The 60948-nt window shown below is 46.4% G+C and overlaps 5 protein-coding genes across 5 annotated transcripts; 2 read left to right on the top strand and 3 right to left on the bottom strand.

Moving 5' to 3' along the window:
• The first annotated feature begins 22910 nt into the window (after positions 1–22910).
• LOC131280932 (trithorax group protein osa) lies at positions 22911–44610 on the top strand. Its single transcript, XM_058310177.1, has 15 exons — positions 22911–22976; positions 30542–30763; positions 30872–31051; positions 32956–33823; positions 33875–38684; positions 39006–39405; positions 39439–39719; positions 40052–40105; positions 41157–41255; positions 41326–41402; positions 42810–42853; positions 42918–43047; positions 43730–43821; positions 44008–44072; positions 44274–44610. Exons 1-15 carry the CDS (start codon positions 22911–22913, stop codon positions 44335–44337), a joined length of 7452 nt encoding a protein of 2483 aa, XP_058166160.1. The 3' UTR covers positions 44338–44610.
• Positions 44611–50156: 5546 nt separating this feature from the next.
• LOC131293966 (gamma-glutamyl hydrolase-like) lies at positions 50157–52711 on the top strand. The gene is made up of 3 exons (XM_058322015.1): positions 50157–50463; positions 51729–52214; positions 52303–52711. Exons 1-3 carry the CDS (start codon positions 50204–50206, stop codon positions 52709–52711), a joined length of 1155 nt encoding a protein of 384 aa, XP_058177998.1. The 5' UTR covers positions 50157–50203.
• A 947-nt stretch (positions 52712–53658) lies between these two features.
• Positions 53659–54527, bottom strand: LOC131281670 (uncharacterized). Its single transcript, XM_058311018.1, has 4 exons — positions 54438–54527; positions 54321–54374; positions 53879–54252; positions 53659–53809 (listed from the first exon to the last, which is right to left on the bottom strand). The coding sequence occupies exons 1-4, from the start codon at positions 54448–54450 to the stop codon at positions 53711–53713; spliced, it is 540 nt and encodes a 179-aa protein (XP_058167001.1). The 5' UTR covers positions 54451–54527; the 3' UTR covers positions 53659–53710.
• Positions 54528–55198: 671 nt separating this feature from the next.
• Positions 55199–56171, bottom strand: LOC131293968 (brachyurin-like). The gene is made up of 2 exons (XM_058322016.1): positions 55950–56171; positions 55199–55882 (listed from the first exon to the last, which is right to left on the bottom strand). The coding sequence occupies exons 1-2, from the start codon at positions 56169–56171 to the stop codon at positions 55199–55201; spliced, it is 906 nt and encodes a 301-aa protein (XP_058177999.1).
• Positions 56172–57825: 1654 nt separating this feature from the next.
• On the bottom strand, positions 57826–58746 carry LOC131293969 (brachyurin-like). The gene has a single exon (XM_058322017.1). The coding sequence runs from the start codon at positions 58744–58746 to the stop codon at positions 57826–57828; it is 921 nt and encodes a 306-aa protein (XP_058178000.1).
• Between the last annotated feature and the right edge of the window lie 2202 nt (positions 58747–60948).

The raw sequence follows: 60948 nt of genomic DNA on the forward strand, positions 1-60948 counted from the left end.
CATCACTCGGCTCTCGGTAACGGATTAGAGTATTGAGGTCAGGGTGTTTGCTGGAGGGAAGGAAGAAGGAAAGAGAGAGGGCGAGAGATTGATGAAAATGGTTGGCAAATCCCTAGGATGTTTACCGTATAAAAGAAAACACACTACCGACGACGGGAAGCTGAGCAAAGACATCACTTTATTCCGCATCAACTAACTGTTGGTTACTTGACTCCGTGCGAACGGTGCAGCTTTTCGTGTCGTCGCCGGTGACTTTCGAGTGTGCATGCGTGTTTGTATGAAGCAATCTCGTCATCCAAATTCAACACACGAGGACTGCTTCACAGGTGGTGCGATTACGGGGTTTCCTATTTCCTTCAATATCTTACTTCTTACACGAAGGGAAAATCCCGGTAGAATCGTGAACGATGTGTGTCGATCCGTGTACTCCTCCCAGTGGACCCTTTTCCTGGCAGCTGTGCGTTACTCACGTACGTAATTCTCCTAAATCTTACCCCAAGTACATGTCACGTTATGCTGCGAAGTTTCCGACGATTGGCAACCAAATAAATCAGCCGTGGGTACCATTGGAGCCGGAGCCTCAATGGGTTTGACAGAAATTGATCCGCGAACGGACGAATTTCTTCCGGCACGGCACGTCCGACTGGTGGGATCTCTGTCGGAAGTAACGTCCCAAGTCCCAAAATCGTTAGATCCAGCGTTTGGAGTTTGATGTTGCGCAAACCCTTCTGTACGCGCACTTGTCTATCACCACAGGAGGATGTCACGAGAGATCCGTCAGCATCGCTTGACTATTCCGGTTCGTTGCTGTTGGTGGAGGTGCGGAAGGAGGTGTACAAAATCAATGAAAACTCCATTCACCGTCATCAGGACTTGCTATAGGAAGCCTTTTTAGCTACTTACTCGTTGGTTTTTGCCTTCTTTTTTGTTGACTCTCCAGGCAGTTGGGGTTCAGCAAAAAGTTAGAGTTCCAGGGCGGCTCTATATCTGGAAGGAACCGTCGACAAGTGAGCTTCCTGGATCGGTTCGGGGTTCACTCGTCTGGCGTGCCCTGGTGAATTGGCACCACTTGACAATGGGAGCAAACAGAGTTTTTTTTACTCTTCAGTTGATATCCTCGTCGTCCAAGTCTGGGGGGGGCTGATAACAATGGTGTAGTGTTCTCTGGGCCGATTTTCGACATCAACGAGTTTTATTCTCCGTGGAACCGCTCGTCACAGCGACAGGGGACGACGACGACAACGCTGACGCTGACGCTGGATGTCTCGATAGTGGAGTTCGCTAGGATGAAGCCTTCCGGACCCTTTCGTTTCTATCACTTTTTTGTCACTTGCGTCTCGGATGTACGAATGTTCCGTTTCGTCCCGGTATCAACCGTTGGCTGGGTTTTTGAAAATCTTTTTCCAATACCTCTCAAGTGAAGGTATCTTGTCGAGGTACACGCGTTTCACTGTTGGTGCGTCCCGGCGCGATACTTTTCCTTTTCACCTTCTCAATCTCGACCACTATCGGCTCCAAAACGGTTGCGGGTACTTCCTTTTTATAGTTGGTGTGATGAGCGTAAATTGTTATAGACAGCGCAACGATGGCTGTATCCTCAACGGTCTCCAGAGGAGAAGACGTTCTAGCTGCGGAACGTCCACGGAATTGAACAGGAGAGCTATCGATTGAAATGCTAGTTGTTGTTCGAGCCACAAGTAATAAAGAAAAAGGAAACATAGGCAAAAAAGAAGGAGGCTAGGTCAGCAAAGAGAGAGAAAGAGAGAGAAATGGAGAGGGTAGTCACACGCTTCCATTTGGAATTGGATTTGTGTCGCCAAGGAATGCCCCGACAGCGAGACAACTCTTCTGGCTTTCGCTCGTTTTGTGCAAGTGGCCCAGGATAATGAAACTTTATTTCCCCATCTAAGCGGCGGGGTGCCGGGACACGGAGGGAAATTGTGCTGAAAAGAGATTCGGAAGTGCGGATCGTCCTCGTTGCGAGTGTCTGGTTATTTTTTGTGTGTTCCATTAAATTGAACCATCGAGCACGTTGCACGAACATCCTAGTTCAACCTTCCTAGCTTGGTGTGCTTTACGCCAACCTTCTTCGCCTCCGAAACCCACTGTGCGGAGCTGACATGATGCGAAACTGAGCCTGGGTTGCTTAAGGGTGGGTGGTGTGTGCTTGTCCGTTGCATTGCTGGTATTGTGCTACCGGAGGCAACAGCAACATATGCTCGACAGGATCTGTGCGGTGTTCTACATGAGTGGATGGGATTTCGCCACAGAGAAGAGATACATCTTCTCCACCACTACCGGTGGGGCGTATAGAAAGGAGGGGGTACCAGAAATGTGTGGTACGACAAGGGATTTCTCGATTTTTTGTTTTATTAAATCTTTTCCTTTTTCCCATGCTTCCCTAGAGGGACGAAGCGAGAATGTGCTGTGAGCCACGTGAAACCTAACCGAGGTCGGAACAGAAGAGGCAACATTTTTCCGAGCAAAATCGAATATTCATATCGTCGAGTTTCAAGCGAGTTCTTTGACAACCTCACCACCCCGCTATGCCTCCCTTTTCACCCATTCACCTTCAACCCCGCCCGCCGCCCATGCAGCATGATCATGATGCGATATAGAATTGCTTTTCGGGAAAAGTTAGTCCATTCTAGCGCGCCCCGGCTCTCAAGAGTTTCGCAATCACTTTGCAAATCGGGCGACAATGTGGTCACAGTTTCTGGTGCTGTGAACTTTTTCTCCTGTTGGCGATGGCAGCGTGTGCCCTTCGACATGGCGCATACAACGATGGGAGACCAAGAAGTTTATTCTGGCGTGCTAGTAGAGAGTGGTCACTGCCGCCGCCATTTTGCTGTTTGCCTTGCACGAGGCGGATCATGCTCGGTTTGTACAAATTTTATTAATTCGATTGAACTTTATCGCAAACAACTGTTGGCTACAACCGATTGGCTACATACACAAACACGTTTTTATTGTGGTTCCGGTGTGCGTGTGAATAATCAGACATGTGTGTCCCCATACACATGCACACAAATAAACGCCACAATTGTACCAAAAATAACCAACGAGTGCGAGGAGAGTGTTGTGATCAATAATTTAATAGCCATTAATTTGCTTCATGGCGGGAAGTGGCGTACCATCCTCCTCACCCTAGTTTGCAGGAAAACTGGTAAAACCCCGGCGGCAGCATGTGTGTGTATCTGGCATACGTTGTTGGGCCAGGCGCGCAGCGGTTTATGGGCTGTTGTATCCAACAGTCGTTTTTTGTTCAGCACAACCATTCGCACCGCGCGCGCTCTTTTCCTTTCGGTTAGTGAAGCTAATTTAATTTGTACCAAATAATATCGTTATCCACCGACACCACCGACGATGAGACGGTGGGTGGTGGTTTGGGTAACAGTGGGGAGCGAATTGAATTCACTTGCTGCCAAAACCATCATCACTCCATACCCTCGCTACACACACATACACATACTCCCACTTATCAGCCCTTCGAATCGAATTGCGAGCTCTGGTGTAAACCGGAGTTTTATCGACCGTCGTCCTTCCTTCCTTCGAGCGGTAGTTTTGTTACGATTCGGTTGGCTTCCTGCATCCTTTTTGCTGTTGTTGTTGTTGTGTGTTGTGTTTGCTGGTTGATAAGTCCCGTGGAAGTTATTTCCTCCCCCCTCCCCAAGCGTGCCTTTGTTCCGTTTCGTTGTCCCGCACCGTAGTCACACTTTTCCCATGAAGTGCCAAATGTGCCAAATTCATCGTGTCATTTAATAAAATTGTCAAAACATGCTGCCTGCCACTAGAGTTTTCTAGGGGAGTTTTCTTTCGTTTTTCTCAATTTCCATGCCTCCCCGGGTCGTTCTTTAGTAGTTGTATGTGTGGTTAACTTTCAGTCGAGCAGAGATTTCTCGAACTGTGGATGAAAGGACCAAAACGGACCGGGTCGTGGACCGAGTGTCATATGCGGTCGTGTTCAGTGTACAACAATATGCCATGCCCCCAACGTTGGTATCTTTCGCTCCATACCTTCGCCCTGTTTTCCTTCGTCCACTGCCGACCAGCTAACTTTGAAAGGGTGGAAATCTCTAAAAACTCTTTGGGGGAAACCATTCGAAACGGATCTACAGGGCTGAAAATACACTCATATACACACACACAGCAACATTCCGGCGCATACACACACACACAAACACCGTTCACGCGGTCATACGGTGGGGTGGAACGAATCGAATAATTTTATTTGACAGACCAACGACTGAATCAGCGCAACCCCCGGAGCACGTCAGCCTTCGTCCTTTTTTTTCACATCCCCAAATGTTTCCTCCTTTGTAGCCGAACTGGAGAACGAGCTACGTGAAGGAAAGGACAAATTGCAAAAACTACCCACACACACAGCTATAAAAAGGGAGTTGGATCAAACAGTCCTCACGCTAAAAGGGGGCTGACTTTTGGAATGTCGGAAGGGATATTTTTTTTGGCGCTCGGTCATTGGAATTGTTCGATAAATGGATTTGGGGAATGAAAATTCCATCTCACCAGCTTTTACTACCACCGTTCCGCCTCAGGGTGGGTGCAAACAAAATAAATACAAAAAAAAAAACACACCAATATAAAATAAAATAAAATGGAAAGTGTGCATGCAGCATCAAAAGCATCCGGTGTGTTTGACAGGGGGACACCGAGGGCGCAACCGAATGGCAGCAGCATTGTTTGACGTTTGGCTTTCGGATTTTCCCCAGCACGGTTTCGTTCGCTAATATTTGGGGGGAAATGCAAACTGTCGCGAACTTTTCACTATTTGATGCTGCGGTTCTTTACTTCTATTGTGAAGTGTTTTAACATGACTGCAACCCGAATGAGCGTGTTACATGAATAAAAAAGCAGTTTGTTGGGTACAGCTCGCAGAAACCAACTTCCTATGTTGAATATCAAACCGTTATGTTGAATGGTTTAACAATGATACAGATTGCTTAAGTCAGATTACTGTTTAACTTGAACTTGCATCTTACAATTGCAAAAACAATCTTATGTAAACAACCGCTTTCGCAGTTTCTGTTGAAAGCTAAATAAAAAGTACCATTTATTTTACATCCAACACAACTGAATTGACAACTGGACCATTTAAATTGAATCCGCTGTGGTGCAAAACATTAAACCAACTACGTTTGGTTGTATGTTGAAATATTCAGCTTTATCACGGAACTTGTTTCATGTTGTTAGACATCTGCTCGGCGACAAGTGGTAAAAAACCATGGTATTTTATGTTGCTTTTGAAGCTTCTTACAGTATATTTAAAATGTTTTGGGGTCCCTTAACTCCCATAGAACGCCATATCGTGGCTGAAAACCAGCGAGGGTTTTCACAAAGTCGCTGTTCTTCCTGTCAAGACTTGTGTGCAGTGCTTTTCGGAATTAAGCAACTTTATCAGAAAACATCATAAGGAGTACGATTCAGTAGTTTGGACATACCTGGCCACAGTAAATCATGCACGAAGTGAATCGGAGGAGTTGAACATGTCAAATATAATTTAAATACCCCACACTGCTAGCCCTCTTTATGCCTCCTACCACTTAAAGGTAGGACCTATTCCAACATTTTAAAGTCCAAACGGAATAGCATTTGATCCACAACAACTGAAAAATGACTGGTTTTGTCGACTCTGGCTAAAGTTTCGGCCAAGGACCGTGTTAGCAGTGATTTGAAAAAAAAGGATTTGTCGGAGTTCTTTTGGTAAGAAACCACAAATTAGTCTTTATTTCACCTTTTGATCACGCTAACGTATCGCGAATAGAAACTAATAGTGGCTTGCGCAGCCCTTTTATCCCGTTTTGGCTGAGGCTAGAGTCGGTACTCGATGGCTGCTGCATGGGCCGCATCCGCTGTCACTTTGACGGTGGCGCAGCCGACAGCGACGGTGTTGTGGTCTCATTCTAGCCGCAACAGACCGTAAGGTCGCCTTACTGGCCATCGGAAAAAATTTTGAATGTACTTAAAAGCTGTAACTTTAGAATAAAAGTTACTTAGTTCAAGTAGCTTGGTTAACTTGTTTTAATCTCCAATGAAAATTTGTCTATTTTTTTATGAAACTCAAAAACACAATTGCAAAATATTAGAATCGTGTAAGTAGCTCAAGAAATGATTTGTTTTCTTGACATATGGAATGTGTTTTGGTCCTAAATACGCTATTGCAAATCAATGTGAAAAAAAAGTTTATACAATTTTATTTTTACTGTTGCTATTAGTCACGTTTTTTAGTTTTAACTTTAAGCTACAGGTTAGCTTATGTAGGGTTTAAAGTTATTTTAATCGAATTATAATGAAATCTCTGTAAAAAGTTGCCATATTTGTTAAACGGTTGTGTAATTCCGCTAATTCACTGTAAAAGGCCGTAGGGGATATTGATGTGATATGAAGTACCTCGAGCAAAGTGTGGTCAGAGAAAAAGGAAACTCTCTATCAATACTCGACTCCATTGACATCGATTGTCAATTACCATCGAGGAAGAGTATTTACACCCCGTCGGAGCAACTCATTCAACCAGCCAGAGACAGAGTGTCATCGTCGGTGGAGTCATTTATCGTTCCGTGCGACACGTTACTTTGTGTCTCCTCCTTCCACCTCGATGGGAGCAGCAGCAGCAGCAGCTTCTTTCTATTAGTCCTTTCATACGCGATTATCGTTCAATCTGTTTATCTCTATTGCGCCACTACACAATCACTGTGTTTCCAATCTGTCGAAAGCAATTGAACCATCACGCCATCTTATTCGTTTTTTCTCCCCATTCTTTCTTTCACCACCGTGTTGGCGGCTCCGCCATCATCATCCATTCATTCCCCCCTTCCTTCGCCCCTCCCCCTCTTTCGCCCCCGGGCGCGAGTGCTCTGGACGCGGATCGGTACAACACACAACGCTCTCCTGGGGGGCGAATAATACCCCCAGTCCAGCTTCGACACGACGAGAAGCAGTTCCACTCCACTCGATAACGCGCGCCAATTGGGAAAAGTACTCTCGCTCTCTTGACTGCGGATGTGGAAAAACGCAAAATTATTCATAGACATATCGGATGAAGTGATCCCCGCACAGATCGATCCGGAGGATACGCTCTTATACCCACCACCTCCCAAGCGGTTTGATATCGATAGTTTTCCCGAGACCGCGATGGCCGGTTTTTCGCTCCGGTCGGAAAACTCTTCCTCCCAGCTTTGGCTGATGGCAGCTTTGGGGGTTTCTTTGTTCCTTCTTAAATTGGACCGATAGTCTCCCGCGCGCGCTTGACTTCTGTCATCCTTGTTAAGGGCTACGGCTTTCCGTGTCTATTTGTCTCTTTTTTCATCTCTCTCTCTTTCTCTCTCTACCTCTCTCGCGCTCATCGGTTTGCTATTTCACTTCCGTGTCGGCTGATGATGCTGGAAGGACGATAAGGACTTCTAGACTTCTCATTTTATCCCTCCCCTCCCTTTTTCGACGCATCTCACGTGCCTGGGAAATGAGATTTTCCTCCCGGTGGGATCTGTTCCGTCTCTTTTCGCCACGAACCATCAACCTTTCCTGCTTTGGCACACACTTCGTGTCACGTTCCGGCATTAATCCTCAATCTAGTCTTCTTTCGTCAGTCGCGCAAAAGGACAGCTTTCGTTGGCGGCCTTTTTCAGCTCGGTTTACGTTCGTGCACATAGTGTTTGTGTGTGTGTCTGTATGTGTCTGCCTCTGTGCCTATCCCGGTAGGAAAGGGACGTTAGTAGCAGGTAGGAGGGGGTGGGTATCGCTATCGTACGGTGGCCAATGAATTTCGGCCGGTTTTCAAAACGATCCACTTCTCAACGTTTTATCCTCTCGCAAAAGACCGACATTTTCACTCCATTATAGCGCGATGGCGGCATGATGAGGCATGTCCTCCCCTTTTTGGCTTACCGCCGGCAGGGCCCTGCTTTTATCTATCGCCCTATAATTTGGGCGAGCAAACGCCAACCTATGGGCGCTTTTAGATGCCATCCGATTGATACTTGCTTGGGGGATGATTTCGGAAGCTTTTCCCCCGTTCGATCGGCAACTTTTCTCCCCCAACACGTTGGGACACGGGACATGATGACCGTGACATGTCCGTGTGTGTGTGTTTGATGGCGATGAAATCCGATATCGGCTTAGCCGATTTGTGCAATGGTGGTGATTTTCTGAGAAAATAATACTCTCGGTTCTGATTTTTCCCCGGCGGGGGAAGTGAAAACGGGGGGAAAACTTCAAAACAGGCCCATGTGTGTCAAGATAAACGGTTTGTGATTAAGGGCGGAAAACTGCTCTCAGTGTCTCGTGTGGCAAAAGGCACACACAAACCAAACCGACACTTTTCACTTGCACCGTCGTGTTGTGGGTTGGGTTGGGATTGCTTTTCCACGGCGCATGCTGTCCTTGTCTCTCCGCCTACTTGTATTATGCCTTTCCTTTTTCACGTGGCGCTGGGTCGATAGCGGAAGAAAGCATTAGAACTAGAGCCAAACCTCAAACCCCAAAACGGGAAGCACACGACAATGATTGAGTGCCGAATTGCGGACAAAATGTTTGTGTGTTGTATTTATTAATAAACTACCAAGACCGCGTGGTATGTTCGCACCCCCTTTTCCACCCTATGCTGCTCCACGATCTTTCTTGCTCTGTCTCTCTCGCCCCCCTCGGGCGATGTATATCTTTTTCGCTTGGCTGTGTTTGGCTACCGATTTAACGTTCGTTCGAAGGCCAAATTGGCGGCGCGAAAGCCATCGGTGCCGGATGTCGCATTTTGGCTACGCGGCAACTTAATGGAGCGAAACAACCAACGGCGGCGGCCCTTCTTTCCTTCCTGTCTGCGGCATTTGCTCCGGACTTTCGTCCATCTTGTCTTTTGGGCGAGCCTAGTGTACATTTTTGTTTGGCAATTGTGATGATACAGGAAGGGAGGGGAGGAGTGTACCGGCGGTCGATAACAATATGCGACAAAGGAAGGATTAGTGATGGTGTGGTGTGCCGGAGGCCGAGTGGTCAAGTGTCGACCGGAAGACACACTCGGTGATGGTGTTGGTTGGTGGTGTGGTGGTGGTATTTCGGCAATCGAGAGCCCGTAATTGGGCGGGCAGGAATTTAAGTGGTGGAATGATGATACATTCTGCTCTTTGTGCGTTTCGATGGTCGCCCAGGTTGTTGATTATATTCTTTATGGTTTGGGAGGTTTCAGATTTCATTGTGATGTGTGTTGTATTCAGCCAGGAACAATTATGTTTTATAGCAAAAAATAGCGACGTTTTCCACTTTTTAAATAGGTCATATGTTTAGTTTTCTTTTTTACTTGATAGAACGAGCTGTGCAATTGTATAATTCAATTTAAAAAGTAGTTTCAAGCTCCTTCGAAAATTGTAATTTTATTACAATGCAGATCATAAAAATTATCAAAATAAATAATCGTTCTCGTTCATCTCTTTCCCGATAACTATGAACATTAGCATTTATTTATTTGCAATGCTTTTTTGCTAAACAGAAACTGAACATTGTTAACATTATTCGCTCTTATAACACGTTCTTCGTTGTGCAAGTTACTACAATACTACCACTTTATTCATAGTAAAAACGACTTTGTTTAACCCAAGTACAATGTACCACCTACCATTTTCTGTTTAATTAAATTTCGTAAATCTCACAGTAATATAGTTTTTGAACCATTTACCGTTAAAAATGGTAAACACATGTGTTCAAATTAGCTCACTTTATGCATTTATGCTAATTTATAACTTTAAATGAGTTGAACCAAATTATTGATATTTGACCAAGCAAATTCACTCATAGCACGATTTAAAAAGCATTGTTTCACCCTTTTGCGATGGAAAACCCTTTCGGTGAACACATAATGGTCGTTGATAATTTATGGAGGTGTTGCCTGAAACATTTGTGCATGTTCGAGGCGAATTTTTATAGCAAACAAATCAAATCAATTTCCATCGCCTTAAGCCACACGCCGAGGGTTTTTTGTGTGTGTTATTCACTCAACGATTTCAAAGACACACTGGGAATCGTAAAATGAACTTGAAATGGACACAAAAACGCATCTCAAAACCCTCCCCGGGGTGGCTTAAAGATGATCCAAAAACTTCAAAGTGGCACCCTGAAACGGTCACAACGCGCGGCCCCCAACCGGATGCGGGCGGTGCCACAGTGCAACGAAGGGAAAAGATAATGAGTCCCGGCCAGCAGACCCACGGAGGCCACGGCTAATTAGAGAGCAGTTCGGGCGGGCAGCATTAGCATCATCACCCCCCCCCCCCCCCCCCCCCCCCCCCCCCCCCCCATGTTTTCATGGCGGGCGTGATATAATTGTGCAGCGCCTTAGGCTGCAGATCGGCAAACAGATTTTGTCTGCGATCGTTCGGTCACAGAATGTGGAATAGCGTGAAAAACGAACGGCGGATGCACAGAAATGGTTCTGCGTGCTTCGATTTGGTTTTCCTTCGCCGATTCGTGTTTGCTGGTTTTACGAACCGCATTCGCACTCGGTTAGTTTGCATCATATCTGAGAAACACTAATTTACATTTTAACGAAATAAATGTACAGTCGTTCGGCAATAAAACTTTGTATACCCTCGTGGAATGTTAGGTTTTCAAACTATTCGAAATTGCATTTTTGTAGCACGCGTTGTAATTTAAATGCACATTTATTTTACGATCCAAACCGATTCGTTTCGGTTACGACATGTCGAACGCTTTTCCTTCTTTCGTTTTTACTCGCATTCCTTATTTTTTCATTCTACAAGTAAGTTCTTGCATGGGCGCTTTGGAACGCCAGAACATCGTTGTGAAAGGAAACATAATACGATAACGGGAATGGAAAATGGCAGCACGACGAAAAAATAAAGTAAAACACTACCCCAGGACGGAGGAGAGTGAGGTAAAAATGGAAATCCGAACCGATCATTCATGACCGGAGAGCGGTAATTATGCAAATGACGATCATCACTGACCCATGGGCGTGCGAGTGTGTAGGATGAAGGAGGCCGCCCTGGCCCCGGTCAGTTGGTCGGTCGGTTGGGTCACAGTTACGAAATGATATCCTATCGTGTCCGATATGGGACGACATGGGCGCGCGGTGATGGGATTATAAATATGATCACCGATCCGGCCATCACACGGCAGCCGCCTTCATCATTACCGTCAACATCATTATCGTCAGCGTGTGGCGGCGGCAGCGGCGTGGTCGTGAACGTTGCTCACCATTCAGCGATCATTGGAATTAAGCGATGATGATGTGATGGGAAGAGCGAGACGGTGGTGGCATATACGAGCCGCGGCTCATTTTCCGCCCACCCTTGCGAAGACCGAGATTGGAGGACGGCTCAGTATAAAAAAAATGGGAGCTCGGATTATGTTGGCGTAGGTGGAAACGAAGACTCGAGAAAGAGAGTGGAGAATGGGAACAGAAAAATCCACATCATGATTTGCTTTGAGATGTAGGAACATTAAGCTGGGATTTATTTCATTCTTTATCGCGTTTCTCGTCTGATGAGTTGACTAGAAAGCAGGTGACGAAGTGTTGTGAAATTACTAATCAGATCCAATAAATTGAATACAAAATCTATTCATTCAGCACTTATAATGGTTAAGTTTATAGTTGAAATCAGCATAAACTTGATTATTAAATACAATACTGGTTTACATGTACAAAACGGTCAATTTAGGTTCATGAATGTTATCGCATGGTGTTTGTCCGACAAAAGTGTCACTAGCCTTAAAAATAGTTAACGTATTGTTAACAGATTTAACATCTTGCCATAACGTTTATTTATCCCGGGACTGAGATAGTCGTACGTAAACGCCGTTACGACCCACGAGTCCTACGTCCCGAATGTGCGGGTTCGAATCCCAGCGTAATCCGGATGCGAGAGAGTTGTGTAACAGCCAATAATAGTCATAGAATTCTTTGCTTTGACACTAAGATCTACTTTCAATTTATGATTCAACTGTAGGGTTTGTTCCCCTTTGCGTAATTACTTATTAATCACGAGCTTTTTTTTTATAAACATTAGAGTTTCTACGAATATAAAGACATATCATTTAACACGAACATCCTACTAACGAGTCATAGGAAGAATAAATAAACAGATCTAATCAAAGATAGTGCTGTTTTGTAGTTTGATTTAAACATACTATCTGATATTCAAACGCATGATAACTTAAATTCATTTGATATTTATAAGTCATGTATGTTAACAATAAGAAACTATGCTTATATCTCTGTGCAAGTCATATCATAATCGATACAAGCACGTCGTGGCTGAGGTGTAAACAACTGGTAATGGAGTAGATTGTCCTTCGACTGATTTAACAGCTTTAAGACACCTCACAGAAAAAGGAAACCTAATAACAACAAATAACACGTTGTCCATTTAATCAGCTGTGCAAATTCGCCATCGTGTTCAAGCGGGAGACGACAACTAACAGGAGTACTTATGTAGACATTTTAAACAAGCACCCCCACGTCATCATGTCACAGCTTGTTGGTTACCTTTCGGTAAAAGACACTTGCTCCGGTTGCGATGAGATGAAAAGAAGAAAGGGAGCCGTCAAAGATTGTGGATGACAAATTAGTCAGCCTAAGCACGAGAGCATCCTTTACTTCCCCGTTGGTTGGTGTGATTGAAAAGTACAAGCTGATTTCCGGAAGAGTTTTGCTCTAGTGCTTGTCGGCATTGCTTTGGTTTCGCTTGGACGACGACGACAACATATGGTGGACTGTCGAATAGATGAATCGCTTAGATGTCTTTCTTGTTGTAGCATTTATCTTGGCCATCTGCAGCAGCGGGACGGTGGGATTATGTTTGTTTTGATGAGTAGGAGATGTTCTGGATGGGAAAGGAGTCGATGTGTTGAATTTGCTGAATGGCAGTGTGAAGGACGACGCACCGCAGTGGACCTCACCCTCACATCTGCTCGCCACATGCGTGCGTGAGACGAGTCAATCTTTCATGTGGCGTGTTTTTGTTTGTTTGAAAACGAACAGCGTTTGTCTCGGGGGAAGAGAAAACAAACCAACCCCTTTGTTGGACATCGACCGACGGTCGGGGTATACTCCTTTAGTAGGCTGAGATGTTTTTCAAAAGTCAAAAGACACGCCCGACCGCATGAATTAGTACTGCTTTCACCGAAAGTCATAGGCATTCTGCCTACGCCTGTCTTGAATTTGCTTCGGTCAACCACAATTTGCGCACATTGTTCTCGTGACAACGGCTGCTATTGCCTCGTGTGACAAGGTGACAATTCAATAACAGCACGCACGTTTCCTCCCCATTCCATCGTTTGCGTCCCGGGGTCGCTGAGAAGCGCGACAGCTGGCGTGATGTCAGAATCTGGGACGCTCGTTGTTCAGTTTGTGGATGATCGTAGCGCACAAGAGAAGCCGGTTGCGTTTATGTCCCTTCCGACCTTTAGGTATCTTCCACTTACGTTCCATCTCTTTACACATTTCTCTCCCACCGCTTTCAGTACTTTTACGACCACTTTGGACTCGGACGCTTCATTGCGGACCATTGCGGCACATTAGGAACGTGCGCGCATCGTTTGCGCAAAGGGTAACGGTTGACTGCATTCTTCAACAAATTAGCTGCATAATCAATGATAGGCTCCGTTTCTCCCTTCACGTGTAGCCAACAGCGCCTTAGTCCCAACCCGATGGGAAAAGAGCAACCGATTTGCAGAGTGATCCACTGCGCGGAACCCGATATGCTGAAGGTGGTGGTGGTGGCGTGTCATGTCCAGAGTTTTGCCTGACGTTTCGCACTTAGTCACATCGATTAGTGTGCGCCAAAGTGAAGCTAATGTGGTTAATTGTGCCACAAGTTCGCCACGCCTCACCCGAGGATGGATGGGCAAGCGGCGAAGGTGAGCCGTGCTATTTCGGGAGCTCACCGACATCAGAGATGTGGGAAGTGTACAAGAAGAGGGCTTCAGAAGATGATGATGATGATGATGGGTTGGCTTGTGGATTGGCCGTTGAAGAATGCTTTCCACTCTAGACTTTCGATGAGGTGTGACCGTTTGCACATTCACTCCTAGAGCCGCGAGGCAACGGGGTCTACAGCATATATACTTCATCACACTTGTTTTGGGAGCTCTTCGTTTGGTGGCCGCACAAGATCACTTGTGTGCAGCTTGACCTAAAGACGATTCCCCGGACCCGGGTGAAGCTGTACGCCGTGTGTTGCTGGCTACCGGCACAAGACCTCTACAGCGCTACTTCATGGTGTTTCGCATCGCAACTCTGGATGCCTCTACATGCGTCACAAAGATCATCGAGCGAGGCGAAGAAGCAGAGAGCAACCATTCTGCTGCACCTCGAGGAGGAGGAGTACCGTGTGTTCGCGTGTTCAGTTCGTTAAAATTAGTCTTCCACTCCGGGGGGAAAGATCGTTTTCATGTTTCTTCTCCAACGCTTTTTATTTTGCGTTTCGTTGCCGCCGTGCTTCATCTTCTGCTTTGCTGAATCCTTCGTGGTTCTCCACCTTTAGCCCCCCGCCTTTGTGGTGCATCTACGCCCGTATGCCACTCGTGATCCCGTACGATAGGGGGCTTCGAATGTGCCAGAAGGTTAAAAACCAAACCTGCGCGATCCGCGCGGACGGTCTCTGAAGAGGAGGAGGAGGTATCTGCTGCATCCACAGTTCGACTCCTTCTTGCCGAACCGTGTTTTACACGTTCGCAGACGCCTAATAAGACGATGATAGGATGATGTGGATTTGGTCGATTATGAACGATTCTTTTGCGTGCGCACTCGCCTCTCGCCGTTGGGTTCGCCAGTTTGCGAATCGGTGCAAACATGGATGCGTTCGCCCACCTCGTTTGTCCGACCGTGGAAACCCCCCGTGTCAGCGGTGGCATTAATTTGCTCCAAACCACTTTCCGCCTTACTGCAGCAGGATGATGACATTACCCATTAGATTAATGGTGACGTAGTGTGAGGGCCAAAGGAGAAAACAAGGTGGAATTAATTTTAGCACGAATTGATATTCTTCTGTACCTCGTAAACTGTGGTGGCGTTTTATCGTATAAAATGGAAAATATATTTTCCCCGGGTGGCAGAACGAATGCGAGGTGAGCGTTTGGGTCAATCCGGGATCCCTTATCGGGGGCAGAATTTCCACCTTTACGAACGAAGGCGAAGGTTGCTTTTTAAATCATCGGACGGCGCTGCGAATCTGGTCCTAATGGATTCTCGCTGAACTTTGCTTGTAAAGTCCGGGAGGTCAGAAAGGTAGTAAGCCAAATTTATGGTGCCAACCCCGGGAAGCGGTGTGGTCAAGAAGAGAACCGTTCGTTTCGCTTCTAACCTGTAGCCGACCGACGAGAACAGCCTGTTTGTCCGGTAGACTGCGATGTTCAAAAGGAAACACCGCGGTGGCAGATTCGATTCGTAGATTATCCACATTGTCTGGCGCTTGGGAACTTTGGCAGATACTAGAAGAAGGAGACCACCACGGACCTGGTCGACGTTCCTATTCCGAGTGGAGCCAAGTAGTGGATGCTTTTTAATGAAAATCCACTATCCGCGCACGTTCACTGGTAGTTATGGCGTATCGTATCGACTAACATGGTTTTGGGTGCCAAGATTTATGTACTACACTGCGCACCTCTTCTTGGTCGACGACGGGTACTACAACATTATCGCCTTCTGTTCTACCCAGGAGGAGATATGTACGACTTCTTACCTCCGAGGTTTCACGTCGTTCAACCATAGGATTGGAGGTTTTGTAGTGGACAGCACTGCAGTTTCTAACCCTCTCCAATTAGAGGCACTCATTTTCGCAATCCCCCCTTCCTGCGATGCAGTGATTTTCGCTTGTTCATTTGGGTGTCCTGTAACTGCCTTCCTGGCTCGGTTCCAATGTCATATAGAGAACCTCGCGACAACTCCATTTTCGGTTAATTGCTGCACCCATACCCCCAACTTCTCGTGTCTTTATGCACCGAAATTCCATGCCAGTGGTACGCGGTTCTAATTCTTCCAGATGTTGGCAACTCAACACTCTCCGGTTCATTAGCGAGGCTTGCGCGGGACGCATAGACTGGGGGCGAAAAGTCTACATCACGGCACCCCCCATTCCTTTCCGTTATGTATCGGTTTAATTTTCATTTCCCAGTGTCTCCCGTACTGTAGGGTGATACACTTGCGGTAATTAGTGTAAGGACACTTTTACTCTTTACCTCACAATTGAAGTGTCTATTTTAAAACGTCACCTGTGAATATTAACAATTATTGTATTTAAGCGTTGCAAACGAAATATTTATTTTCAAATGAAAAAGCGCTGATGATGGTTCTTCTGTATTTGGTACACGCTTGACTTTTTTTGACATACTGTCAAAAAGCCGGAAACAATGCTTCCCGAAAACAAATGTTCTCCGGAATATGAGACCGATTAAAGTAAAAGACAGTTATGACAAGATGATATTTGTTTAGGTTATGATGTATACTCCGTTCTGTTTCCTATCAGCAAGTGAGTTCTCAATGTGAATGTTTCAAAAGACACAAAAGAACAGAACTTCGTAATCAGCGTGAAAGCTCAAAAGCAACGAAATATGCTGAAATCGTAAACCGTGAAATTTAATCAAATCTATAACAAGTCCGCCTGAATTAGCCTTGGCAGTGCAAACCTACTCAATTACAGTTTGACAGCTGCGATAACATATCTCACGCCAGTTGGCGTTATATCATGTCCTACACTTATAGCCCCGAGTGTGCGCGCGTGTCACGCGATTCCGGCACAGACGATTTGTTGTACTGCTGCTTTGCTGCTTTGCTGCTGCTATGCTGCTCACATCACTGCCGTTGACAAGAGGCAAGCACAAGCGCCGCCGCCATGCGCTTCTGCGCCGATGACAAGTTGCTGCCGTGCTCGGTTTCACTCGGTACAATTCATCACTAATTTAGTATGTGCGGCCACGGTGTGGTCTTCATCGTCGTCTTCGTCTTCGCCGTTCCTCTTAAGAACCACTCGAAACTCGTGGCGCAAATGCGAAGTGCCCAACGAAAGTTGTTACGGCAAATGGGTGCGTTTGTTTTCTTTGGGTAATTAAGATTTTTCAACGTCAATTGCGGCGTGTAATAAATTACACCCATGGGCGAGAGGTTGGGTGGTTAGGTGGGAGAGAGGACAAACAAAAAAGAAAAGACGGTAACAACACCCACGAAAGAGAGATAGAGTGAGCATCAGGAGGAAAAAGGGAAGGATCTGGTTTTGCTTCGTTATGGGAAATTCTTGTTCTCCCCCGGGTCGACCCGTTGGCATTCGCATCGGTCCCCGCGAAGGATGAGGACATAAAAGCGGAACGGAAAGTGACATTATTGTCGTCGTGTCGTGTCGGTGAGTCGAGCGTTGAATTCCTCAAATCATCAACCATCCAAGCCGGATGCGGTGTGTTGTGCCGAGCCGCCGCGGTAGGGCCTGGGGACGGATGCGCGCATGCATGAGTTGAGCCGCAGAAGAACATGACGGGCATGCAATAGAAGGTAGTCGGCTGCCGGCGGTTCTGTGGTCGGGGCACTAAATTAGTGCCAGTGGCTCGCGGTAGTTCGTCGGCGGTTTGCGAATATTAAGTCGCAAACCTACCGCGACTAATAGAGTTGATCTATCTCTTGTCCGCTTTCCGAGGGGTCGGTTGCCGTTAATTCCTTCCCTTTGGTGTAGAGCTGTTGGTTACTCAATTTTCTCCACGCATATTGTATACATATTTTCCTTCCACTTTCGGAGGTCCAGACCGCGTGCATTGCAAGGAAAAGGGCGGCCTTTTTTACGGTCCCTACTTTCTGCTAAGAACCACAATCATGCGGTGCAAAACCACAGACCAAGCGACAAGCTTGTCCATAACTGTGGAATGAAAATTCTTCGTCGTGAGATTGTTGTGCCGCGCCATCGACACGCGGAGAAACATTCCGGGAGTATCTCCCCGATCGACTTGATTCCTCAACAGGTCCAATTGGCGTCTACCAAGTTACGCACAAACCAGTCCTGCACCTGCCTTAGGCTTCTTGCATTCCTTGTCCTATGCAGTTCTCCCTTATTCTTCGTACTCCGAATCATTTCATCCATTCGTGCCATGTAGCTCGATTGTCGGGTAAGAATGAAAATCGATTCGGATTGCCTTTCTGGTCCTCTGCTACATTAGAAACTCCAAGACTATGTTCCTATGTTTTCAAAGGGTTTCGATGTGAGGTACTAATTTGTAAGCCCTACTTCACACACTCACCCTTTCGGGCTTTGGAATTCTCCGAGGCCGGTATGGGTAGCAGGGCAAGCCTTTTGCGGATCTCAATCAAGCGCATGACGGCGTGAGGACTCCGTGCCTTCTATAGCTTAGTGGTTGCACCCAAGTTTGATTGCCGCCAACCATGGCAGGCGAGACGCGAGGCACAGAGTGTGTTAGCTGTGAGCCACTTATTTCAGTACCAGTCAACCGACCTGTCAGTTAGTCAGTCAGTCAGTCAGTCAGTCAGTCAGTCAACCAAGCATTAAATATGTGCGCGGGGGTAAGCTCACGTCCGATGTAGACACGACGGGCGCGCTGAAGAATAAGAGGGCATGAAGCAAACGGTTCCCCAAGTGCGACAGTAGCACATACCCAACTGTTTGCTGGTATCTCCTCGGGCTTCCGAACCTCAAAGAGTTGATGTCAGCCCTTTTAAACAAGTCGTTAATACGCTCGCGGAATGTTGGTCCAATCAGTCTGCGCCGTCGAGCCCTGCTTCGGTCGATGTTGATCGGGGTTGGCTTCTGGGCTTTCTTTTCCACGCCACGATACGGTGTAGGTGTGGTGATGGTGGCAATGGTTGTGTCTCAACCTCGAGGCCTCACTGGTGAAGCGTGAACATAAGCTCTACAATCACTCGCGGGTGTACGAATACCCCCCCGGCGTTCCAATTCTAGTGCGCTTTTGGAGTTGGTACCGGTGATGGTAGGTGGTAAATTTTCACCACGTTCACTATGTCATGACGGGACCTCTTCGCTCTTTAGATTCGGCCTGCGGAATCCGGATACTTTGTCGGGACAAAGTTTTCCCCTTCTGTCTCGCGGTGGGGCTATATAATGAATCAGTTACGCGGCCGTTGATAGCTCCGTGATGATGATGCCTCCGGGAAGCTCTCAACCAGGGAGAAGTGTCAGTCGGTAGCTCATCACTTTCACGTGCCGCGAGGCTTTGAATCCCTGAGTGGCTGGCGCCCGAAATTGGAAACCCTTTGAACCTCCCAAGCTCCACCATTAGCAGCCATTTTGATGGGGAACTCACTAGGCGGTAGACCCCGGTGCAGGCAATAAACCACGGCCGGTGATGATGTGTGCCTTCACTGATAGGAGGATACAACCTTTCGATAGTTGGTAGGTCTTTCTTGTGCCTCGCCATCGTTTCCGGTACACACAGAACGTGCTGAAAGTGGCATTTACACACTCATTACACACTGGAAACACGGGACTGGAGCTGGCTTTTGGCAGCACCGTTGAGTGCTGCAACCGAGTTCACCATGGTTATTTAGTTTGTCATCATTAACATCACTTCTAGTTCGCTTAATACCACCGCATTACATGCCCGGGAAGTTTGACTTTCGGTGTTTTTATGGCGCGGGAGCGCCCCAACTCTTTCTTCATCACTAGAGCGTCCTCTCTTGAGGCTCGAGGAGGAAGCGGCTGGCGTCAACAGCGCGTCGGAAGCGGTTGCTCGCGCGGTAGCCTGAAAAGAAGAACCTACCGTTCAGGAATGGCTCGTTAATTTCGTCGCCTTTTCCGCCCTCTTTTTTTCATCACCACCGTTTAAATAAAACCCTTATGGCGTGCACGACGATACAACGGGCGAGAGGAGCTAATGAAGATGTACACATCGATCGGCGTCGTGTCGTGTCACTGAAAGACCCCTGGGGAAGGAGCAGAAGGAATGGGGGGGGGGGGGGGGGGGACATCATCTCCTGCCTCGTCCTGTGGAATGTGACCGAGTGGCAACGGCGTAACCGTTTTCGCGCCGCTTTATCTGAAAAGCCGGTTTCGGAACTGAACACATCCACCCCCGGGAGCTGGAACCACCAGGAGCGTGGTGGAAAAGTGTAAACGAACGAGAAGTCGAGTCTTAAAATGGCAAAAGACATTAACGGTAATTATGTACGGGGTTGTCGTGTTCCTGCTTGATCCGCGGCGCGAGATGTTTTCCTCGGTTATGTTTATGCCACCGTTTGTCGTTTCGATTCAATTTTGAACTATATTTTTACGAGACTTCTTTATCTTCGTTTGCTCCGCAAATGTCAGCCACTGTGGGATTAAGAAATATTAGGGTATAACTATTCTTAAAACTGATTTAAAATATAATAAAATCTTAACGCTGTACAGTGATGCGATAGTCTATCGCATAAGGCAACTGAACCCAACACGCCTAACGTCTTCGTTATTTACATCCTTCCTTAAAACGGTAACGATTTTCGAAATCAACTTCATCAAGTCCTGTGCTTCTCTTCTTTCCATTTCCTTGATTATTGCACTCGTGATGGTTTTTCTCTATTCCGTGCGCTTTGGTACGCGCCCTCCGGGAAGCTGCTAAAGTAGCTCAATCAAAGCAAAAGCAAGTAAACGCTCAAGCGCTTTCCTCCCACCGCGCTCCATTTCTCCACGGGCGGGGCGGGGGAGGGGCTGTATAAATATATAATGATATAAATTGCAACCTGCCACGAAAAGGCACCCTTGCGCACGCCGTGCGAATGATAGTGAACGCATTAACCATTCCCGCACTCTCCTCCTCCTTCCGTGGCGTGTGGAACGCGCGAGATAAATGTCTGCTTTCGCACTTAATCTCTGCACAAATTTGTGCGACGCGAATTATTTACTCGCATAATCGTTGTCGTCGTGTTCGGTGTAGCCCTTTCTGTCATATTTTCTGCCCGGGAGGGAGGGGTGTGTGTGAGTGTGTGGTGGAGGTTTAATTTAAAGCCGCGATTTTGCTTTTCACCACAACCGGAGCACGTGGGAAGCGGAGGGGGGTGGTGGTGGGAACCGGTTTATCGGTTCAGAATTGTACGCCTCCACCGGTGTTCTCATCGGACGCCGTTAAGATTAAGAAACGGTTGGGCGGAGGCAACGGATACACACGGTATCTTTACCATTAAGGGTTTACCTCCGTAAAGGTTTACGGAAAAAGGTATGTTGTTTCGTGTGGAAATGATCCTCCGGGCGACATTTATGTTATGGTCTTTGATGCATGTTTTAATACTGTTGTTTGTTCGAAAACACCGAGTGTGTTTGTAAGCTTCTCCTGCAGCAGCTTCGAAAAGAAAGGGGCTCCGTGGAACTGGGTTTGTTTCCTCTGTGTTCGACTGCCAGCCTCCTCCCGAGCACACATGCTCTCTGACTACATGCTTCGGTGCTATTTCCCCTACGATGCTATTATAAATAACCTCTTACTTGTTGGGCACCCTTCCGCCTCCGACGCAACGGAACCGGTTGGTATTACTGCTGCTACTTCTATTTTCCTTCCTTTCAGCGTTCGCCTCACTTACTTTCAACGAAGCCGAGGATCTCTTTCAGAACGATCTTCAAAGCCGCCGAAGCCGAAGAAGCTGGCCGGCGAATGAGTTTGGTTAGCAATTTAGTGAATTCGACCAGGAGAAGGGTGTGTTTTCGTTTTCTTGCTTGTATTCTTTTTTCCGAGAGCTCTACATTTCGTTCCATTTCGTTGGGTTGCGAAAGGAGTCGATCGATCGAGCAAGTATGATATTTTGCCTTTACTTTGCTAGGAGGGTGAAAAAGATGAAAAGATTAGTTCTGCCCTCTGGCGGTGGCATACGCGCGCACCCATTAATGTCACGTTTCAAGTACGCGCGTGTATTGATTGATGGAAAAGAACAAGGATAGTGTGGAACAGGAGAAGAGGGGTGAGAGGAGGTAGCTAGGGGGGACGAGAAAAGGCCCTTCGGTGAGAGAAATGTTGGTTACAAATTGGGGTCATGTTTCCACCGCTGGCTTGAGATCGAGATTCGTTTCTCGCCGTGAACGCAAAGTAGGGTTATGACACACGGTAAAGATGACAACAGACATTCCTCCCTGTCGACGGTGGAAGAGTGATGATCCGTGTTTGGACGGAGTGGCAGCCGATTTGTTGCCGGATATAATTACCGAATTAAATTGTTACAATTATACGTCGTACAGTCCGTTGAATACTGTATCGGATGGGCTTGCGGTTTCTAACTCTCGCGTTTTTTACCCTCTTATCCAATTTCCACAGAGCCTGGCCCCGGGAGCACAACAACAACCCTCTGCTTGTGGTGGCGTAGTGTAACGCGGCTCCGTTCGTTTGCTCGAGCACGTCGGCGGTCAAATGCAAACCAATGGGTGGCAGAGCCTGGAACATCGCGTGCACATTAAGCAGCTTCCCGGTGGTGGTGGAGCACCGTCTGCAGCCGGATTGTGGCGTTGCCTTCTGCAGGACACAGCAGGACCAAGGGCGGCTGCGGCAGAAACCGAAGCAGTAGGTGCAACGAGCTGTTGGAACGCCAAAGCAGAGTTTGAATTTTGAAGAGTAACAACAGAAAAAAGGAGGAGTAAAGGACCGGAAACCACTTCCCCGCGAAACGGAAGGAACGTAACGAACCTCGAATCGTCGGCATTCTCGGCAACGCGGCGACAGTACTCGTTCCGGCGATCCACTTCCGGATTCCGCTTTCCGTAACGTACTCTGGAAGCGGTGCATTTTCCACCGGAGGGAAAGAACGCTATCGTCCCCAACGACAACGACACCGACGGGCGTTCCTCCAAGGCCGTACGTCGTCGTCGTCGTGTCCGGCATCGGAAGAAGGAGCCCCCGACCGCTTGCCGCCCCCGCCAACGTCGTCGTGCCGTGCGTGTTCATCCGCTTCATCGCTGCCGTCGTCATTGCGGGGTAATATGGCCACACCGCCAACCGAAGGAGAAATCAGAGTGGGTCCCGGCCATCAGGTAAACGACATCTATGTACGTATTCAGAGTCCGACAGAAAGCTCCGGTCGAAATCACCATCCAACCTCCGGGAACCCGTTCCCGTAAACCGGGAAGAAACAGTTGTGTCTGACAATCGTTTTGCGATTCCGTACTCCTGATCATTGCTATCAAACTATGAACTGATGTTTCTTAGAGTTGGGAAGTTGATTACAGAATCCTTCAATTTAGTGCGTTATTTCGTAACAAAATATTGAAAGTTTTCAATAATGATTGATTTCTTTGTTCTACTCTTGCAATACCTATTGCAGAGTAGTCTTTTACTTTTGTTTGTTAGTTCTTCTGCTTGCATCAGTCGCAAGTGTGGATCAGTTTTGTGCAAACTTGCCTATATATTGTCGAATCTTGATCTTATCTTGAATGTTAACCATTGTTTCTTTTTTATCGTATTCTACATTTTGTGTTGAATTGTTTCATTTCCTGTTGTTGATTGCTCTGCTGTTTTACTTTAGCGACAAGTCTTTCTACTCAGTTTCGTGTTTAGTTGTCTCCTTATTTACGTTTTTTTATGGTTTCTGTTTTAGTTCTGTTGCTGGTGAATGTTTTATCATCTTAAAATGTCTTGTGAATAGTGTTGTGCTTATTGAATCTTTTGGCGATTCAGTTGGATCCATGAATCTTTAGGGATTCGCATCTTCATCCTCACCTTAATAAATCTGTTGAAACCTTACTGAATTTTTACAAACCCTAATGAATCTTTCGAACCCGTAATTAATCTTCATGAATCTTTTGAAACCTTAATGAATCTTCATGAGTCTTTCGAACCCTTAATGAATCTTCATATCTCTTTTGAAACCTTAATGAATCTTCATGAATCTTTCATGAATCTGAATCTGAATTACACAATTCTACTTGTAAACCATTTGAGTTTAATGGTAATTCTTTACTTATTACACATGAATGTAGGCGTTTGAGCAAGGCTGACCGTTGTTTTTATCTTCGACCCATACATAGGGTTATGTGTTAATTCGCAGTTTGTTTTCTTAGTGGAAAGATGTATTTGAAATTTGTATGCAAATGTTTTCATCGCCATTCCGTTTAGTGATGACATTCTCAATGGCTTCGGTAATGTTGCTGTGCGCCATCGCCAAACATAATTTATCTCCCATCGACCAGGCGGCGAGGCGAGTTAAAAAGGGAACAAGGTGATGATGGGTGTTTGACGTAGGCCAGCGCCGAAATTTCTTCACCGTGGCGGCCAACGGCGGCGAAAGATAAAAGATTTTTGTTTTATCGCGTTTCGGTTTCAGTTTGGTGTTCATGCGTTTCCGGCCGACAGTTATTGGCAGTCCCCCCAGCGGACGCTTCCTAACGATCGTTTGGGGTCGATGGAAGGGGGGGAGGGGGGGATGAAACTAACCTCACAACCAACAGCCCATCCCTTACCCCTTACTCAGCCTAGTTGATGCTCCCCAAAACAAATTGTTTTTTATTCTTTCGACGGGCGCCCGTGTGTTTGTGTTTATCCGTGTGCTGCTAACTGCCAGGCGACCATAACGGACCTAGAGAAGAAAACGAAACAAAAAAAAAATTACGTCTACCCGGGGGGTCACACATACACACAGGGCCAAACCCGAGCAAGATGGTTAACCCTTTGCGCTCGAAAGCATTTTCGCCTGCGCGAACCAGCAACTCGAGGCGAAATTGACCAAATTGGTAAACGCAGAGGCGGATTTAACGGTGCTGGGACTAAGCGCCCGCGGTGGGCCCCGAGCTCGCAAGGGGGCCAGAATCTTCAAGGGTTCCCTTCATATTTAAACAAAAATTCTATAGACTTCATCAAATTTCCTCAAAGATCGACAAGTACTAAATTGCAACCGGTCAATAACGGATAATTTTACTGCATCCTATAAAACTTATTGCCATGAACCATGACGAAATAATGAAAGGATGGTCCGGTATATAATCAGAGTTGAAGAGTGTCAATTGTAAACAAGCATGCATTTGCATAAACCCAACAGAATTTTCGAATATATCAAGCTTAGGCAGTTTCCATGCAAGCAATGCGTTTTTGACATGTCTTATTAGATGTTGCCACATATTTGAAAAAGCTGCAAATAACGTAAAATAAGTTTATAATTATGTAGTTTATTCATTAACTCATCGTAAATATAAAAATGTCACTTTGAACGTTGAAGCGCATGGATTAAGAACTGCAAATTGAGTAAGACTTGATCGGCTTACCAGCTTCAACCGGCTTGGCGCCGTAGCAGCGCCGCTCGAGTTGGTGCTACGCTACTGCTGGGCGCCGTATCGGCGCCGCTCGAGTGGAAAGGGTTAACATCCACCGGCCTCTTCTCGGAAGGATCCGGAGCGATCTCCGGCGGAAGAATGGTCAACAGCACACAAAAAAAAAGAACTAGCAACACCCCGTAGAGCATACTCTATGATAGCCGCTGATGTTGCTGCTCTGCTAGCAGCCCGTAATAAAGGCAAGTTTCACACGTTTAACGGTCAATAAAAAGTCATAATTTACGAACCCGGGGGCTGAAGTTAAAATTTCGCTACGCAACTTACTTCATTTTCATTTCGGAACGTGTGGTTCCTTTTTTTTCTCTCTCTCCCCATCGTCTTTCCTTTAGGCCCAAAGTTTGCAGGCCTGTTTCTTTCAGCTTGGCCCGGGAGTTGAGCTTCTTTTTTCATACCATTTCCTCCACCGTTTTTTTTTTCCTTCTTCCGTTCCTATGATACCTCCGGGTCGGAAGAAGCTGCTGTGTTGTGCGCTGGAAAATGCGTTAAAAAAATAACTATTTTTCCAGCACACACCCATGAATGGCGTGTCATGCGCGCACGGTGTGCGGTTTCTCAGGGAGTTTTAAAAACGCTGCAATACTTTGTGGAAAAATATGGGAAACTTGCGGCGTCGGGCGTATATATAATAAAAAAAACATACGGCGGCCGCTCGGTGAAAGGGAATGATAAAGTATTTCGACTCTGTTGCAAGCTTTGCACAATCATCCCAACGGTTAAGTCGCCTTTTTTTCTGTTTTCAACAGAAGAGAGAACCATCATCGAGATATTGAGGCAATGAAATGGGTGTTTGTGTGTGATGTTACACTGTGTAGCGCGTATAATTAACTGCGCGTGTCTGTTACACATAACTTCCCGCGGAAAGCGTATCAATCGGATAAAGTATGCTGATTGAAAACATGTTTACATTTGTGCAAAGTGATGATTATTGTGTTTTTCATTGGGCGTACCATCGGTTTCGGTTGGAGGGGGGAAACAAGCTGCTGCTTTCGTTAACAATGGCATCGGTTGGAAAAAAGGCTAAAATTGTTTATTAATATTTCACTTAAATAAATGTGGGCCATTTAGTTTCCTTTTTTTTTTATTGTCTGTGAGGATTTCTTGTTTTTTCAATCGAGACCCCGAAACCGTTTGCTGTCGGAATCAATTTTGATACATCGTTTTAAAGGGCTGGTAGGTTCGTTTTGAAGCTTCAGGTTACATACATCGATCACCTTACGCTGGTTTCCACTGAAGCAGAAGGGTGCGAAGGAAAATCCCCCTCGGAGAGGAAGCGGAGGTTCGAAAATGTAAATAAACTATTCCGTGTGTAATAACACCACTCCCGTGTGTGCACACCACCCTATCGTGGTAACACCATAATTCTGGTAGGAAATAATTAATGCCCATTGCTTTATGATGTTTGAACCGATGGAAAGCAACCTGCGATGCGCCGGCGGGTTGTTATTGTGGCCGCGCGCATGCCACACCGCCGCCACCAACACCGCGGCAGATGATCTTATTCCGACTAGATCGTTTTTCGTTTTTCCCTCCGCCACACTTGAGCCGCCGCGCGCATGTTTCGCGTGTAAATTTTTCCACTTTATGCCCGCTCGAGGGGATGGGAGAGTATGTTAGGCCAGAAGATCTCATTCCGATCGTTCGCCGGCGTATAATACCCCGGGCATGAGAAATTTTTGTCCGTTGGCGCGCCCAGCCAGGAGAAGCGGAGGAGTGGAAATGTGCGGGAAATTTGTTACCGGTCGGCCGAATGTGTTGCCCTCATTTGTGTTGTTGCGGTGGTGTGGAATTATTCAATAAATAAAAATCGGCAATAAACTCCCCCTTCCGGGCAGAAAGGGGGGGGGGGGGGGGGGGGGGGGGAAGTGTTAAATATATCTCTCACTCCCGGAGCAGATTAACGGAAGCAATAAGCCGCGGCTAGATCCGTTGTTTACCCTTTCCGCACGAATCTGTAAACATCATGGCTGCTTCGAACGGTGCTTCGGGTTGGGTATGCGTGTATATTTATGTGAAGGGTTAATTTCAATCGGTTATTACAATCGGCCACGGGTGTGGGTCGGGATCATTTCCCCGACGGAATGGTGGCTATTCATCGGTGTGTGAGCAAACATATTGTGTGATTGATTTCCACCGAACGATTTGGAGCGTAAAGTTTTCCCTCGTTCCGACTCGTTCCGAGCAAATCGATCAAACTGTTTAAATTCGCTTGCGGCTCATTTGAGAATATAATGGAAAATGAATAAATCTGCCTTTTTAATACGCTTTCGGGGGACTTTGATTGCGTGTGATTTTATCATTCGAGGATCCAATTTTCCCGTGGCACGATGAAAATTCAATCTTCTCCCAAGTTCCCATGGTTGGGAGCCTTCCGTTTTGCTGACCTCAACCTCCCGCTGCGGATTGGAAAAGGAGAAAAAATGAAGAACTGAAGTGAGCAAAAGTGGTGGCGGCCCCCCTTTGTGTGTTGGGCGGGTGCCGAGATTGGAATGAATAAAGAAAAGGGAAAACAAAGGAAAAACAAAACATACAGACACATAAAATGAGCGAAATGGACCATCTTCAGACAAATTACCCCGCGATGCTTCTGATGACGATTACTTTTCCTTTACTGGCCCCGCTTTGAGGAACCTCTCGAGGAAGAAGAAACTCCATTGTGCGGTGTGTGCTCCCGCTGTATGTGCCAGGTTTTGTTTCTTTCTCCGCCAGTCCGGGGAGCGACCTTGTTTAACCATCCATTTTTTTTCGTTTCCCGCAACGTTTTACATCTTACCACGCCGAGGAGGGATGTGTGGGCCTCCTAGGGTTAAGGTTATTTCTTCCTTTTTGTTTTCTGTTATACACTTTTCTTTCGGCAATTCTTTCTTCTTCAACATCTATCGAGCGCGCTCTTCGCCTCGGAAGATGAACAGCAGTGTGGGTCGCGGTTTTCTTTTAGACTGAGCGTCCGATGGCCCACCACCGTGGAACCACCACAAGGAGTACCTTTGAACACTGATACATACACACACATACATGTACGTTAACACTCAAATGTTGTGGTGCCCCATTGATGGCCCCTCCAAATGATGATGAGATAGTTTTCCACCGCAACCAAGTAGCAACATACCAACCGACCAGAGGATAGGATCCTCCGGCATTTCGTGGTCACGGTGTCGGAAATGGGAAAAAGAGGAACACATGGCAGTGTGTCTGAGTGTGTGTGTGTGTGTTAGTTTTGGAGCAACGGCGCCCTGTCAATCTCACCTTTGAAATCTTTCCACCATATTATTGGCTTATTAACCATAACGAAGCGATTTGAAATTAATTACGAACGGTGAAAGAAAACTGTAAACATTTGATCAAGTGCAGAGTGAACGGTTCGGGTTTGTTGGTCGTTAGGGGTTCGGTCCATATCGTGGCGAGATGGAATGATGAAGCTTGCGATCGCGTTGTGAATGTCCGACCATCATCGGCGGTCCCGGATGGTTGGCGAGCGGAAATGAGCAACACCTTCACATTTGGTTGCACACGCCCTGGCCACAGTGATGGTGGAAAACCCGATCCATCGTAATCTTTACCGCGTGTGATGTTTTTGGGCAAGCCGTTTTGGGATGATGGAAAACATATTCATAATGAACTCTCATGTGCTTTTGGTGGAAATGAAAAATCTCTATCGTTGAAAAAGCAGTGAATGGTGAATTGAAATGTGGAACACCTAAATATTGCCTGTGGATAATCACGTCGGGAATGTAAAGGAAATTATTTCAAATGCAAACACCAAATACGCCGCAAACTTCCAAAAGGGAATAGAAATGGTGAGCGGAAGGAACAGAATTCTTCTGGAAGAAAAAGGTTTAAATTAGAAAAGTAGTGTTTCCGAACTCGAGGAGAATCTTTTCTCATGAATGTTTATTCTGGTCACACTTTCTCTTCTTTCATAATCAGATAGTTGTAACTTGTCACATTTGTTGAAAACCAATAAGCGGATTGTACCATCTAATGATCGCGTTCGATTGAATCTCCCTGTACAGCCGTTCCGTGTTTTCTACTGTCTGGAAATTAATTACGTTTGATTTCGCGGCAGCTTTCTGGCGCCTCTGAAGGCCACACATATACAAAGCCCATCCGAAACGGACGGTCGATAATTAAATAATCATAACAATTACATCGAATCATGGATTCATTTTCGGTTCAAACTACATTACGCCTAATTTGCCTGCTCTTAACAAATCATAACCTCACTTAACACTCAATCGATGATCATCCCAATTCCATCACTCACCCACTCACCCCACCCGTTAGATTAATACGCGACCACCCCCCCTCCCCCCCCCCCCCCCCCAAACAACACCCGCCTACACTTTGCATTTCACAAACAAACACCACACATCTTCACGTACGGTTTTCCAACAGGCGCGTTCGTATTGCGCAAACTGCTGCTCTCGATTCACTTACTTTGCTAATTTTCAATCCCCCCCTCTCCGTAGTTGGTTCTTTGAGTATGTTTTGGTTGGTTTGGTTGCGACCGATGTGGTCGGCCGTTGAGGGAAACAGTAAGGAAAAAAAATTCGATCTCCTTTGGCCAATCGCTCTCTTACAAGAAGAGAGGTACCATTGTGTTTAGCATAATATCTTGAACCACAACAACAAAAAAGAAAACAAAGTATAACCACTCGCCCTTTTATAAGCCACCAAAAGCGTGAAGCTACTAATAAACACCGCGTGTCTGTGGTGTGGAGAAAGCAATTCATTAAAAACTTTAAATGTAGAGTAGCCACGTACGCGCTTGAGCGCCTGCCAGCGGTAGCCACCGCGGACGATGTTAAGGTGCTGTTAATTTTCACACGTTCTCATTTTCATGACCCGTCTGTTGGTCTAAATTCATATCTTTCGTTGGCCAACAATTGATAAATTGTTACACGAAATTTACACGAGAAAACAACACTCTTCCTTTTAGTTATGTATACATTAGTGCTAAGTTGGTGCGTGGAATGTAAAAGTTTTATGTATACAAGCAGTTGAAGGTTACCATTCCCTTAATGGAGGAAAATTAATATTCTTATGTCTCACTCTCCTGTTCGTAGTCACCATTTCTTTTAACAACATCCTACTCGAGCACACCACATAGGCAAACATTGACACCAGACAATTCTTATCCGCAACATTTCCTCAAACATAACATCAACACAAACTCATCTTGGTGTAACAAATTTCATTGGTTTCTCCATGGCAACGATCTACACGCACTCATTGTGTACTCATTGTGGTTTTGCAAACCCATTCTTCCTTTCTCTACCTACCTTTCGCAGGCAACATTACCAGACTATCAACCAATCGAGAACTACCGCTCCGAGGACGATGAAGATCGCGACCTAGAGGATCCGAGATGGACACCCGGCCTGTACATTGATAATGATCTGTTGATGTACCTGACCGCCGCTCGTTCGATATCCGCCTTTCAGGGTATGTGCGAGGAAGATGGTTGTATGGCAGCTAGTCGCGACGATACAACTATAAACGCGTTTGATGTTGTAAGTATGCCTAGCCCAGGCCACACCGGTGGGGCGCCACCATCTTCTCGTTCTTCCCAGTCGTCCTCCTCACCGTCAGCATCCGTTTCCTTTACGTTCTACTCGCAGCTACACGACTCGGGATACGACGCCGGTAAAGCACTAGAGGCACTACTGAAGTGTCCCGTCACCAAGGGAATCGAGAAGAAGTGGACCGAGGAGGAAACGAAACGCTTCATCAAGGGTTTGCGTCAGTTTGGGAAGAATTTTTTTCGTATACACAAAGACCTTTTACCACATCGGCCAACGGTAAGTGGAGGGGATTTAACATTGGTTCCAACTTAATTAAATTTAAAATGTTTAAATGTTTAACACATAATATGCGGAGGGGTTGCTTCAGCGTCGATAATGTTACCAAATAAGAAAATAATTTTTAAAAAAATACCCATAGGGTAACTGTACCAATAGTGGTGCACTTAGTACTGTAAATATCAAATAGGTGTGATTTATGAGTGTTAAGAACACAATATTCTACATATTTGAATCAATTATGATCGAAACATGACTTTTCTTTTGAAAAACATCTATTTTCACCGTAAACCATACAAAATACACGAAAAAAAGCGTATTTTTCGTCCTAGTCGGTTGCTCCTATTATGGTGGTATGGTTCCTATAGTTGTGGTATCGTGTTCCTATAGTGGTGGTAGTACGAAAAACTTGAATATATTTTGACTATTACTTATTTTTGAAGCATATTTCAAACAGAACGGTAAAATACTCCTTGACCATGGAAAATTGGTGGTTGTCATTGAAAAGACTGTATTGATTTACCGAAATATGTCCAATTTTAATTCATAAAAAATGCTCTGAATATTACAGCTAAAACTATAGTATATACGTTATAGCGTATCCCTCGCCCGCTTTCTTTTTTCTTTCCTCTGCTTCTTCTGCTGAGCCTTATCTCCAGTTCCGCTTTGTTTATTTTGTAGAAACAGAATAAAATCACTAAATTTACCGGATTATATTAGCCAAAACCGGAATAAAACTAAAATATACTTGTGAAAAAATCTATGGCTACTATAGGAACAACTTGGGTTTTTGTGCCTATAGTGGCACTATAGTAAAAACTATAAAAATATAATAAAATTATGCTAAAATGCACTAAGTTCGTATAAATCAATTATATTGGAGTATGTAAGTAGCGAAATCATATGGTTTTAATGATTTTGTAGTGATTTATAGCCTTAAGGAAATCATGATATTCGTTATAGATTCTTAAGGAATGCAGCATGTTGGGACAACCTGTTTAGAAACTATGAATTTTGGAGCTTATATATTACGGAATGAGATGGTTCATCTTTTTAACACTCCGCAGAAGATCAAAGAACATTTCATAGAAGAACAAATAACTCCATTGTATATATATCGGCGTAGAGCTAAGATTTTATTCCACTACAACCACTATTGGTACTAGCTCCACTATGGGTGCACTTACCCTATAGCATTTTTAATCTATATTTCTGCAGGAATGCTGAAAGAATGAAGTGTTGTAGCATTGTTACCAAAAGTTTTGTTGTAAACTCAAAATCTACAATTTATCTCAAAATATGGAATTATTTCGCCCAAAAGTTTGAAATAATAATTATCAATTAATATTGAGCGATTCGAAGAATTATCTCGACTTCGACGTCTCGAAGGGTTCCTAAAAATACCTGCACCAAAATTATGTTTGACAAGAGATCCAAAAAATACGATAGTTCCTAACAGTATGGGTATGTTTTGTGTTAATCAGTTTATCATGGTCATATCTCAAGAACTTTATTCTTATTTCTGCTCTGAATAAATTGAGAATCCACAACATGTTCAATTCCATGAACTAACCGCTACTGCTGTTAGCTTGGCCAATTAATTAATTGCCAATGGCTGTGAAAATCGTTTGGGGAGATTCATTCATATGAATCTTTCAACTAAGATTCTTTCAGCTACATTCATCAAAATGCTGCATATTAACATGATGAAAGAATCCTCATGTTCCGTAACTGTTAAATTTTAGTAATGTAAGAAAGCAACATTCGAGTCATAGAAAAGTTTTTACTCTAGCAGCTCTCTAGTAACTCTAGTCTTACGCTTACTTTTTTTTCAAGCGTTATGTTTTATAATTGCCAGCGTTAATTGATGAGTGTGTATGTATGTTTTTTTTGTCTTGTTCTAGCCGGAACTGGTAGAGTTTTACTATCTGTGGAAGAAGACACCGGGTGCCAATCAAAACCGGCCCCACCGGCGACGACGGGCGAGCTCGCTGAGACGGCGCAACACGCGGACGAACAGTAATGCGAGCAGCAGCGGCACGCCACCGAACAGTAGCAGCGGAAGCAGCAGCAGCAACAATAGCGGCAGCAACAACAGCAAGAAGGAACAGACCCCCGAGCGCACCGTGACGGACTCGTCGTCGTCCCGACCGTCGCCGATCGGCAAGGAGGAGAACAGCTCCGTCACCGAGGACGACGTGAGCGAGTGCGACAGCGACTCGAGCGCCAACAAGGCGTCCGCGGCTGCAGCGGCAGCGGCAGCGGTAGCCACCAGCAGCGGCAGCAGCAGCAGCAGTAGTAGCAGTAGCAACGGTGGTGGTGTGGTGGTGGTCAGCGTTGGCGGCGGAGGTGGTGGTGGTGGCGGTGGAGGGGGAGGCGGAGGAAGTAACAGCAGCAGCAGCAGTAGCAGCAGCAGCAGTAGTAGCAGCAGTAGCAGTAGCAGCAGCAGTAGCAGCAGTTGCAGCAGCAATAGCAACAGCAACAGCAACAGCAGCAACAGTAGTAGTAACGGGAGTAACGGCGGCGTCGGCGGTTCCGTCGGCGTCGGAGACTTTACGACGACGGCCAGCAGCGGCGGCGTTGGCGGGGGCAGCAGCGTCGGCAGTCACGTCGGTGGCGGTGGAAGTACGGTCACCGGCGAGGAATCTCCGTCGAGGATGCGGACCCGCCAAAAGCCAACTAAGGAATCGAATGCGACGAACGCGAAGCGACCTAAGCGTGGCGGTACGGAAACACCAGAGCAGCAGTCGGCGGCCACCAATAGTAGCGGTAGTGGGGGCAACACCACAAATACGGCCGGTGTTGGCAGTGGTACTTCTGCAGCGGCGGCTGGTGGTGGAAGTGGAACAGGAGGCGGCAGTAGCAGTGGTGGCAACCAGGATAGTCCAAAGACACCGAACAAAGCAAGCAGCAGTAATGCCAGTTCCTCTAGCACTTCCCAAGGCGCCCCCGATGGTGGTAAACATTCGACTTCGGGTAAGGTCAAGGGATCATCCTCCGGTGGGGGATCGTCATCGTCAGCGGCAGCATCATCATCGGGCAAAGCGGAGACGACGACTCCCAGTAAGGGCAAGAAGCGTGCAAACGAACTCGAACAGGACGGGAACGACGACGGAGCGAAGGATGGACAGAAACGCAAGCGATCCGACAGCCCGGCGGAAAGCATCACAACCGACAGTCGGCCCGGCTCGGTGTTGGATGAGGCCGAATCGAACAGTGAAGCCGCCACGGAAGCCAGTGGTACGGCCGGACGCACTCCGACGCCTGTACATGGAACGACCAATAATGCGACCGGCGGTAACACTTCCGGAGCCGCCACGGATACGACTGGCGGAACCAACGCGAACAAGGATGACGAGAAAGATCCCCTCTCGCTGGGACCTCCAGCAGCGGAACCGATGGTTACCGAGTCGAACGAAAACAGTAGTAGCAGTAATGCGACCTCCTCAACGGCCACTACCAAATCTTCGTCCGGTGGCTCGTCGGAAGATAAGGACGATGATTCCAATGCGGGTGCGACCGGCGCTGTCATTGCATCGGCGGTAGCGACGGTTCCAACGGCAGCCGATACTGCCAAGCTGCCCGAAACGGAAGACATTACGCCACCCTCGACGGCTGCACCGACACCGGTAGCAACACCCGGGTCTCAACCGGCATCCACTGGCACGTCTGGAACTCCGACAGTGGAAGGTTCCGAACAGCAACAGCAAACACCTTCGACCGACGATCCAGCCAACGGTGCTGCGGATAGCAAACCACCCTGTCTAACGACCTCCAACGAGCAGGAGATGGCGTCCAAATTGGCCAACCTGAAGCAGGAAGCGTCGGCAACGACTGGTAGTGCAGCGCCACCATCCGCTTCTACCGGAGCTTCAGCGGAGTTCAACTCGAAAGATGTGTTTATCAAAAAGGAACCGGGTGATGAGTCGTCCGCCGGTACCGGAGCGCCCGGTGACCAGCAGTCGTCCAGTGGTGGAGCGAACGCGTCGGCACCAGGTGCTGCTGCTGCATCCACGACAACTTCATCCTCCAGTGAGCCGCAGGATTTGAAGCTTAAGATTGAGGTTAAATCCGAAGCCAAACTTATGCCTGGTGGTGGTGGTGGTTCGGAGTCTTCATCGGTCACTCACGGTGGAAATGGACCGCCACCTGGGGAGATGAAGTACGATCCGGAAAATCTCGTCATGAAACCGTCGCCCTACGATAACCACATAAAATACGGCCATCCGGGCGACGAAGGTATGAAGTACGGCGGAGGAGAACACAAGTACGGCCCTCCTCCGCCGCATCCTCACAGCCAGCATCAACCTCCGGGAGGAGGACCTCCGGGCGATCCGCAGGGTATGAAGTATGGCAATTCGTCGCAGGACGAACCGCTCGAGTACGATATGAAGCGTTACCCAGCGCACGGCGGACCTCCTGGAGGAGGACCTCCAGGGCAGCCGTCGGATGGTTCCGGGCCGTTACCCCTAAAGCTCGGCGGAGAACCTCCGTCCGGACCGGCGGGTGCAGGAGGTCCACCACCACCTGGCCACCTAAAACTGTCCCAGTATCCACAGGATCTGACGGGGTTAAACTTAAAGTATCCGCCGCAGGATGAGCGCTCTAAGTTTGCGCCTTCGCCCGCATCGGACAGTGGCAGTGGAAGTGGAGTAACGCTTCCACCGGTCGGACCGCTTCCGCTCATTCCGAAGAGTCACTATCCGGATGCGGCGCAACTTAGTATGCTGCGGCAACACTACGAGCAACAGTTCAAGTACGACCCGATGGCCGCGGTGAAGTACGGTCCTCCGGGAATGCCACCGTTCGGTCCCGGCCCACCCGGTCTCCCAGGGCACCATCATCCGCAGCACCACCCGTTGGCCGGCTCACTCCCAGGGCAGCCACAGTCACAGCCACAAGATCTGAAGTACCTTCCACCGGAGGCGGGTCTGGGTCCGCTCAAGTATCCACCCTCTTCGATGGCCAGCGACACTCCGACGCCTCCGGGCAGCGGTGGTCCGCTGCTGAAGAACAGCTTCTCGGCGGACAATCTAATCAAGAGCTCCAGCTCCAGCTCGAGCGGCAACGATTCCAACCCGCTCGACGTATCGGTTTCATCACGGTTGACCGTCACGCCGAACCAGGACAGCCAAGGGAGCAACAGCAGCTCACAACCGACGGCCCTCCATGGCGGCGGCGGTGGCAGTGGAAGCAGTATCGCTTCGCCACAATCCGGTGGCCCACCACCGGCGTTACCACCTCACAGTGCCGCATCATACCCCCCGGGACCTCACGGCGGTCCACCACCTCCGGGTGGTCACCCAGGTATCGTCAATCCGGGCCTGATGCCATCGATGCATCACGGACCCAACTCGTCGCCCGTACCACCGACGTCCCAAGCGGGTCTCGGTGGTCCTCTCGGTGGACACCCGCTCGGTGGACCACCACTGGCCCATCCCGGATCGGGTGCCGCCCCACCGCCACAGCTGTTACCAACCCCGCCCGGCGGAAGCCCGTACCATCGGGGTCCTCCGCTACCGCCCACATCTCTACCGAACTCGTCCGCTTCCTCGGTATCGATGGCGCCTTCCTCGAGCTCGGTGCTCACGTCGACGACGGCATCCACCTCCTCTTCCGCGAATTCCCACTCGCCCGCCCCGATGCGCCTCTCGTCGTCGTCCGAAAACAATGGTGGCCCACCGTTGCCGATGTCGCACCATCACCATCATCACCATCATCATCGACCGGATCGTGGTGGCGATCAGCGTGACCAGCCACCACCTTCACGACCCGGTGCAAATGATCTACCACCGACCCGTGCTTCCCCTATCAACTCGCTGCTACAGGGTGTACCACCTCCGCACGGAATCCTCTCGCATCCACTTCCGCTGCACTTGGGTCACCCGGGCATGCAGCTTCCACCGCATCATCCGGCACACCTTGCCGGTCCCCTGGTGGGACACGCCGGATTACTACCTCCTTCGCTAGCGGGACACGGTGCGGCTATTCCGCTCCTCGGTGGACCAACTCCGTCCGCGCTCGGTAGCTTGATGGAGGTTGCGGGCGCTGGCCGACGTTCGCCCTCGAATCCCCCGCCCGGCAGTCTGTCGGCTAGCGGGACACCACATCCTCATCTTCCACCCACCTCCATGCACCAATCGGTGAGCGCACTGGCCCAGTCGCCCTCTACTCCGACCGGTGGCCCACCTTCTGGATCGTCATCCGGACTGAGCCGTGCAAGCCCCAGCGTACCACCGGGCGGACCAGGAACTCCCGGCGGTGGGTACCCGGGACCGGGCCATCATCATCGTTCCAGTTCTCCTGCGAACTCGACTAGCTCGGTCCTATCGCGTGCCAGCCCAATGCACCTCGGACACCATCCGTCGACGCCGGGTGGCAGCGGTGGTGGTGGTGCAGGTTCATCGTCATCGGCCGCCGCAGCAGCAGCGGCAGCGGCCGAACGTGACCGACAGATGATGCGCCAACAGAGCCCACACATGACACCACCGCCGCCGACTTCGTCCGCACCGTCGACGTCCTCGCTGATCTCGAGCCCACTGAGCAAGATGTACGGTGGACCGTCCGGGCAGCGGTCGCCTCCGCCCTCCCATCCGTTCCGACCCGGCGCATCGCCTCCGGTCATACGACACCCCCAGATGCCTCTACCTCTACCGATGACGGGCCCGATCGCGGGCATTCCCGGCTCGGTGATGCACCCCTCACAGCCCTATCCACTGATGCACCCGTCACTGTTCAACCCGCATCACCACAACCCATTCTACGCACCCTACCCGTACGGTCCGGCCTATGGTCCGGGCTTTTCCTACATGAAACCGGGTGGATCCCCGCTCGACAACCCGATGCTGCACGGCCATCCGACGGCGATTCCACCGCCCCGGCCGGAAGACGCACCGGGTCCGGGAGGTCCCGGCGGTGGTATCCATGGGAACGCGGGTGAAAAGAGCAAATCCTCCTCCGGTGGCAAGTCACAGCAACCGCAAACGTCGTCCTCGTCCACCTCGTCGGTGTCGTCGCTATCCGGATCGGGCGATCGCTCGAAGCAATCCGGATCCGGCTCGTCGTCCAGTGGTGGCGGTAGTAGTGGGCACTCGAACGCCTCGAACCAAAGCAGCTCCAGCGGAGGCGGAGGACCTCCGGGAGGTCCGGGCAGTGGTGGACCATCGCCTGGCAGTGGAGCGGCGGGTCCTGGTGGAATGGTGGGTATGCCCGGTGGACCTCCACCGGGAGGTCATCCCCTCAGCGGTAGTCCGTTCCATCCAGCCGGGCCACCGCATCATCACTCCCCTTACGGACCTCCGCAACCGCACAATCCGTTCATCGAAAATCAGCTGCCACCGGTCGGTGGAAAACCCACCAGCCATATGGATGCGCTGCGAGCTCACGCGCATGCCGCGGCCGGTGGAGGCCTTGGGCCACCACCTGGTCATCATCCGCATCACCATCCCGGGCACGGACCACCGCCGCCACCTGGCGGACACCATCCGGCGCATCCGAACGAGCCGGTTCACATCGAAACGCTCGATATCGATCCGGATCCGGAGCCACCGTCCCCTGTCCATGACATGAACCGTGGTCCGAGCCCCGAAGCCAAACCCGACGACACCGAATGCCACCGATCACAATCGGCTATGTAAGTGTGTGGGAAGCTAACAATGATATTTTGGTTCAATGATAGAGTTGGGTAATTTACATATTTCGTTTAAGAATCTGAATGACTCTTTCCTTCTATTTTGAGATTCGTGAATATCATTGTTTAATTCAATCTAAACATTAAATTAAATCTAAATTATAATGAGGTTTCCAGTAATGCACATTTTTCTATACGGTTTGCTATTATTCAAGCAATTGGTATCTTGTATTAAACTCTGCCTAAACTCTTTCCATGAGCAAATATGCTTGCGTATAGTTGACTCTATTATATTGTGTATTTGTTTGTTCTTTTCATCATTAGCTTTGTGCGACGTTGCGATCGAGGTGACTACAACTCATGCACCCGTACGGATCTCGAGTTCAAACCGACCCCCGACTCCAAGCTGGCCCGTAAGCGTGAAGAACGCGATCGCAAGCTGGCGGAAAAGGAACGGGAGCGGAAGGCTCAGCAAGCGGCCCAAGCCCAGCACCAGCACCAGCAGCAGCAACACCAGCAACAACAGCAGCAGCAACACCAGCAGCAACAGCAGCAGTCGCACAATCCTTCGATGCATCCACACCAACCCCCGCCATCCCATCCACACCATCCGCAGCATCCGAGCGTTACGGCGCACCAGCATGCCGTTGCCGCGGCGCACGCACATCAAGCTGCCGTTGCGGTGGCCGCTGCTCAGCAGCATCACCACCAGCAGCAACAGGCTGCCGCAGCACACCAAGCGGCCGCTGCTCAGCAGCAACAACAGGCCCAGCAACAGGCGCAACAGCAAGCACAGCAACAACAGCAGCAGCAGCAGCAGCAACAACAGCAGCAACAGGGTGGCAAACCGGGCAGTGCCGGTCCTGGTGGTTCCGGGCCAGGTGGTGCTGGTGGTCCACCGGGTCCACCACCACCCGGTCATCATCCGGGCCATCCGTCGCCCGGACAGCAGTCAATGAAGCCAGACATCAAGCCGTACCCGGACACGCCCGCCCTACGTCAACTGTCCGAGTACGCGAGGCCTCATGTTGGCTTCAGGTAGGTGTATTGTTGGTCCGTTGTTGGCCCGCCGCAAGCGACAACTAGGGAACCAGCACTCTCCTTCCACACGTTCGCAATGCAAACCAACAAGAAAAAACGCCCTAACATTTTCGGGATCTTGAGTCCTATTCCAACTTCCCGCCCCTCGTCACCTTCCGCTTCTTGGACCTTACAGCGTCCAGCAGAAGAATACTGTCGTTCATATCGTTCTTCGCTCGTTGGTTTGTGGTCGTACGTTTTGCCGCCTTCTTCGTGTGCGTTGTTCATCTTTCTTTTTCTTTTCTCTTTTTCGAAATATGTGTACACTCTTGTTCCGGTGTGCTTTGTAGTCCCGTGGAGACGATGGTCCCGCCACCATACCATCCACTGTACAATAGAGAAAGGTATAATATTAGTGATTGTTTCCTTTTATTTTCTATATTTGACCCCATCATTCATTCTTGTCATCTTTCTTTAATTTAGTGCGTGTGTTTACCACTCGTTCCACACAATTCGCGCTATCAACCCGTTTCACAAAAACATTATAATTACATACGGCTTTTTTGTTTTGGTTCCATCTATATTTGGGAGCAAATGCAGTACCAAAATTCAATTTGCGCTTTGCGTTTCTATTTCCTTACTTTGCTGTTTGTGCGTATTTTGTCCCAATTATTAAATTTTTATTTTTTTTTTCTGTTATCCCACCAAAGTATCATCAGTCAGCTTTCCATATATCCGGTGTCGTTTTTCATCCGCTTTTTTCATTCAGAATTGGCTCTTAACGCTTTGGAAGAGTTTGCAAATAACACGAAACTAACGCATGATTTGCATTCTTTTCTAATCAACGATATCCGGGAAAATCATTCCCTCCACAAAATTCAATATCATTTTGTATGCACGATAGGCTGCAGAGGTATACACACAAACACGCACACGCACACTCCAATTCACGAATACCGGACCTTATCCATAGTTTTCGAGAGGAGGGAACCAAGAGAAACGTAACATTTTGTTTGATAACTTTTGATTCTCATTTTATTTTAACTTCATTTTTGATTCATGCATTCATACACATTTCAATTTATTCTAATCGGTCTCATAAGCTCGCAAATAATTTTCATAAACTAAAAGTTCATCGCACTACGTATGTGCCATTATTTAACAAATGCTTATAGTCTAAATGTTGGTAAGAGGAATAAAAACTATTGAACAGTCATAATCACAGTCATTTGATAACATTTATAACACAATTTATAAAACATATTTTTATTCCGATTTTTTTTCTTCTTTTCTTCCCCTCTCAACACGTGTGTACCCGCGTGCGTGCGTGTGTGTGTGTGTATGTATGGATGTATTTTTTCCGTTCCGCTCTACCTCCATAACGACGCCGGTGTGCTGCTCGTTCGTTCATGCAATGATATTGATCGATTTTTGCGAAATTTCTCCGATTAACAGGGACATCTTTTTTAGGGAATTTGAGGACCTTAAGAACGCACAGCAGGGCATGGGCCCGTCTCGATTGGACCAGCACTGGATGGAGTACTACCGGATGAGGTAAGCGGATGAAAGATAGTTAGAGATTGCGTTTCAAAAAACTCATTTCGATGTTTGTTTATACTTTTAGAGGGATGCATCCATCGCAGTTTCCTGCACTGTACGGAAATCCGGCTGCTCTGGCCCAGTTAGAACGAGAACGAATAGGTAACGTATCGACTACTGGAATGATAGACGCGCGCGCATGAAATACGTCGCGATCGATGATCCAGGAGAGAATGATCTCTAAACTTGTTGATCATCCTCCAGCCTCCTCCATCGTCACGTTGTCCTCTATCGGCGACATTTCTTTTGTTCTCTATCTACTAACTACCCTCATCTTGTGTGTCCTGTCGTTACTTACCCGGCGTTTTTTTTTACGTTTTTCTTTTCTCTTTTTTGCATTTCTCTTTTCTTCTTCACTTCCTTTTCTGTGTGTGTGTGTTTATGGAATTTGATCACGAAATGATTTTCGCGCCACCTCATAAAATTGAAACACACCACCCCGCACGTTTTAATTTCCCGCGCGCCGCGCAATCGTCCGCAATGATGAACCGGAAAACGCTCGGAAAATTCCTCGTACTCTCAATCAACAACTTCTTCTACTCCCTCAACCCGCCACCAACGACGATGACGACAACGACGGCTACGATCGATCTGGCTTGGGCGCGTCCTCCGTTGCGTTTATGATTTGTTTCTGTTTTGTCCATGTACCTCTTTTCCACCAACATAACAAACAAACCCGCTTGTGTCCGTGTGCTCCGTCCGTGTCCGTCCGTACCGTGCCGTGCTATGCCGCTGGCCGTATGCGTATTTTCTGTTTTAAATCCCAACTTATCAACTTTAATTTTTATCTTTCTCTCTCTCTCTTTCTCTCTCTCTCTCTATTTCAATATTGTAATTGTCGAAATGTGGATGCGAAAACCGAATACCTACTACGCCGTTGCCTCAACTGCGGCCACTGCCACCACAACACAACTGCCACCTACTGAACAAAAAAAATCAAAACCCACCGCCCTACCTACAAAACATTCTTCCCTGTCCGCTTCTCGGGGGGAAAATGTGTACCGTGTATGGGTTGCGGTGGGGAAAAAACAAAAACAAACCGAAAATTATGCTCCGTTACTGAACAATGTTCAAACGACCAATGGCCACCTCTCTGCTGTTGTTGCTATTTTGCTGTTTATTGCCCCACCTATCATGGTGCTAAAACTCACAATTGCCCTTTTTCTCTTTTCTCTTCATTCCATTTTCTATTTGGTTGACGTATGGCTCGCGTACTTATTGCTGCACGGCCGGTCGGTCTACACCACGAACACACTCACACGCAAACATGTATTTTGGTGAATTTGGTTCATTGGAAAAAAAAACAAACCACGATAAAATCATGAAACGATTTGACGCCATTCCGCCCTCTTGCCCACACACCGAACTGAAACCATCAATCATCTGCAACCCGCAACCGATGATAATCCAATGCGTTCCAAACAAAACCATGAAACGTTCGCTCTTTGAACATGATGGAACTGTAAAATGGCATGATCCAAACAAACGAAACCCAAATCAACAACACAGGCTTGCCACCGCATCCTGTCGGGCTGGATCCATCCGATCCGATGGTACGTATCAGCATCGAATCGTCAATCATGTTTTATGTTGTTGGTTTCTGTTCACTTGTTACAGTTGCGCTTGGCTGGCGAATATCACGCACACTCCCATACGCACTTGCACTTGCATTCGCAACAGCAGCAAGACTCGGCGGCAGCGGCGGCGGCGGCAGCGGCAGCGGCGGCAGCAGGTTTTCAACTACCACGTGAGTTTGTATTCAAAACAAAACAGAAAAATCCCAAGCGAAATCAAATTTCAAGAAAAGTGTTGTGAAGCCATTGACTCTATCTGACACATTGAGACACATTTGATCCCAGTCGAAAAAGCAAACAAGCATCTTTCGTGGCATCATCCGTACTTCATCTTTACTGATCTCTTCACACGATCTCTCCATTCATCACGCATCTCTATTGTTCGATACTCTATTTCCTTCGCTAAATCTACCTACCTAAATCAAAACAAACACGATCTTTCCGGTCGATCGATTGCTCGTGGCTCCCCAATCCCTGTATCTGCTTCGTATTAGTTTTAGCATATCTTTCCTAATGTCCGTCGCGCGTAATCATTATGATCGGCTAATTTTGTTCATTTAATTCTACATACCCTTTCCACCCCGGTTTGTGATCGTTGACTATTTTCTGTTCGTTTGTCATCCTACTCCTCATATTCATCGTCGCCGCCTACCACGTTGTATTTCGAAAATCCGCCAAAAACAACAATTATGTCATTCGATCTCTCTTCCGTTGGTATTCGTGTATTCTAATATTTATACCATTTTATCATTCCATGTTGTTGTGCCTGCCCGCTGCTCTCTCTCTCTGGTGCTAATTGCATCCACAATGTTGGGGCGGGAAAATTGTCGTTCCCGAATTGTTTCATCTTCACAGCCAACGTACCACCCTATCCGCGTCCGAATGTGTTAATGCCCAGGGATCCCCATTCGGAGGTGCTTTTGCGTATGTCCTATGATCCATTACAGGTAAGTCGCCAGCAAATGCTGAATTTTCTAACAAGAAATTACACCTCACTTTGTATCCGTGTCCAATACCCCATTTTCTTTTCCTTTGGCTGTCTCAACCCCCACCTCACGTATTCAATCTTACTGCGAACGTCGCGGAGAGACCGATATTAAAATCGATTTAATTAACACAGTTTCTTCCACCAGGCCGCTGAATTCCAACGACAAAATGCATTAGACCGGGCCCATTCGCTGCACGAGCAGTACCTGAGGTATTTATGATGACTTATTGTGGTGGATTTTGCGCACAAGTCGGCTAAAATTGGGACTATCGAAATTGTGGGAAGAGGCCTGGAAGATCTACCTGGCCATCAGCATTTGATTGAACGGATTTTTTTTTAGCTTTTTGTCGTGTTTCTGCGGCGACGTTATTAATGGTTATCCGTTATTTTATCCACTCTGTTTTTTTGTAGGCAACACGAACGCGAGATGAAAGTGCGAGCGCTTGAAGAGGCAGCCCGAGGCGGAAAACATTAGAGATACACCATACGTTAGCAAAACACACAAAAATTAGTCACGCAAAAGGAAAATCCTTGGAGGTGTTTGAATAATTCAACACACGTGTTCTAAAACAAAAAACGAAAAGAAAAACTAGCTATATGCAACTCTATCCACCAACGATCCTTCCTAATAGTTTCTTCCCCTATTTGACCAAAAAGAAATATTTGACAAACAAAATGAATTTGAAAGCAACACAAAAACGAATTCACACACACTCGCTTGAGGTACACACATTAGAAGGAGAAGAAGGAAAACGAGAGCGTAAGCGAGGTGTGAATCAACCAACCGAATAGACACAAATGGTGACATTGGCATCACCATAAGCAAAGATGAGCAACGTCGACAACTTTCACGATTAGAGTAGATATAATTTAGTCGTTTTTTCTTTCTCTCTTTAATTGTAGTAGTTCGGACTTCGTTAGTGTTAAGCTAGCAAACCTAATACGTTCCGCCGCGCGCAAGGAGCTCTAGTTCTTTTAACAAGACTGTACATAGTTTTTGTTTTTTGTGCCCTAGCCTCTCTCTAGGTCATGTTCGGTTTAAAGTAAACTGATGCGTCTACTTTTTTATCAATTAAAATGTTGCGTATGCATTTGCTTTGTCTCTCTGTCTCTCCATCTCTCTTTTTCTCTCTCTCTCTCTGATTGCGCTTAGTGTTGAGTACATGATCGGTTTGGTTAAGGAAGGAAGTTTTTCACTCTTAAGTTGAGTTGTTCTGCCTGCCATTCTCCAAGAACAAAGACACATCACATGTAGTGTCTATTTGTGTCCAGCTTGGAATCGGATTGCACATTGGGTAGAGGATTAAGTTAATAAAGATTGTTGCAAGCAAACAATGAACACATATTCGATTGAACAAAAGAGAAAAAAACTCAAATAAATTGTATAAAACGATACAAAACTACAAACAACAATATTAGTATGTAAGTAGAAAACGATATATATATATTTTATATTTATGACGATAGGAGGAAATATATACTATACACACAGAGAGAACGAGAGATAATAAGTGCACCGTAGCATTGAAAATTGATGCAGAAGAAAAAACACAGGAAATGATAGCGGGCATACATTATGCTCGTGGCTGCATTTGCAGTTGCGATCGGGCAGTTGAGGGCCAGGCAAACAAAAAGTAAAACTCACAACGGAATCAACACACAAAACAAATTACTAACTGGCGCGCGCGCACACACACCCACACCCCTAGTGTTTTTAGTTGTAAAATGTTCATCAGCGGTGTAGTAACACAATATTTAGCTACGTTTACAACATTGTCGATTTTTGCACGGGTAGTAAAGAAGAGATTCGCGAAGATCTTTATTATTGTACGGTATTGCGCTAAAAAGAAACAGAACGACAAACATGCTTATATATGCAGATTGTCTGTGCGTACGTGTGTGTGCATGAGTATTTCGTGAGCATGTGAATGGTGTGTGCGGGGTTTGTGCTGCGTGAGTATCGCATTTAATAAAAAAAAAACCCCTTCCAGGGTTGTATAGAGGAAGTTATATAGAGTAGTGTAATAAAAGAGAAGGAAAACTCAAGACCCTTTATCTTGATGAGCGCCCCTTACGTATTATTAAATGGCACAGGGGTCTCCCAGGCAAGCAACCAAAATTTCGATGCAATGATGCATTGGATCGGGAAGGCGGACACAGACATGAATTACTATAATAATCATAAGCATATAAGATGTAACGAAGGCGTGAAGGTGGTGAAGGCGTGTTTTGGAACCATTTCTAAGTGTCTATATTTATGAGAACAAAAACATAGATGTGTGTACGGATCAGCTGGCGATCATACACGATCGTACAAGGCGACCGAATGGCGTGAATCGAATTGATTAAAAGTGTGAATGTAAAATGCGTGGATGTGTGTGAATGACTCACGGTTAGACTGATGTTACAGATAGTGCATGATAATAAATTGTATGTATGCGTTCGATAGAAGACTGGTCTCCCAAAAGAAAAATAAACAAAACAAAAGATTCACAGTAAAACGTGTAATCCACTGTACACAGGATAGTTTGAGTTTGTGCTTTAAGTTGAGGTCCTTACGGACGTACAATTAGGAAAAATGCCTCATTTAAGTTTATACTCGTTTAAGTGAAGCTTTTCATTTACTCGGTTTACTGTGTCATTGCTGTCCCAGTTGAACACCGATTGTAAAATATTTTGCTTTCAAGATTGATGCATAATAACTCATTGGGTTTCGGTGTTGCATTTGCGCCTAACCAGTTTACTCAAGGCAACAAATTACAGCATGACGATCGGTTGCACGCATCGTCAATATGATGGTATGTGTATATTTATACTAGAGAATTTTGGAAGGGTATGCACTGTCCCATTACATGACTTTGGACAGCCCCCTCCCTTTCCTTTCCGTTCCACGGGTGCGATGGGGTAATGTTAGGAGCATCTGCTTAGCTGTCAACAGATGGCAACAAAATTATTAAGCTTTGTCCATCGTAAGTAATCTAAATTTACCCAAAAGAGATAAAACCCGGGAATCGAGTATGACAGCGATCGGGCCAAAAGCGCATAGACGGATTGGTACGATCGAAGCGGGAATCTAAAAGGAATGCAAACACATATTTAATGTATAACAAACAGAGGTAAACATTGAATTAAAGCAACTGAAAAAAGAGAGAGAAGAAAAATCATAAAAACAAATCAATGAATAAAAAAAAGCGGGAGATAAAAACATGCAACACATCTACACAGGCTCACACATACATTCACAAACCCAAACAAAAAATTAATATAGTATTGAGTAAAGTATAAGGCATAGATTTGAATAGTAGCGTAAATGGTGTGAACTGACGAACCAAGAGAGAAGAAAAAGGGCAACTGCAGAGAAGACAGTGAGAAGAATGTAAAAGTCGCTATTCACCGAGACAAAAAAAAAGAAGAAAGATATAAATATATAAAATAACATGGAAACAAATCAGAAAAATTGATACTGAACTTAATTATACTCACTCGTGCGTAAAGAAAACCGTGCGCTTTGGAGGTAGAGGTAAAGCAAAAGGTGTAGTATACAGAACCGATACCTTCAGTGAGAGCAGGCCAGACTAGAGGATAAACAACTGCGGTGATGATCGATGAAATATATACGAATACTGACGAAAGTGAAGGAAAAAAGTGTAAATGCTGTGTTTTATCAAGTTTATGCAACGATGGCATGGTGACTTACAATCGGAACAAATTCATGTTAGCAAACGGTAAGTGAAGTAGTTTTCTTAGTAACACTACACGCTACACTGACAGTGGTATAGTGAGTTAGCAGTACGCCGTTCCATCGCTTAATTTACTGGTACATATAATTATGTTACATCAAATACTCGTTTGATGCTTGTAAGTGTGTTTTCAGCTTTCATAGATTTAAACGGATAAAAATAAAATAAAATGCATCGCTGAATTAATGAATTAAAGGAAGCTTTTCCAATACTTTATAAATAACAAGATTATTACTACAAGTGGGAGAGCCATTGTACGAGCCATATGAACAGTGGCTACAATTTACTCAAATTTAGAAATGCGTAAAATTCTAAAACATCGTTTTAGTCAAACAGAATCAACTTTATAATTGTATACATAGTGACAAGAAAACTTATTTAAGAGCTATAGGACAATGTGATAAACAACATACATTATGCAATATATTAATATTTATAAAACAAAACAAAAGTATCACAGAACAAACTTAAACAAATGAACAAAAGCCTGAACATGCCTATACGACTAACATTTTGTTTTAATCCTTATATCTTTCACCGTTTTGCAACTCTTTGTATCAATATTGCCGTAACATGACGGCATATTTGAAATACGTTCTTACTATTTTGATGTGCAAAACCATGTTTGTACACATTATGTCCATGACCAACATTACTGAGTATGCCATACATTATGTTTAAAAACTGTTGGATTTTTGTGTTACGTACAAGGAAAAACAATATCACATTGGATTTTACTTAAAAAAAAAACAAAAGTGCAGTTAAACTGAACACCGCTTCGAAAAAGATCTTTCAATGTCCAGTAAACTTAGTCATAGATAATCGACTTCCATCGCGTGTGCGGACTCTAATTATCCGGTTACACTACCGGTTCGCAATTAAATATTGTCACCTCGGTTGATGTTGTTTTCCCACTTGATAAATTAAATTAGCATCGGCATTAAGAATCTTTTTACAATATGTTGCTCAGGGTAGACGATATTTAATTAGTGAAAAAAATTAAGTACGAAAATCAAAAACCTTTCATTTGTTGATTTACTCGGGTATACAGGTCGTCGGTGCAAAAAGTGAGGTATACAAAATAAAAGATTCTTGCTTTAATATTTTTAGTTATTTTTAGTTGTTAAAATTAATATTAACTTCCCCTTGTTTTAGTTTGTAGAAGCCTACGTCTAAAAAATCCAAAAGAACTCACTTTTGAATCCACAAATATTTCGATTATCGTAGCAAAACTTACAGCTTACTGTGATGTAGCGATCGCATGGATCCATTGAAAAGTTTGTGGTAAACAATTAAAGTAAATACTGTTTTTTAATTATTTTGAAAATGTCAATTAAATTGAACATTTTTTATGTTGTATTTAGTGTCCTAAATTACATGAAAGATTTGCTAGATTTAATACAACATTCCTACTCTTTCCAGTTACTATCGCTGTTAGTAACTGGAAAGAGTAGGAATGTTCTGAGAGATTTTTACTTCCATACATAGTTTTCAATTGGACATTACTCTGACGCTCTATAAGTGTTCAAACGAACGCTGGCGAAAATGGAAGTGCCTCTGAAGCCTTTGTGATGCACCAGGAGAATCGGTACATCATCCCAGTTGATTACGCCGGACGCAATCTCACTATCGCTATCATTTCCCATTATTGTCACACGGGGCCCCAATTGTGACCGCTAAAGCTGCCCACTGTTCGTGCGACATGCGCTTTGAGAAATTCAAATCAACCAGCGGATGAGCAGCAGCATGTGCCGTTGTTTTTGATGCAGCAGACGGGTATGTTGTTTTCAAGGCGTACGTCACCACTGATGTTGCTCTGTCCGTGACGGATCACGTCTAAGACGGCGAACCGGTCGAGACCTAATGACGACACCGTGCATCTTGCGGGTTCGCAAACCGGGGGGTTGAGTTGTTTGCGTTGAAAGCTTGTTTCCTGCTTGGAGGGGCTGATAGAGCGCTACCGTCATCGCACGGGTAAGAAGTGATAACAGACGACGACGACGTCTCTCATCTTTTGATGTGTGCGGTCCTATCAGCAGCATCGTGGCATTAATGAAGGGCAAGCTGTTCTACCATCCCCACAACTTGATAACTATTTGATCTTCACACAAAGAAGTGGTCATCAAGAGATGGTGCATTTCGCACGTTCTCTTGAAGTTTCTCAATTTGATTTTTGTTTAAATATTGACTGGAGAATTTATGAATGGTATTATTAATTGTTTATTCTCCTTACTTCCACAAAATTCCACATGGAAGTTTCTTCGTTTTTCGGTACCCTTACCAAATCTCCCATCACGCGCGGGAGGACACACCACTTGAAGCTCCGTACAACGGTCTACATGCGCGCGATAGGAAGGGAGAGAAGTTGACGATTAATTATTCAGCAAATTGATAGCAGCCACTTCAGCATTTGTCACCGCAACGCATCGACGAGAGAGACGAAGAGAGAGATAGATGAAACCTCGCGGACTGGCTGCTGGGGAGGACCAGAAACCGAACGCGGCCATCGATCGACAGTTCCCGCCGCAACGTAGCCTCGAGCGGATGCAAATTTGGTCAGCAGCGCTCTCGGACAATAAACTCCGCAAGTTCACGGACAACATGACGGTCACGGTGGCGCTCGTGCTGGCCGTGGTCCTCCTGGTGGTCACTCCCGGGCAGGCGAAACATTTGATCGAAAGCCAGGAACGGTCGCTGTTCGATGCGGCCGTAGTGAACGATCAGCCCGTCGTGGGCATTCTGTCGCAGGAGCTGTCGTACCTGATGACCCAGAACTATGGTGACGAGGGGTACGATAGCTACATCGCGGCTTCGTACGTGAAGTTTGTCGAAGGTGCCGGAGCGCGTGTTGTTCCTATCTGGTAAGTTTGTGTGGTCTATTACGCATAGTTGTGACAATGAGGAAAAATAGTGTTTGACGTTTAAATAGAAATTCCCTTAAAATGCTTTTTGGACTTGATTTCGGTTAACCGTGTCGAACCCAAAGACCTCTTTAATTTTTATGGGAATTCTTTATCGTCAGCTGGTGCCAATTCAATGAGTTTGAAACATGTAATATGTTAGTCTCAGTAGAAATAATACTTCTGGATAGTTACTTACTTTAATTCTTTTTTTGGGGTAAAAATTTTAGCAGCTTTGAACCAATTTTTCTACATCTACATGTGACCATGTAAAGTTGATTTGAAGAAAAACATGAGAAAAATTGATCTGAAAACTAGACAAATCTACAAGCACAATTTTAACAAATTATTGACACGGACCAAAACCATGTTATACTTAATGTATTGTGGACATGGTGTCAATATTTTGTATTTTTCATTTCACATTTCTGGACTTGTAAAGAAGTCTCTCCGCGTTGAGAGAAAGTAACCATCCGCGTAAGAAAAGTAAGTTTCAACACATTAGTTTTCTCCTACTTTAATAATAATATAAAGTTATTACTCACCACGTTTTGATTGAATTTCAAATTATTAGTGATGAAATATATGAATAAGTTTTTTAAATTTTCGAATTACTAGTTTCGAGAAAAAGTTTCTGTGTCCACCTGCTTTGAATCACTTATTTTATAAACGTTAAAATTACGACATATTCAACAATATTTCGTGTCTTATGACGACTGTTTAGAACAACACCTTGCGGTTACAATTTATATAAAATTCGATAAGTGTACTAAAGAGGAGATATTTTAAAACCTAAAATTAAAGAAAAACGATTCCAGGTATCAGATTTCGAGATAGGTGCTTACGCTAATAAGCGCCTATTCTTCTAAATTAAGCTTTATTTAACAAATTAACCCAAGTAGGAGCATCGTAGAAATCACTTAAAAACATATAAATTTAGCGTTGCGCAAAATTTCGATAATCATTTTGGCCGCGGATGTCATGTTTTTAACTGGTGAAAAGTTTAAAACGAAAAGAATGAAATTAAGAGCAAAGAATTTGAATATTGCTATTTAATATTAGCTTTAAATGAGTTAATGATTGAAGCAATTTGAAAGATTTATCACTACTTTGACCGTCACGTAGTTCCGACGACATACCGTACTAAGGTCTCTATGCCTTTGTTTTTCGAATTTATAGTTTTCACAATGTCAAATGTTTGCATTCGATTCCCGTTTTACCCAAAGGATCAATCAGCCAGCGGAATACTACGAGCAGATTATGGCCAACCTGAACGGAGTGCTGTTCCCGGGTGGAGCGACATGGTTCAACCAGAGCAACGGTTACGCCGATGCGGGCCGCCACATCTACGACATTGCGATGCGATACAACGAACATGGCGACTACTTCCCGGTGTGGGGCACCTGTCTGGGATTCGAGCTGCTCACCTACCTGGCCGCCAACGGCTCGGAACATCGGGCGCACTGCAGCTCCAACAGCCAAGCGTTGCCGCTGAACTTTAAGGACGATTTTCGCACCAGCCGTCTCTTTGCCGATGCACCGAACGAGATCGTCGACATCCTGAGCAGCGAACCGGTGACGGCCAATTTCCATCAGTACTGCGTGACGGAGGCTAACATGACCGCGTACGGATTGGAGGAGGATTGGCGCGTGATGTCGGTGGATAGGGATTGGAACGGCATGGAGTTTATCTCCACCATCGAGCACAAGAGGTAAACTGTGTTTATTAAAAGGTGGCAAAAGGGAGACAGAGAAAAAGATGGCCCGTCGTTGAATGATTTTTGTCTGTTTCCTCGCCAGATATCCATTCTACGGCATTCAGTTCCACCCGGAAAAGAACATCTACGAGTGGGTGCAGAATAAGAACATTTCCCACACGGCGAACGCAATCCAGGCGGCACAGTTCTTTGCCGATTTCTTCATACACGAGACGCGCAAAAGCGACCACCAGTTCCCGAGCGAGACAACGCTGGATCAGCACGTGATCTACAACTACCAGCCGACCTTTACTGGCCTGAAGCGGTCCAGCTTCGAGCAGTGTTACATGTTCAGTGGTAAGGTTCTGGGCGAACAACCCGGATTCCCGTCCGAGCAGCCCCCCGCTGGCGACGACGCTGACTCCTCTGCCACCGCTGTCTCACTCACCTGCATGCTTTCCGTCGTACTAACCACCCTCGTCACGACCATCCGGCTGCATGTTCATGGCTAACGAATCCTCCTCCTCTGAACCATTCTACCCTCCACGTGGCCGTGTTAATTTTCGTTCGTATCGCAACCAATTGAAGATCGGTGGCATCGGTTATCCGGTTATCTTTGTTAACTCATCGTATTTCTCATCATCTCTTATTTTTTCTACCTTTTCCCTTTCAGCAACGGACAAAGTGCTACCAAAAAAATCGAAGGCCCGTGGTAAGAAAAAACCTACCCTGTAAGGCGGCGTTGTACGTCTCTGAAAAAACAATCGATTTCAAAGCGAAGCAATGGGGGATACAATGTTGCAAACAATGTATACCCTCAGTTATCAGCATTTTTGGAGATAGGCGAAGACGTTCAGGTGTTCTAGTAGATTTTGATGATACGGAAGTCCTAATAAAGGGTGATTGGGTAGTGTTAAACGAGTGGAGTCGGGATGGCCCTCGGAGGTTAATATAAAGAGTCATACACGTGATGCAAAGCAACAAAATGATATCGAATGTTTTTGGTGTTTGTATTTAGTTTAATTTAATTAGCTCATTTCAATCATTTTCCATCTGACGCGCATGCTATCTCAATTGCTCCTAGCTGTAACCTAATTAATTTTCTCCAACGTTGCTCACAAGTCATGACGAAATTATGCAATCATACACACGTTTCATGACGGTCACCAATCTTTGGGGGAATTACCGTCGTGTAAAAACCATGCTATCGACATTTAATCCCGTGTCAATTCTACGAACCATGATTATCTGCGAAGGAATCTGTGGTTTTTAAGGTGAGAGAGATTGCTGGCCCAGTTTACCAGGCCACCGACTCGGTTTGAAAAATCCCCGCAGCATCGCTCACGAAAGACGGGACATTTTTGTTTGACTTGATGATTGCTCAACAACAACAATAACGACTCTTATGCACTCTCGCCTCCTGTGATTCCCTATTTGTGGGTTTAAGGGTTTGTTGTTGTTGTTATTCTGCTTCTCCTTCCATTGCATGCTGGGTGATTTTTGGTCATTATTCATTCCCCCCCTCTTCCTTCATATTCCTCCTCCAGGCGGCGAACGTTGTCGATCAGCTCGTCCAGGTTGATGTCTTCCGGTGGGTTCGGTATTGATTTCTACGTAAACGAGACAAAACGATATTATGGCTTGGATTGAAGGAACACTCGCGCGGTTTGGTTACTTACGGCTTTGTTCTTCACCAGTTCAATGTTTTTCTCTTGGCTGGCTTTTTTCTTCTCAAACTCTTCGACCGGTGTCGTCAACTGTTGAGTTTCTTCGAGGAAACATTCTAGCCGGCGCACTTCCTTCGTTTCGGCCTCGCAGCGTACCCGCAGGGCGTCAATTTCCGAATGCACTGTAACGGCTTGTAGCTTTCCCTCCAGCCGTTTTGATTCCCGCTGGTAGACAAACTCATCCAGGTAGGACAGTTCCGGCCGCTCGATGCAGAGTCCGGTTAGGAGACGAATTTGGGCGAATTGTTCCAACAGCTCCAACGCAGGGTCGGCAAACGTGATCATGTCGATTCCGAAGTCTGTCAAGAGCTTTTCATTTCGACTTGCTAAAATAGGGAACAGTAAATCAGCAAACATGGGATGTATCATAACAATCTTCATCAAAGGAACTCACTCAACGCGCGCACTTCTTCGAGTGTTTTGCTCGTGTTTACACGGCGTGATGTATCTGTTGGTGTGGTAAAAATGTGAATATTACATTGAACTTTTATGTTCGGTGCATATAATATACCTTTATCCATCATTTCACCTAAAAATTAGCAGAATTTTGAGCAAAACACACTCGAAGCGCCTAACGGAGATGCCTTTTCTCGACCGTTTTGTTTACATATTTGAACTTTGACAGTTGCCGGAATGAAGTAACGCTTTGCTCCTGACATGCGTTACGCTGAAACGTCTGATGGTAACGGTTGAATCAGACGTTTGAAAGCTGATTTGAATTTACTGTTGAAAAAAAAGAATTTCTTCGTTAAGTTCACTGGAAGGAAAAACCTGCGATAATCTTTATACGATGGAGAAAATAAATCTCTAGCAAAACTTCTTATCAATAACTTTAACGTTTTTGTCGATATTTTTTACTTCTTGTATGTTTTACAATAGATTTCTAATGTTGTGAAATCAACATTCGACCTTATCAGTCATTTCAATCGCTTGAATCTCCTAAGATCTTGATTCTGGGGTGGAATAATCAATATTGCATCATTAATCAATCCACCCAAATGCAAAAGATGCGAAAAACCATAAAAAAGTTCCCGATGGATCTGTTTGTTTTTATCTACTTTTATTGCGGTTCACCTGTTCTATCTTATCAATCCCATTCATGCTTGCAATAACCATCGTAAACAAAAATTTTACCCTGCTCGTGGCCTGTTTAGCCTACCCGTTTATTGGTGGTATAAATTTTCCAAACTCATCGGTAGCCGACTCATGGCCCGAGGTTTAACAGGTGTGACCGTGGCCATCAAAGTACAAACCGCGTTCGTCGTGGTCTTACTATGCCTGCGTGACGTCCGTGTTGGTTAGGATCCACTGGCGGTAGAAGGTGATGCGCACAAACACAGCCGGCCAATCGGCCTCACATCCCAGCACGGAACCGAACGAGTAGAGACCCACCAGCAGCGAGCTGGTACCGTCCACCACCGTCATCGGGCCGCCAACGTCTCCGTCGCACGGGGCACGGGCGTCAGCGTAGTGCAGGCACAGTTTCTGTCCGTCGATCAGGCCACCCCAGGCCGTATCGTGGCAGTCGGCGTTGGTCATGATCGGGTTGCGCACGTAACGCAGCACATCCGAGAACGAGGTGCTGGCGTCGGACGTTCGTCCAAAGCCGCTAACCGTGGCCAGGACGCCGGCGAAGGTGCGGGACTCGGTGGCCACCGGCAGTCGAACCGGTTGGATGCGATCGCTGAAGGTGACCGACTCCGAGAGGCGAATGACGGCGATGTTGTTGCGGAAGATCACGCCCAGGAACTCCTCGTGCAGGCGTACGTTGTTCGCTGCGAACGTAATCCTCACCTGGCCCGCTTCGGCTTCGTTCTGCAGGTTGAGCGCCCCGAGGACGACCACTCCACCGGAAGAGCCCTCGACGCAAACACCCGCCGTCAGAACATAGTTGCTCGAAAGCAGGGCACCACCGCACAGGGCTTGTCCATTAGGGAGATCGGAAAGAACGGCCGCCTAGGAAACCGCAGAGGAGTAATTAATCCAACTCGATAAGAAGCCATCGATGGCCAATAGGCCTTACCTGATACGGAATCTGACCGGCGGTGGCAACCGCTCCGCCAACGATGCGCGGTGCGGGAAGACTGGGCTCACCGGCCTGCAACTTTAGCTGCTCCACGCGGGCCGCAATGTGCGGGAAATCTTCGATCGGGCGCACCTGACTCCAGTCGATCGTGCCCCGGAAGCGCGCACCATCGCTGTTTCCGCCGAATGCCAAAAGGGTGGCCACGGCTAGCAACAACATCTTCGCGGAAACCATCACTAGACACGCTCACGGTAGGAAAGTTTTCGGATACAAACGTTCAGCTCGGCCGAAGGGCTGAATTCGAACTGCAGGAGCCCTCGCGTCCGGCGATATTACATAGTGATTTCCGATACTATGACTAGACGCTTGCGCTAGGCAGGCTTATCGGAAGCTTGTAGGCCGTGGTCGAAAATTGGTTTTTAATCTGTGCCTTTCCGTTATCTGATGCAGGTTGCTCGAACAGTGTTTGGGGGAAAGAAAGTGCAATTTTTTGCGGAAATAAATTTGAAATGTATTTCAAATCTACTGTCTGTAATCTTGAAAAAAAATATTGTATGCTCTTAAAATCTGAACGTTTTACATAATCCCTATTTTGAGAACGCAAAAACGTATCAAAAATTTAAAAGCGTACATCAATAAAATGAAACATGGCAACCGAAACAAAGAAGTTATCATTCAGTGATACTAGGTAAAATGTCCTAGTCATAAAACGGTTCTATAATTGCGAACTCTTTCAATTCTTAATCTTTTCCAATTGCGCGATCCTTTTTCTTTGTGTAAGACTGGTCTGATGTAGATGTGTTTTTAGTGTAAGTTTAAATGTTTCTTTAGTTATTTTTATGTTGGTTATTCTCATCACACGGCAGAATCACTTTGGCTTCCATTTCAGGCAAGTTCCGGCCAGTCCATTGCGTATTTTGCAGTTGCATATACAGATTTTTGAGGTTTTCTATAAAAACTTGTTTGTTGGAGTCAAAAACAATAGAAAATCGATGATGATTTCGACGAGATGCAAAAGATAATATTCATAATGGTGCATATTAGGTAAACATTTGTGAATACTGCAGCCGGTGGACGATGGAAAACAGTAAATTTTGATAACATGTCTATGCGTGAATAAACTTTAAACATTATTGTTGGTCCATAACGGTTAAAGACATGGTAGGCAAGGAATTTAGAAAATGAGTATGAAAAGAAATTTGTCTTTGGAAGGAAAGGAAAACGGGCGAAAATAGCAAACAATAACGGAAGAAAATACGATTCAGATTTAGGTTTGGACCGGCTCGGAACTGAACGTACTTAAACTGAGCTGATAGGAAAGCCAAGTCCGCTGGGTTTAGAATAAACAGAACAGAGTTTTTTTTTCAGTTCCGGCTTAGACCGACTTGAAACGGAAGTGGTCTATAATTTAAATTCAACTGCAACTTCCTCTGCCTCCGGCTTAGAACTGAATACATTGAAACAAAAGTCGCAAGGAACACACGAGTACCTTCGCACTTTGGTCGCGATTCTTCATCGTTAGGAACACAGTCCGCCAAACTTTTCACAGAATCGTGACAATATTCTTGAGAATGAGGTATGATCTTATTGTACGACTTTGGTTGAGTGGAATCACATTTTGTACTATAAAATTGGTTAGGGAACCAACATTGTTGGTTAGTCAAAGAAACACTTGAACAATCGTTTGCATGTATTGATAATGGTACACTTTATTGCGGCACGCTTAGGAATTCCAGTTTGCTTCCATTTATAGCCATCGGATAGCCGTACAACCACCACCGAGGAAAAGGATCAAACGCACACGGTCACTTCGAAAGGGCAGCAGGAGCAGCAGCAACAGTGGTGGGGGCAAGAAGTGGTGGTACAGTCGATTCTATACCACTATTCCCGTGTGGTAGACGATCCACTCGACGTACGACGTCACGCGGGTGTACACACCGGGCACTCCGTTCTGGCAGCCGCGCGTCGATCCGTACGAGACGATGCCAACCTGCGTGCGCCGCTGACCGAATTCCACCGTCAGCGGACCTCCGGAGTCGCCCTGGCACGGATTGCGGCCCCCTTCGCCCGCCACACAGATCTGCTGGTCGCGGATGAGCGACCCATACACACGCCGGCACACCTCGTTCGTGACGACGGTGCTGGTGGTGTAGCGCAGCTCCAGCCGGGCTTCGTCGGCCGGCTCGGCAAAGTCGTCGTTCGACTGGGCGCCCCAACCGGACACGATCGAGTCGTAGCCGGTCAGGTCGGTGAACGCGTTGCTCCACGGTGCGAGCCGGATCGGTTGAATGCGGGACGAGAACACGAGCGACCTCGGCAGCCGGAGGAGGGCGATGTCGTTCAGAATTGCAACCGGATCGTAGCCCGGATGGAGGACGGCGGCGGACGGTTCGATGGTCATCGCCACGCCATCGTCGACCGGCAGCTGGATCGTGGTCTGGCCTGGGATCACCGTTGCCCGGTGCATCCCGTACAGGCAGTGGGCCGCCGTCAGCACGAACCGATCGGACAGGATCGAGCCACCGCACAGCGTTTCCGAGCCATCGCCGAAGCTGAGCAGTATCGCCACCAGGTACGGGAACTGTTCGTTCTGCGCCACGATTCCGCCGGCCACCTTACTTCCGGCCGGAGGTGGGCGGTCGACGACAAGCGTCGGACGGTACACAACACTGGCAGCGGCCGATAAAAACGACGACGACGACGTCGATGGTGACGATGGCACTGAGGTGTTACGGACCGTCGTCCAAAACATTCCGATCGAGCGTGACCTTGGCACCGGTGATCCATGCCCCATCGGAGCGGCACACAGAAAAATCACGAGAAAACACTGCACGACACACGGCCCGGCGCGTGATGAGACGCACACCCTTGCTAGGATGTGTCGCATTTTTGAGGAACGTTTCCCCTCGAGACGATAGCACTTCTGTTTTTGGCAAGACTTTCCACGGCACGTTAGCGTTCTGAAACGCTCCCGACCGGAGCGGAACGGTTTTATCGGTGGGGTTTCTTATTCTTTCCCTTCGCTAGCGCCCGCGGCTTCGGTCATGTCGTCTTGGGTTGTACGGAGATAGCGCCCGATCGGTGCCGATCGATAAGATTGTCCCCGCTAGATGGTCTCGGAAGGTGTCAATCACACTGCCGCCGCGCATCTGTTGCCTCGCGAGCGGTGCGAAGGAAAGAGAACGCATCGGGAAAACGCATGCATCGGTCAAGGGCTTCCAATATTCCGTGAGAACCGCTGACGAAGGTCTCGTGATTTTTGGCGCTTCTCCATTCTTTCCCTCCGTAATCGCACCAACTGAAGCCTGGCGTTTCCTCGTGCCTACTTCGATACATCTACCATTTGGAGGTGGACTTCCGTACGCATCCTTCGGTCGGGGATTTTCCCTGTGTTCAAACATTTTGTTCTGGACCGGCGGGCGCTAGTTATCAACGCACGCAATTGGTAATGTTGCGCATGTTCGTGAGGCAGCGATCTTCGACCGCCGATAGTGAAGGGTGGTTGACTATCGATACTCTGCCGTGAATCATTCATGTTTACCTTTTCCATCGCTGCTCGAAGCATTGCGGAAGGGGGGGTAGAATATGAAGTTGTTTATAGTGATTTCATCGCCGCAAAGGAAAATGACCATGAACCATACCAGTGAAGCATGTTTTTCCTGAAAATTAAGAGCAATGGATTTAGTTTCGTCAAACATAAAAAAATTCTCGTCCTAGAACGCCAAGAAGTTTAAAAAGAGCCTTTCTGTTGAAACCAGCTTTCTTTAATTTCATTTGTGTTGACGAATCAAACCAACCACTAAGTAATAAATTTAATGGATGCATACTCTAAGAATACCCGGTTACATCTTACATTTTGTATGAGAAAATACAAAAGGGGAGAGGGTAAGGGAGGGAGGAATTACAAAAAAATGGCCTAAAACATTTTTCAATCTCAGTATTAACAATTTTTGTATTAACTTGAACATTTATATACCTTGTACTGTATTCATTGGAGGGTTCTCAAAACTGAAAACGTAAAAGAAACATCTCAAATGCAAAAAATCCAAATTATCATAAAAGAATGCGTTGCACTGTTAAATGGGAAGAAACAAGATTAGGTCCCGTATGTAATACTGACTAATTGCAGGTTATTATCAACTAACTGGAGGAATCACCTTGGTAACTGGTGGTATAAATTAAAACCGTACGAAAATACCTAGCAAGGTCCCCTACAGCTAGTTGGATGTGGATGTTTTGCAGAGCGACGACCTAAATTCCCGCAAAAACGTTTGCTGATGTACATTTATTATACTTATAAAAATATCTTTGCACTTTGCAAATCAGAAATCAGTGCTATCACTTATCATTAATTGAATTTGGCATGTTAATATGTTTAGTTTTTTATTGCAGTTGATCAAAGATGTAAATTGTGTCCATGCATTGTCAGTGAGAGGATTTTGGTCTATGCATGTAATGTTGGCCCTAATGGAAAGATAGTCAATTATTACACTGGTTTTAAATAGAAACGCGCTAACCATTTTTATAGTGTTATAATTGCTTTATTGTAGTGAAAGGTCAAATTTTGAAGCGATTATTCCAGTGTTTTTCGAGGAAATTAAATTCGCCTTATATTGAAATATAAACTACCACTGCTTTAAAAATTTGAAGAAATGTCTTCAGAAAGTCTGAGTGATGTTAAAAATTATTCAAACTTTACTTGAAGTCTTAAGCAAGCCGTAGACGTTACATAATAATCTGCACAGATGTTTGACGTCTACAGCCTTTCCTTAGCTATTTCCAACATCCCCGAGATATTCGGGATATCTCGAGGGATGTTTGACAGACGATGGGTACGAGAGAACAAAGGAAATCGGTAGACGTCAAAGATCTACACAGATTAATATGTAACGTTTAAATCCAGCTTAACGTTTAAATCCAGCTTTAGAGCTCGAAAAAATTTTTTTTTTCTCTATGTAAAAAGTTACCAACATGGATGTAAGGAAATCTGGTTTCA

The sequence above is a fragment of the Anopheles ziemanni genome, chromosome 2, assembly GCF_943734765.1.
Source record: "Anopheles ziemanni chromosome 2, idAnoZiCoDA_A2_x.2, whole genome shotgun sequence".
Classification (NCBI taxonomy): domain Eukaryota; kingdom Metazoa; phylum Arthropoda; class Insecta; order Diptera; family Culicidae; genus Anopheles; species Anopheles ziemanni.

What these genes read in the sequence shown, in the direction of transcription:
- LOC131280932 (XM_058310177.1), top strand. Translation starts at nt 22,911, where the DNA reads ATGGCCACACCGCCAACCGAAGGAGAAATCAGAGTGGGTCCCGGCCAT. An exon ending in CTATAAACGCGTTTGATGTT is followed by an intron (nt 30,764 to 30,871) that starts GTAAGTATGCCT and finishes TTCTACTCGCAG; the next exon opens with CTACACGACTCGGGATACGA. An exon ending in CTGCACGAGCAGTACCTGAG is followed by an intron (nt 44,073 to 44,273) that starts GTATTTATGATG and finishes GTTTTTTTGTAG; the next exon opens with GCAACACGAACGCGAGATGA.
- LOC131293966 (XM_058322015.1), top strand. Translation starts at nt 50,204, where the DNA reads ATGACGGTCACGGTGGCGCTCGTGCTGGCCGTGGTCCTCCTGGTGGTC. An exon ending in GCGCGTGTTGTTCCTATCTG is followed by an intron (nt 50,464 to 51,728) that starts GTAAGTTTGTGT and finishes TTTTACCCAAAG; the next exon opens with GATCAATCAGCCAGCGGAAT. An exon ending in TCCACCATCGAGCACAAGAG is followed by an intron (nt 52,215 to 52,302) that starts GTAAACTGTGTT and finishes TTTCCTCGCCAG; the next exon opens with ATATCCATTCTACGGCATTC.
- LOC131281670 (XM_058311018.1), bottom strand. An exon ending in CGAAGAAGTGCGCGCGTTGA is followed by an intron (nt 54,253 to 54,320) that starts GTGAGTTCCTTT and finishes TCCCTATTTTAG; the next exon opens with CAAGTCGAAATGAAAAGCTC. An exon ending in AACTGGTGAAGAACAAAGCC is followed by an intron (nt 53,810 to 53,878) that starts GTAAGTAACCAA and finishes TCGTTTACGTAG; the next exon opens with AAATCAATACCGAACCCACC.
- LOC131293968 (XM_058322016.1), bottom strand. Translation starts at nt 56,171, where the DNA reads ATGTTGTTGCTAGCCGTGGCCACCCTTTTGGCATTCGGCGGAAACAGC. An exon ending in CCGGTCAGATTCCGTATCAG is followed by an intron (nt 55,883 to 55,949) that starts GTAAGGCCTATT and finishes GCGGTTTCCTAG; the next exon opens with GCGGCCGTTCTTTCCGATCT.
- LOC131293969 (XM_058322017.1), bottom strand. Translation starts at nt 58,746, where the DNA reads ATGGGGCATGGATCACCGGTGCCAAGGTCACGCTCGATCGGAATGTTT.